The 72,089-nt window shown below is 32.6% G+C and overlaps 2 long non-coding RNA genes across 2 annotated transcripts; one reads left to right on the forward strand and one right to left on the reverse strand.

Moving 5' to 3' along the window:
• Positions 1–13,345: 13,345 nt before the first annotated feature.
• On the forward strand, positions 13,346–18,598 carry LOC126884680 (uncharacterized). Its single transcript, XR_007698125.1, has 2 exons — positions 13,346–13,668; positions 16,645–18,598. It is a non-coding gene; the product is annotated as an uncharacterized LOC126884680 (long non-coding RNA).
• A 488-nt stretch (positions 18,599–19,086) lies between these two features.
• On the reverse strand, positions 19,087–23,290 carry LOC126884679 (uncharacterized). Its single transcript, XR_007698124.1, has 4 exons — positions 23,049–23,290; positions 22,779–22,939; positions 22,424–22,657; positions 19,087–19,630 (listed from the first exon to the last, which is right to left on the reverse strand). It is a non-coding gene; the product is annotated as an uncharacterized LOC126884679 (long non-coding RNA).
• Positions 23,291–72,089: the final 48,799 nt, after the last annotated feature.

Consider the following 72,089-nt stretch of genomic DNA (forward strand, 5'->3'; position numbering starts at 1 on the left):
TATATATTCTCAATATATCTATAAGCCATTCATGCGGCACTGAATCAAAGGCCTTCTTGTAATCAATAAAAGCAGTAAATAGGTTCCTCTTTTTGGAATATGCTTGATTAGAAATGACTGAGTCGATGATAAGTTGTTCTTTGCAACCCATGGAACCCTTAGCGCATCCTTTCTGTTGAGGCTCTATGATATTGTTCAGAGCACAGTGTTGGTAGATACGCCGGGCTACACAGGATGTGACCAATTTATACAAAGTTGGAAGACAAGTAATTGGGCGATATTTTGCTGGATCTTGGGTGTTATTTTGATCCTTCGGTATTAAATAAGTGGTTCCCTGAGTTAGGAATGATGGTATATCCTGCGGATTAGAAATAACATGATTAATTAGTGTTGATAAGCATTCATGAGTACTCCAAAACTTCTTGAGCCAAAAGTTTTGAACTCCGTCTGGTCCAGGTGATTTCCAGTTATGAAGCTCTTTGATGATATTTGAGACTTCTTCAGTGGTGAAGGGTTCGTAGAGAGTAGTAGTGTAGTGTTGGCAGTTCTGTGCCGTATCTTCTATCCATCCAGCATTGTTGTTAAGAGAAGCTGGTGTGGAAAGTTGATTTCCCCAAAACTCATGAATTTCTTCTTGGCTTGGGTAAGACTTATCGAGATTGTCTACGGTGGAATTGAGTTTTCGATAGAACGCCTTCTCAGCAGTCTCAAAAAGGGCATTGTCGGATTTTCGGTTGTTACTCACTTTGTACCTTCTTAGTCGTCCTGAATAAACTGAGAGTCTTTGTTTTAATGTATCTAGGCACTGTTGGGCTGTGTTGTTTTCTGGATCGAATCTTGAGTGTCTGGGAGTATTCCGTATTATTTCTTCAGCTCTTCTGATGACTCTTGTACTTCTTACACCTCGTATATATTCTGTGACTTGACCAATATCCCTACGCAGTAATTCAATCTTTCCGAGCAGTCTTTTTTCCCAGGGTGCAATTCTGCTACCAGTCCTTCCGTTATTAGTACCCCGTCGTGTTCTGATCTTAATGCCCATTACATTAGCAATTGCTGTTGCTGCACAGTAGATTAGCATGTGCAGATACTCTAATGTGTGGGCTTCTACGACATAATTGGGTAGGACTTCAGTGTTCACAATTTGTAATAGCACACCTAGTCTCTTACAAGAGTTTATTCGTGGTAGCGGTGGTCTGCTAAGTGGGTTTGTTCCATTAAACTCTTGTACAGCACGTGCCATTTCGCTTACTAGGTTATCATGTAGCTCGTTGTTTTCCTGCTCTGTATTGTCAGGTTGAGTTTCTTGTATGGCAAGCTCAGGAATCTGCTCATGAACTTCATTGGGGACTTGATCTTCAATTACAATATTGTTATGAATCTCCCGTTCGACTTCGCTTCTGATGGTATTGCGTCTAGTCTCTGGGATAAGGTTGTTTCTTATAATTACCCGGTATTGGTCTGATACTCGTTGCTCCGATACTTGAATATCTGGGTACGTCCTGCAAAATTCGGCATACAGCTGTTGTCGGTAGCCGATTGTTTCTTGACCGAGGTTTGTCACCTTGTAGTAGAAGCGCAAAATATTTTCATTAATGGACACAGTCCATTTCATGCGCTGCCTCGGTCGTCCCGCTTGAGTGAGCGCCGGCTGATGATCCAGCGCAGCACCTTCGGCGGGTGGAGCTCTTGTTGTTGTTTGGCTCGCTTGTGGTTGTGGTTGTGGTTGGGCTGTAGCTGATTGTATGACAGGGGCCCGCCTCCTCAACACCCTGCCACCGACGTCCCGCATGCTGTCACGTCCAGCGCCGGCTCCAGACGTGCCCTGGCGATCCCCAGGCAGCGATCCTAAACATAAATTATTAATCTCCATTCTCATGGGTGTGCATTTTATACCTACTGCCAGGTGTCAGTTTTTGTTCCACGGCAAGTATCTCTGCTACTCTCTGGGTATTGGCGCTACGAATACCCAGAAAGCATCCCCCATTCGCAGGGGGCCGCGCCTGATAGAAGAACTGACAAAAAACTATTATTATTATTATTATTATTATTATTGTTGTCATAAAAGCAACTCAGATTTTTAATCTGATTATCCCATCATTATCACTATCAATTAGCTTATATTCGTGCAGTGCTAAACGTAGGCGTCCCTTAGAATTTTACACTTAATTCTATTTCACGAATTTTTTAATTGTTGAATTCCATTCGTTGTGATGCGCTTTATACTACCCATTTATTTAGTCGGTTGAAGTCCTCTACTTCGATATGCCTCGTATCTTGGTCACAATTTTAGAATCTTTCTAGTCCATGTATCATCCGTCAGTCTGGCAACACATTCGGCCCATTTGGGCGTGGCTATTCTTTAAGCTGCATCCATAAGTCCTGTTCTTCTTCTTTCTAGGTTTGCTTTCTTATCTCTGACGATAATGTTCAACATTGATTTTTACATCGCGTTGTGTAAATAGATATATTCTTCTTCATGTACCATGTCCTTTCAGAACTTTGGTTACCATCATAGCTATCTTAATTTTATACACTGCTACCCTAAATAGCATGCTTGTATCAACACCATACCAATCTCGAAAGTTCTTAAACCATGAGGTTCTTCTTCTTCCTGGACTGCGTTTGCCTGCTATTTTTCCTTGCATAATATTTTGTAGCAACCTATATTTGGGACCTCTCATTACATGTCCGAAGTACTCCAGCTTTCTCTGCTTGATGCTTTTTATGATCTCAGTAGTCTTGCTGAGACGTTCTAGTATTGTGGAGTTTCAAATCTTCTCCACGCAGGAAACTTTTTAAAATTCTTCTATAGCACCATATTTCGAAAGCCTCAAGGCGATTTAGATCGATTTTATTCACAGTCCAGGACTTGACACCATAAAGTAAGACCGAGAACACGTAGCAGCCAAGTAGGCGGATCCACAATGCCAATTTTAGGTCTCTGTTACATAACACCTTGGACATCCTTCTAAAAGCGGCTCTAGCCTGCTCTATCCTGGATCTAAATTCGCCGCGACTTTCTGCGTTACAATTTATTTGCTGTCCAAGGTACACGATTTTATCGACTTGCTCAAGTTTGGTAATATTTACATATATAGACGGTTTTATATGCTGCTGTTTACTTATTACGAGTATTTTGGTTTTACGTTTGTTCAGATCCAGACCTGCCTCCCTACAACTCTCAACGACACTATCAAGTAGTGTTTGCAGATCTTCTTGACTAGAAGCTAGGAGTACTGTATCGTCCGCATATCGCAAATTATTGATGACATCACCGTTCACAAGTATTCCTTCTTGTTTTCAGAAAGAGCTTTTCTGAAAATTCTTTCGGAGTAAACGTTGAAAAGCAGTAGTGACAAGAGGCATCCCTGCCGTACTCCTCTTTTAATATTAAGAGCCTGTGATTCCACACCATCTACTTAAACTTGATTCCAATATAAATTTGCAATTATTCGAACATCTCTGCCGTCCAAGCCATGTCTTTTAGAGCGTGATCAATATAGTGTGCTGAACACGATCAAATGTTCTCTCTCGTTCCAAACCCGTTACGGAAACCAAACTGTGTGTCATCCAGGTATTCCTCGCATTTATTGTAGATACGACCATGTATTACCTTCAGAAAAATTTTCAATAAATGGTTTAACAAACTGATGGTTCTATAATCAGCACAGGTTTTTGCTGTTGTCTTCTTAGAGGGTAGAGCTATAAACAGTGAATTAGACCAGCTATTAGGAAGTTGTCCGATGGTATAAATGGTATTGAAAAACGAAGTTATAGCCTCTAAAACATTGCTATCATTTTTGTAAATACGATATGAATATGAAAAATAGAAATTGAGAGCGATGGTCATTGCAAAATACAGAGAGCATATTCAGTTCAAGATTGAAGGAACACACATTAAACAGATGAAAACGTGTTTGAATACTTAGTAATTAGAGGCAATTAGAAGGAGAGATAAAATACATAAATTAAAACCAAGCCATAAAATGTAAATAATTCAGTAGTTGTTTCCACTATTTATTTTTAAATTTCCTTTTGATTTTGTGTTTGTGTGCTAATTTGAATTTTAAAAAACTATTGGGATATCTAGGCTTAAAATTGACTCGTTCTCTTTATAAGGTTGATCTTATAATTTCGTCTTTGAACTATATTTTTTTATAATTTTTTTCCCATAGATTTTAATTTATGGGACACTCCGTTCCTGTGTAAAACCTTTAAACGTAAGTGGCCATAGGCGGGTCATAAAATCAAATTTTACAAAACACCTTCTGACACTTCAAGATTAGTTCGGGTTTTATGCCGGTTATTTATCGTCTGGTGTTCTATTTTTGTTAGATATCCGAGTTAGCTTGGATGAATAAATCTACCATAAATTTTGGGATGGTCGACGTGAAGTATCTATTAACCAAATAAATGAGGCTAAAAATGGTTTTTCCAGAGTGTCTCTTACTATCGATGTATTTACATAAAAAATTGAATTAAATAAATGTCAGACCAGTAAGAAGGTGATAAATATTACTAGTTTGATTTAAATACTGAATCTTTAGCGATGAGTCATCGTTTGCTATGCAAAATTAAAGAAGATGGCACCAGATATTCTAGTTAGGATAATACAACCAGGAAATTATTTTTAACCCTTATCCGGGCAGCGCATTTTACTTACGTAAGCGGGCAACTCGGGTCCGTTGGGCCCACCACTGTTCTTGAATTCTTTTTTGATTTTTTATTTAAGTTAAATTTAAATTGTCTAGATTAAAAAAAAGGTGCAACTATAGTATGCGGTCTACCTCGAGGGTGCGATCTACCTGAAGGATCACAGGCCCACCATATTTTCATGCCATACTTATCTGGCTTTGAAGGCATATACTGCTTGAAAGGACACCTACTTCGATACGGAACAAGTTGCTCATCTACAGTTATGTTTATTTCTGGTAAATAGTATTAGCCCAATAAATGACCGTTTTGGAGTGTAATTTCCAGGGGTAACTCCGAATTGCATGAAAATTTGGATTTAGGTTCTACTTACCCTCCACTTCAAAGTTGAACTTGTGCTGTTGGTTGCTTTTACTTGTGGGGTGACATTTACCCCTTCTCGGGGGGTGTAAAACGCATGTTTAAAATAAGGCAGAAAATGGATAAATTGACTTATTTTAAGCACCTTTTGTTCTATAAAGTTTTTTACGTAAGTCAATACTTTTCGAGTTATTCGCGATTTAAAATGTTGATTTTTCGACAATAAAACTACGTTTTCATATCGTTTTTCCCAAATAACTCAAAAAGTAAATCTTTTATCGAAAAAAATATTTTTAGCAAAAGTGTAGCCTATAAAAAAAAAACGAAAAAAATGGTGAATTACGAAAGTCTACAAATTGAGTAGAAACAAAGTTGTAGCTCATGAAAAATACGTTCTTATTCGTCTAATTCCAAATCAAATAATTCAACGCGAAATCACCGAAGAAAGAAGCGTTTTTCGGGAAAACCTTATTAACATTTTTAAAGTATCGAAAAAAAGCTTATAATTTGTTTTTTACAAAAGTTTACAGAATCAAAAATAAACGAGTTACACTGAAAAAAAAGTTAGCCCCTTTTTTTGGGAAAAAAAAATCGTGAAATCCTCCTTCTATTTAGCACCCTAAATGAAATTAATCGTTTGGCTTTACCATCTATTTTAACTGTATGTTTATTGTTTATATGATCTGGAAGTTTGATTGGTTTGAAGTGCTTTTTTTTAAAAAAACGTTTGGTTTTATAGTAAAAAAATTTTCTAAAAATTTTTGAAAAATTTAATTTTTTCAAAATAACTTAAAAAGTATTAGTGATAAGAAAAATCTTAAAGAGTAAAAAAATGTAGGTTTTGCTATTATAAATATGCTAGTTTCGTTTTGTTTCTCCGTAAGACAAAAATTGGTTAACATATGGCTGTTCAAAATTTGCATACACTCGTGATTAGTGACCCATTCAAGCTTTCTCAATAATAACCCTTTCAAAAATAAACACTTTAAACCGGTGATACTGACAGATCATATAAAAAATAGATAGGTAAGTAAATTGTTTGTAAAGCGGTAGCGATTAATTTCATTTGGGGAGCTAAACACGGCGAGATTTTCATGATTTTTTACAAAAAAAAAAAGAGGGCCAACTTTATTTTGAGCGTAACTCGCTTATTTTTAATGTTAAAACTTGTGTTAACAATAAAAAAAAATGTTTTTATAAACACTTAAAAAAAAGTTTAAACGGGTTTTTCCCGAAAAGTGCTTAATTTTTCGGTGATTTCACCTTGAAATATTCGATTTGGAATTGGACGAAAAAGAACGTATTTTTCATGAGCTACAACTTTGTTTTTATTTGATTGATAGACTTTACTGATACACCATTTTTTTTGGGTTTTTATAGGCTACAGTTTTGTTAAGAATATTTTTTTCGATAAAATATTTACTTTTTGAGTTATTTGCGAAAAACCGTCCGAAAACGTAGTTTTTTTTGTCGAAAAATCAACATTTTCAATGGCAAATAACTCGAAAAGTATTGACTTGCGTAAAAAACTCTATAGAACAAAAGTTGCTTAAAATCAGTCAATTTATCCATTTCCGGTCTTATCTTGAACGTATGTGTTTTCACCCCCGAGAAGGGGTGACTGTCATCCCCCAAGTAAAAGCAACCAACGGCACAATTTCAACTTTGAATTGGAGGGTAAGTAGAACCTAAATCCAAATTTTTATGCAATTCGGAGTTGCCCCTGAAAATTACACGGTTGACTTGATTCCACACATCGCGTATTGCTGCTATTTTGTCGTTCCTTACTCGTTTAGACCTCGTGTCGTCATCGTCAAATCGAACAAATCTTAGCAAATTTTTGAATCGTTTTAACCCCAGAGCAGCCTTAAATATTATAGTAGGTCCATAAAACTTACTCCAAAGTATATTTACATTATGGATGTTGGCACTTAGGTGCCCTGCAGTTAGTAGTAGTCTAATAAAAGCATATAGCTCTGTAGAGTCGCAATATTTCCAGTTCTCTATCCCCAGGACTTTTTCGGCTCCTTTATTTGTACACTTCACTATTTCGTTCACAATTTTTTCGTCCACAAACAAAAGGAATCAACAGGATCATCTACACGTTGACGAGGGGCTAACATTATTTTGTGAACTTTGCTTTTTATTATGTCGCAGGATCGCATACAACCTATCGGTTGTAGTTGACTTCCAGTTAATTCCATCTTTAGTTTAAAAAATTACACACTCTGAAATCTGGGAACTTGTGCTACACATTCTTCTTCATTATCACTCAACACTACTTGCTGATCATCCTTTTCACTTGCTTCCGAAAAATGATCTTAAATTTCAGTCACTTTCAATGCCACCTACTTCAGGAGATTCTTCATCTTTGGAATCCCATAAAAAACAATATCTATACTGTTATATTTCTATTTGATCTGAAAATTAAATTTTGATAATTATAAGCAGAATTCAATTTGATATAAAATATTTTCAATTTTCTCAACCACGGGCATATAAATTTAGAACAACCTGTATACAACAAATTGTTATATTTAATTTTAAGAAGTGATTAAACGAAACTCGGGACAATGCGCTTAGAATAAACAAAGTGAATGGCGCGTACCATTATCGTTGTTCGCGGAAGGTTCGATCATTAGCCTATGCTAAATAAAACTCAAGTGACATCGATAATAGGTCATTATCGTTGTTCGTGGAAGGTTCGATCATTAGCCTATGCTAAATAAGACTCATTTGAAGTAGATAATAGGTCATTAAATTTTGTAAATAGTAGAAAGTAATTTTAGAATGGGAATTAACTATTTTTTTTTGGAAATCCATTAAGCATATTTAGAAAGTAGGGGAATGAATGGAAAAGATAGATCAGAATGTTTTGAGCTGTCGTGAAGTGAAGTCCAGTAGTAGACGGTAGTGTACGGAGAGTGAGAAAGCCGGTGTAGTTCTGTGAGTGTGGAGTATCTATCGTGGAACGAGAGGTAGGCCAGGTTGAGAGTAAAAGAACCTCCTTGAGCCAAGAGTGTCCCGGTAGCTGATTGCAGTTTCGAAAAAGGTAGAATACAGCATCACGACAGAAGCAGGAACGAGAGCTATACGAGCTAGTTTTCAAAGGAGAACATTACTGAAAGCCAGGACGAGGTGTTGATCGCAGCCAAGGATAGCAGGAAACGGGTCTTGTGTGAAGACATTCTCAGTTCACCAGAAAAAGGTCAGTCTCATTTGTTTGGACATGAATGTATGGGTTTTTCGTATTAAATACCACATTATAAATTGAAGAACATAATAAATAATATCAGAAAAGCTTCATCAAACTTAAATAGAATTGTTGCTAATAAATCCTAATAGTTAAATGTTAATAAAAACTTTCAATTGGAAACCAAAAGGAAATAAGATTCCCATTTGTAAATGTTATGTTTAAGAATAATAAGATCTAGCAAATATTAAGCAGTGATTGCCATTTAAATAAAATAAACAATATTTTGATTATAATTGTAACCCATATGTGTGTATTATTTTACTCTGTTCTTTCCTATCCCGATTAGGAACCATTGAGAAGTACTTAGAAGCCACGAGAGTAAGTAATTAATTTTATAATTCGCCCTGAGATTGAAAACATATTGATATGTGATCTGGTAAATTAATTAGATTATGATTAATGCATTGATTAAATTAAATGACATATAAGAATATTATCTCATATCAATAATAAAGATCACATCAATACCTACTGCAATAATGTATTAGCAATATCTTGCAGTTCTGCAGCTGATAATGGTTTTCGGGACATTTTATTCACACTATCTACTTTCACTTTTTTCCTATTTTATATTTTGACTTAAAATTTTCCAAAAAACTTTATCATGAATTATGTTTTATTGTTGTGTTAGTTAAAATTATAAACTAAAAAGTTTGTCACTCAACTTTTTTAAGTAAACATGAAACTAACGAAATATGATTACAAAATGTTTAAAAACTAACAACTCCTTTTTTAATGTGTCTAAATATTTAGGACAAATCCCATTGTTATCTACATACTTCAGAGATTAAACAGTAAAATTTTCAAAAGGAAATATTTACAGCGACCAAAGATACAGCGACGTAAATTTGAAAAATCATCAAAATTTATTTTCGGCATTTTTGTATAAAATTTGATTTTTGAACATGTTCCACCAAATCTAGATAAAAATAAACTTCATATTAGGATTCAGCGACCTCGAAAACATAAAAACAGATCAAAATTAGTCATTCATCTTAAATTTGATTTTCATGGGCGTCATAAAGATTGCTGCCTCTCGACTAATATATAGATAGAAAAGTATTTTTTTTATTGTATTCCTATGATAATTCGAGAAACTGGTCAAGATTGGAACGCTGTAAAACCTAGATAATAAATAAAATTAAACAACTTTATAGCGAAAATTGTTCATTGAAAAATCCTCTACAAAATCGCTATGATGTTATTTTATTCTGAAATGAACGGAAAAAAAGTTATAACCTCCATAAGGAAACTTCTTACAAAATTTTCTCATATTTTTATTTATAACTTTTTTGTTAGTCACTTGACGATAAAAAGTAATAGACATAAAATTGTGGAAAATTTAATTTTCTACATTTTATATGTAATTAAATTTTCTGTAGGAGTGCTAGTTTAGAAGATAGAGCGCGAAACCCTTTGCACCCTTTTTTCCAATATGGCGGCCGGGGGACAAGGGTGGCGACCCCAAAAACTTGAACTTAAGCTTCTACTGAACCCCCCTACACATTAAAAAAATAAAATTGACTCCTCTAAGAAATGAACCTAAATGTAACATTTTAATTGACTATTACTTATTCTTTTTATTGAAAAAATTTAATTCTTATAATTTTTCCATAATAATACAATTTCTTCTTGTTTATTATATGACTCGTCTTAAATTTTTATACAGAGAAAAAAATTTTACTATATTTTAATAATTAAGCATAACCAATTATATTATTCTCACTATTTTACTAATTATCGAGAAGGAATTTATATCTCCGTTAGATACGAAATTCCACGTTTCCGGTACGAGGAAAAGAAACGAAAAAGAGGCAGCGCCCACATAGGTACGTGAAGATCTGTCTGCGCGATCTTCCATTAGATTAACGTGATTTATTCGATAATATTTTCACATTACTACATTGTGAATATTTATATGAATCGGTATCCGAAGAATTTATGTATGAAATTTGTCAAAACGGTCAAAGTAAAACCTCATACCAAGAAATGGAGATGTAGATGCTCCGTCTTGTTTTTATAATAAATCAAAAGAATGTTTGTTTGCGTTGTCAACAAGTTTAGTCATTGCTGAGGCTGTAAATTATAGATATTTAAAGAAATTACGTTTCATTTTATAGGAAAGTGTAATAAAATATTTAATATAATAAATATTTTATACAGGGTGTTAGTAAATAAATATGACAAACTTTAAGGGGTAATTCTACATAAAAAAATAATGACAGTTTGCTCTATAAACGTATGTCTGCAAATGCTACATTTCCGAGATACGTTGACATTTTTATTTCAAACTGCCAATTTAGTGCAGTCACTGAAGGTTTTCACCTCCGATTTCGTTGAACCTTCATCGATTTTCATGAAAATTAGTGAGTAATTAGAGAATACTTCAAGGAACAAAGGTGACATGATGCCAACTTGCGCTTTTACCCTGGGGGTGGATGCCACCCCTTCTCGGGGGTGAAAATTATTTTATTAAAAATAATACCATAAGTGGATAGAGGGACAAATTATAAGCAAAATTTGTTATATAAAGTTATTACAATAAACCAACACTTTTTGAGTTATTAAAGACCAAAAATTTTATTTTTTCGTAAAAAATTGCATGTTTTAAATCGGTTTTTCAAGTATAAATCAAAAACTATAAGCTTTTACAAAAAAGTTATTATTACCGAAATTGAAGATAATAATTAATTGAACACATTTCTTACATAAATAACTAAACTTATGTTAGTTCAAAGTGAGTTATTGGCAATTGAATGTGTATTTTTTTCGACGAGTACTCAAATCAAAGTATTCAAGCTTAAATAGGGAAAACGGTGCAATGTATAAAATATTCCTGCCAAACATTTCCCAAAGAACATCGGAATACCTATCAAATGAGCTTCAGAACAAGGTAATAGCGTCAAAAATTAAGTAAGTTTTAATGAAAATAAAAGAACCGTCTAGAATTTTTTAGGAAAAAGTAAAAAATAAAACATACGCCATTTCCACAAAAATTAAAATTTATAATAATCCTTACAGCAACTTCTTTATATTAGCATAAGTAATGTTTTCGATAATTTTGACCGGCTTAGAATGCATATTTTTGAAAAAAGATGTAATTTAAAAAAATCGTAATTTTTAAAATTATTGTAATTCTCATATTCTTTTGATAATAACTCAAAAAATACTCAATATACGTAAAAAATTATATATAACCAAATTTTAGTTTTTCTATGCCAAATATTCTACCTGTTTTATTATTTCTATAGGGTAAAAAATAACCGAGGTAGAAACGTTTAAATCTTAAATTTTGCTGTGGGAACCATGCAATCGGGGTCATTTAACCTTTTATTATTAAAAAAGTAAGAGGTTGAAAAGATTAGGTTCAACGTGCTTAAATAGAACTTGGAATTATCTTTCAAACAGTTTTTAGATGAACCTAAGATCGTAAACACAAACGGAGTTAATAAAAAAAACAATAACATTTTTTGGAAAAATTTTTAAAAGATAAATTTTGAAAAAAATTTTGAGCATAAATTTTAACGCTATCAACATGTTCGGGGCCTCATTTAATAGATATTTTTAAGTACTGTGACAAATGTTTAATAAGTTTATGTTATAAAATGCATCAATTTCCCGTTACGTCAGCTTGAATACTTAGAGTTTTTTACTCGCCGAAAAAAATATACATTCAATTATCTATAACTCACTTTTAGTTAACATTAAAAGGTTTTTGTAGTAAGGGGTTTATTTCATTTTTTATTAGCTTCAATTTTGATAATTATAACTTTTTTGCAAAAACTTACACTTTTTGAGTTATTGATGAAAAATTGGTTAAAAACATGCATTTTTCTCAAAAATAATTAAAATTTTTGATCTTTAATAACTCAAAAAGTTTTGATTTATTTTAATAACTTTATATAACAAATTTTGCTTGAAATTTGTCCCTCTATCGAAATATGGGGTTATTTTTAATAAAATAATTTTCACCCCCGAGAAGGGGTGGCATCCACTCCCAGGGTAAAAGCGCAAGTTGGCACCATGTCACCTTTATTCCTTGAGATATCCTCTAACCACTCACAAATTTTCATGCAAATCGATGGAAGTTCAACGAAATCGGAGGTAATAGCTCATATCCACCTTCAGTGACTCCACTAATTTTGTTATCGCTCTAATGGCCGGTTTTTCGAACGCTAATAAAGAAGTTGATTATAATCAAGTCCCCGTAGCAACCATCAAATAACAAAATCGATGTTCGTACGCCAATCAGTTGATTGTAATCAATTATGTTAATTATTATTATGATCAATAATTAATTATTAATTATTAATTAACATAACAATTATTAACATATTAATTGATAAACTAAAAAATTACCCTCATAATTGTAATCAATTATGTTTTCAGCAACCCAATCAAAGTTGACATTGACAGTTGGTGACAGTAATTAGATATTTGATAATGATCAGTTGATGTCATTTTTGATTAGCTTTCGAACAACCGGCCCAAAGACCGGTTGAGCTATGAAAATTAATTTTGGTGTGTTTTAAGAGGTAGTTATTGCGCAGTTTTTGACATACAAATGACAATTTTGTATTCATCATTGGCGCGCTTACGTGTAATGGTCTGACTTTTTTTAAAGAAAAAAATAGTACGCCACTGAGATATTTTAAATTTAAAATTGTTTTTGTATTCCACATTTAATTTATAATAAAGAATCTTTCTTGGTTTTTTTCATACGGTGCAACTCTCCAATATAATAGTACCAAACTATAACAATAACAAAAGGTACAAAGCTACAACAAATGTTCCAAATTACCTCCTTTAAGCGCGCCACGCACGGCGAGCTAAGCTATAATATATATTACAGATTTATTCGCGCTGCATATCCCGAACGTATCCTGATTTTTCCCAGGATATAAGTTTTGTTGGTGGAGACATTGACCCAAATTTACTATGTATGTCTTTGTACTCACTAATAATGCTCAAAAAATTACGGGATCTGGATTGTAATGCATTTTTTTTATAATTCTCATATCATAGTTGCGCGTGAAGTTAGGCGTATTGATGACAGTTGATTTTCAGTTCACCAACGGCAGGCGAGTCTTCGCGAATATCCTATGTATATCTCGAATATGCCTACCCGAGCGATATGGGAGCGATATATTTTTGCAAATATTTTGACGCGATGGCAGCGCCATGTGGTAGAATGAAGAAATATTAATGAAAGCAGTCGTGTTGACGGATGTCATTGTCATTTCATCCAAGAATGCAAGGAAAAAAATTTTAATTTCAATTTCAATGTATAATTTTTATTTTCGCCTAATTTTTCAGGGATCAAAAGACGCAAACAAAACATCTTTATACGTATATTCAAAGAATAATTTGTATTAAGCAAACCTTAGTCAATACAGGTAATAGTGACAAATTAAAATGTGTTCCTCCTTATGATTTTTAAGATCATAAGATTAAACACCAAAAATTATGAATTTTCAGAAAAATGTAACATTTTGTTAATTATTTCTATATTACCTGATTATTTACTTTATTTATGGTACAAGAATTTTTAACCATTATTTTAATGAGTAAGATATTAAATAAAGCACATCATGTTTTCAAAAATGTTTATGCCTACAAAATTTTCAAATTTTTTCTAGCCTTCAAGTTTAATAATTTGTATCACAACTTACGCTGTAAATAAAGGGATGTAACAATTTATGATCTAATCCATTAATTAACTACATTTATTTAATTACTAAAAATATGTAGGTAAAAAAGTATCATCTTCCTCCATAATTACTGTTTTTAAATAACTTTCTATGTTGTTCTGGATATTATTAAAATGAATTATAATGATATCATCAGCAAATAATTTTATCTTACTTCTAAATGTAGTAGCGATAATGAATTTATGCAAATAAAAAATAGTACAATAAGAACTGATCCCTCAGGTATTTGCATTGGGGTTTATAAATTTTACTTGAATAATTTTCTCTGTCATATCATACAGGGTGTCCAGAAAAGATTGGTCGGTCATAAATTATACCACACATTCCGGGGTCAAAAATAGTTTGATTGCACCTAACTTACCTTAGTACCTAAAAATGCGCTCATAAAAAAAATTTACAGCCCTTTGAAGTTACAAAATGAAAATCGATTTTTTTCAATATATCGAAAATTATTAGAGATTTTTTATTGAAAATGGACATGGGGCATTCTTATGGCAGGAACATCTTAAAATAAAATTATATAGGTAGTGAAATTTGTCCACCCCATAAACATTTTATGGGGGTTTTGTTCCCTTAAGCCCCCCCCCCCCAAACTTTTGTGTATGTTCCATTTAATTCATTATTGTGGTACCATTAGTTAAACAATGTTTCTAAAACTTTTTTGCCTCTTAGTATTTTTTACATAAGCCAGTTTTTATCGGGATTCAGCTTCTTTTTTAAGATGTTTACATAAAAATTTTATGGGCGTTTTATTCCATTAATCCCCAAAATCTTTGTGTACATTCCAATTATACTATTATTTTGGTACCATTAAATAGACACAGTATTACAACTGTTTTGCCTCTTAGTCTTTTTTTGATAAGTCACCTTTTATCAAGATGTAACTTTTTTTTCAAAATATACCAAATGATCTAAATTATAAATAAATTTTCAGATTATTAACAGCTCTCTATAATCGTACTTAATCATATACAAATATGTGGCGGATTCAACAAATATTCAAAATATCTCGATAAACACTAGCTTATCAAAAAAAATACTAGGAAGCAAAAAAGTTTTAAAAATATTGTGTTTACCTAATAGTGCAACAATAATAATTTAATTGGAACGTACACAAAAGTTTGGGGGGTTTAAGGGAACAAAACCCCCATATTTTTATGGGGTGCACAAATTTCACTTTAATGTTTTTAAGATGTTGCCGCTATAAGAATGCCACATGTCCATTTTCAATAAAGAATCTCCTGAGCTTTCGATATATGAAAAAAAAATTGATTTTCAGTTTGTAACTTCAAAGGGCTGTAACTTTTTTTGTGTGCACTATTGTATATAGATAAGTGAGGTTTAATCAACCTATTTTTGACCCCAGAATCTGTGGTATAATTTATGACCAATCTTTTCGGGACACCCTGTATAATTTTGAAAAATGCCAGTAATTTCCTCTTATTTCAAAGCTACTTTGTTGACTTTTATTGATTAAGGTAATTCGATAAGTTGACTTTCCTTTTATTGTTTTTGTCAATCGATCAAACAGTTTATCCCTAGTAAATTTCATTAGATCATCTGTCGTTTTATCCAGTCTTTTTACCTTCTTTCCTTCCAAATAAAAAATATGCTTAGGACTTTATGGAATGCTTCTAAATACATATTTGTATTTATTCCCAATCCATACCTATAATAATATGCCCATGATTTCACTCAATTAGCATAGTTATGTTGAAAATAAATAGTAAATTCTTTTGTAGTGCCATTGTTGTGAAGTTCATTTAGGGTATTTTCTAGAAGATTGCTAAATTCATTTTCACTGGTACTGTTCATTAGAAGTCTTAAACATTTATATACTTCAGCTTTAACTTATTGAGAGCCATTATTTACTGTTTTTAATTGTTTTTGCCAGTTTTGATCAACATGCCAAGCACAAAATAAGCAAGGTAGCGGTAAACCCATTACACTTACCCAAGCATTATAGAAAACAGCATCATCATCACACATAAATACTTTAGCAGTTATAGATCCAGTTTCAGTTTTAATAATTTAAAAGAAATGGGCCATAAAAAATTTATCCGTTTTATTTGAAATTAAGTATGGCACAGGAATACCTTCTCCATACTCATCAACAAGAGTACTTAATAGAAAATCATAACTGTTTGTGCTATGTGTGGAATCTATACAAATGAGGTTTCTACCAAATTTCTTTAATAATTCAATCTGATACTGGGTCATTAAGATCAGAACAATATCGTCTTTCTTATACATATTATTTTCTGCTACTTTCGATTGTAATTTGTAATAAATTACAGGTGATTCATCACCTTATTTATTGCACATATTATTTATCCAAGGAATCACGCTAACAGCATCATTTTGATGTAAATACATAGATTTATGTGTACAAAACTCCTTTTCAATTCAAGTATGTAGTTTCATTTCATTTTGCAGATCTTTTTGATTCAACAAATTATGTAATTCGTTTAATTAGCAGTCATGATACTTAGTTATAAGTATTTTCAATGATAGTGTAGCCTACCAATTTATTAGAAACATTAATAACAACAGACACAGGTCTTTTTTTTTTAATGTGAGTTAACATAAACTATTTGCCATGGTCTTCAGGCCATAAATGTACATAATATTTTGTAGCAATGCAATTATTCTTATTTTAAGGTGATTCTGGATATGCTCTAAGTCAGTTGATGTTGACATCCATCCAAAATGCATTACCTGCTACTCTAGAAGAAATATTCATCACAGAAGAACTGAATCCCCTATAGAGAGATGCAATGGGATTTTAAAGTGGAGGCATAGAATTTTACACTCCAACCATGGCTGAATAAAATAAATAATAATGCATGCACTGTGCTGCACAATTTGTGCATTGGTATGCATAATGTACCCCCTATTGGTTTAGGTGATGAAGAAAACAATCATATAGATATTGATTATGGAAATGTCAATGGAATAAATATAGAAGGTAGAATTCGTGATAGAGATCTGCTCACAGGAAGAAGACTCCAACAAATGCTAATTCAAATTAATTTTAGAAATTAATTCAATAAGTTTGGAAAAATGTATGTTCTGTGTTATTTGTACTTTATGTAAATATTGTTCTGAAGCTATTTTCTTGTGGCATTTTTATGATTAACTATTTAGATGGGAAATAAGCCACAATTAAATTGAAAAAAATAATTTTATTAACGTTTCGACGTCCAAATCGGGTGTCGTTGTCAAAATACAAAAGACTACTAAATTAAACAAAAATGTTGCTAAGTAAAAAATTCTTCTAATAATTTATTTAATCTGACTCATTTATATTGGCAATTCAGACATATATTATACATTTTAAAGTAGAAGACTTTAAAATGATATTGCCAATATTTATGAGTTGCGTTCCTGGGACGACTTAACTGAAAGATAGTTCATTCGATTACATGAAATCAACCTCAACTCAAGAATATCCATCACAAAAAAAATCATAGCATGTGATCTGTCTTTAAAAAGACAACCAAATGCAAAAAAAGTGATTTACTATGGAATCTCTAACGCGAGAATTTTACTGTCATCGTTGCATTTGGTTGTCTTTTTAAAGACAGATCACATGCTATGATTTTTTTTGTGACGGATATTCTTGAGTTGAGGTTGATTTCATGTAATCGAATGAACTATCTTTCAGTAAATTCGTCCCAGGAACGCAACTCATAAATATTGGCAATATCATTTTAAAGTCTTCTACTTTAAAATGTATAATATATGTCTGAATTGCCAATATAAATGAGTCAAATTAAATAAATTATTAGAAGAATTTTTTACTTAGCAACAAAAAAATTTTGTTTAATTTAGTAGTATTTTGTATTTTGACAACGACATCCGAGTTGGGTGTCGAAACGTTAATAAAATTATTTATTTAATTGTGGCTTATTTCCTATCTAAATAGTTAATTATGTAAATATGTAGTGTGTTAGCTGTTGTTTTATGAACAACATAAAACATTATGTGAAATATTGACTGTATGTTATCCATGACACAGAACAAAAGTTAAAATGCATGTTTTTACATTTGTAGCCTTTTAATAACCTTATCATAATATAATAAAATAAATGCAAAGAAATTTATGTCTCAGTAAGTTGGAACCATGGACGTATAAATAAAGATATATCTTTATTTATACGTCCATGGTTGGAACCATATGAAAAACTTTTTTATTATCAATTTTAGGAACAAGTTATTCTTTATAAAAGCTTTGCATGATTTGAAACCTTTAAACAACCATCAAATATAAAAAATTTTCAGTTGTATACTAGGTTTGTCAAAAAATATGAATTTTATTAAAGAGTAAACTACCTTTCATTTTTCACAATATCCAAAATTATTATTAACCCTAGAACCACGAAGTGGGGTCACCTGTGACCCCACCGCTCAAATTTTTTTGACATGCGAGTTACTCCGATGATACGTATGTTTTTATGAAAGTTCACATTTAGTCGTAAATGCAGCACATTTCTGATTTTTGACCCCACCTGAGGATAGAAAAGGCTGCTATATTTGTGTTTACTGTGCAGAACATCAATTTAGTATTTGTAAAGATTGTAAATAATATAAAAATAAACTATTCAACTTCTAACTTTGTTTATATCAATGATATCTTATAAAGTATATCGACGGCGGAAAGGCAGGACCTCATAACTGAAAATGAGTTTCTTCGCTTTTCGCTTTAGAATAAGTGTATGTGTAATAGGTGCTGATACACTTATTCTAAAGTGAAAACCGAAGTAACTCATTTTATACAAATTTTTCAGTTATGAGGTCCTGCCTTTCTGCCATCGATATGTCAAATATAAGTGCTTTTATATTTTGACTTACTCTGTATATTAGTATTGCTTATTGTTATGTAACAATACAATTTCTGATTAGAAATCGAATCCTTTATGTTTGCTAAATAAGTTTAAAAAATATTGAAATGTCGTTTATTTTTAAAAATATTTTTGGGGTCGCTGGTGACCCTACCTTGTGAAATTCAGTTCATTCAAAATAAGATAGGAGGTTTTCATACTAAAGCCATCGATACATAGGTTATTATAAAATGATGGTTTGTTTTAATAAAGCAAATAATTTGAAAGTGTCTGAATATAGTTTATTAAACACAATTATTACAAAATCAAATTTAAACCTTGCATGAATTTCTTTTTGTAACACCACCTATATACAGCATCAATTTCATATTTGTTGGTAATGAGAAGATGAGGTGCATCAACATTCAATTGATGGGCAAATTATCATCAATTGCTAAGTTATGTAACACTGCACTAGCCCTTATAAATGGGACTATATCTCTAATATTTCTTAATGGATGGTGATACAGCTGCCTATAAATCTTTGTTTGAGAAATCCAAAACAATGCTCTATCCCATATGTATTTTTGAACAATAATTATAATTTCTTTACTGTCTTGTTAAATGACCCTTGTCTTTAACTGGAGTCAAAAAATGTTTAAACATGTGTATTCACTATCACCTAAAATATAGTATTCACCACATCTTTGTGGAAGAGCTGCAAACAAATTGGATCTCCTTAAAACTCTGCTATAGTGTACAGAACCTGGATATACAACAAATATATCCCTGATCATTTTCTCGTGATCATAAACCATTTGTGCCTGAAACAAAAATATGTGCCTATTGAGTGATATGAATATAAAAATTAACTGCATTCTCAAAATTGTGGGTCCAAGCACAGATCTTCTGTAAAGCTTATCAATATAGGTATATTAAATGCACTTTAAGCGCCAGACTCCACTTGTGATTTGTAGTTGTGCGATAGTTTTGTCCCAAAGATTGAACACATTGTTTCAAATACAAGTCAATCCATTTACGACTAAATAATCATGGATTGACTTGTATTTGAAACAATGTGTTCAATCTTCGCGACTGCAAATCGCAAGTGGAGTCCGGCGCTAACCCTTAACTACAGAGATCAGATATTTATTACCGGTGGGCATTCCTACAATGCAAATTTTGTGGTAACCTCACCACTTAAGTTCATGTGTCTCTGTACCTCTCGGGCAGTTTGTATATCAGTACTAGTCAAAGCGGGTAGTGTGTATTGTCAATATTTTTTTCTTTTGTAACCCACATAAAAATCTTAACCGGTAAAAATTACTAGAGGTCTGTTTTAAGTAAGTATTAATTAGTCTTACATGGGTGAAATGTGAAATGTTTATAATATTTTTTTGTGTTTTTATGGAAAAAGTGAAGAAATGGACTGTGAAAATCATCGGGGACCTTTAATGAAGATTAAATTTGGAGGAGGAAACTTTGCAAAAATGGAATTGCCATTTAATTTTGTCACAATTTAAACTCTTGCAGATTTTTTTTCATGGATGTATAAATTTTTGTAAATGCTATTTTCTGTTTCTTTGTAATTCTATGTTAGGTTTATTTGTTACAAAAATCAAAATTTTTGTTCATAGCATTTATGGCCGTTTGTTCCAATAGACCAAAAATGTTACCACAATTATCGTTTATTAGATTATTCTTTAAAAAACTTGTATTATATTATTAAAAATCACTCATTTCACCAGCTCTCCCATATCTAGAGACTCCAGAAAAATAATAATGCATAATTTTTATGTTTTCTTTTTATTAGCTTTACCTATATATCGACTCTATTTTATAATGACCGGTAAAAAATACTGGGGCTCTGTAACATTGTAATAATGGAATGTCTGTAATTAAGGGTTAAAATGTATTTGTTGGTGAGGAGGACAACTTATTGTATCTATCATTGTCTAATGAAAATTTCTGTTAAATTGTTTCATATTTATACACATTTAAAATAATATCCAATGTCTTTGGGTAATAGATAGTACAGATAGTTTAGAGAGGTTTGAAAACTATGAATGGATAACTGGCCCTATTTGTATACATAAACTAATTTTCAAATAAATTGCATGTCTAAGGCCCGGTTTTTCAGTGAGAGGTTAAAATGTTGGTTAGCTAACCTAGTTTAAATTTTAACCAATATTTTAACTGTCCTAGCATTTTTCAGTGCTTTAAACCAAGTTTAAAAAATTTCAGTTAGCTAACCACTTTTTTTCTTATGTTGGCTGCAGTAATTGTACTTGCGCATGTGCAATTCGAGAAATAATGAGCAATTTGACAGAAAAAAAGAATGTGTGTGTACTTTGTACGCACCTAAGAAGTTATACTTATATATGATTTCAACGAAATAAATATACTTTCAACAGGTTATTTGTATTTAAAGATTAAACTAATTTTTACTTACTACTTTCCAAAAATTTTTATTAAAACAATACTAAAATAAAAAAAAAGTTAGATAACACAAGGATTTGAACCAGGGACCTCTCGATCTCCGGTCGAACGTGCTACCACTGAGCTAAATCCCTTTGCTTTGACAGGTTACAAGATTTCTCATACATACTGACAAAATACTTTAAAATTTAAAGGAAATATACTTACTATTATTATAAAATATTTTATTACTGAGGAAGACAAATCCAAAGACACAAAAATTATAATAAATAATACATTTACTAAAAACACTAATATATTCTTTTAATGACTTATTTGCGCTGATACATACCTACATAATTTGAAAGATTAGCAACGAACTACATACTGTCTGTCCTGCGCATGCACCAGGCAAGTATAAAATTTCACCCTCGATCGCAAAGAAGTATAACTTCAAAAGAATATATAAAAACAATTTCATAACCAAATTAAAAAAAAATGTTTAATGGAATATCAAGTTCGGATTCTTTATTTAGTTCATAGCATCTACCTCGGTTTCATAACAGAAGAGACCATTTACAATTACTGGGACGATTTAGAATTTTTTTGCCGATTTCGTTTGTCAAAGACCAGGGTGATATCGCTATTGGAAATTAGTAGCCAGGAAATAAGAAGTCGAACTGTGTAGTAAATAATTATTTTGCTGTATAGACATAATTATCTTTTAAAAATATTACTAGGAATCATGCATTAAATCCTGTTAAAGTATGTGTAAACATAGATACCTGTTACAGTTATAAAAACATATTTCCTTACAATTCCTTCCTATTATAATAACCATAATAATATATAATTTTCTTATAATAATAACAAGGAAGAATACTTCCCACGATAAAAACAAAATACCTAACTATTCTCTTCAAAATAAACATTCCAAATTCGACTCTGATGCATTCACTGCACCCATGCACAAGCGTAACCACAAAATTCGGAGTTAAACCATCTAACGAGTATCGGTTAAAATCTTGGTTAATTTAAACGGGCTTAATCTCTAACCTAGTACTGAAAAACTGATTAACCATAAATATTTCGGTGACTGAAAAACAAATAGGTTAACCCATCACTGAAAAACCGGCCTTAACCCTGTTTAACTAGGTTAACTCTGTATATGTAATTACAAAAATATTACATATTTTTACCTGTATTGAATATTTTTGTTCCTATTTTAATATGAATCTGGATCTTCCTTTGGTTTATCGATTTTCACATAAGCCCCCTGGGAAATTGCAATAACGAAAATATCTTTAAATAGTCTGTTTTTCATTGTCATTTACTCATTTGGCCAACGAACGTATTCAGCAGATAAAAAAGTGATTCTCCTTACTATTTTGTGTAAACAACTTTTGGATGTGTTGAATGGACCTGTAACATCTCTAAAAGTAATTACCTCATTAGCATGAAAATGGTCAAACATTTTAACGGAGAAATCTTTTGCGAATCTCCTTTTTGATAATGAGAATATTTAGAGTGCCTAAATCTTTCTGATAAGCTTACCTACTACTTTTACTCTGATGATGCCAAAATGTTCCAGGACATACTTATCGCCATCGAACAAAGGCACAGTTTCCTCAAAATAATCTAAATTTTTTGGTACTCCCTAAGTGTCAATTCCTTCTAAATTCTCATCGCTGGATGGATGTAAAATGATCACTCATCTGTAAATAACAATAATTCATTAATAAATTAATACATACTGATAAAAATAATATGTGTACTGTTTTTAGTTCCATATTTATAATGCATTAAAATGTAATAAATACTTACTTTTTTATCTTATTTTTACCACTAAAAAAATGTAAGATTTAGTTATATTTATATAAAAATATGTATTATCACCTCTAAAAATAAATAAGTAAAAGTTAACCAAAAAGTTTTTGGCAAAAAAACAACAATCAAACCAAAAATCTGACAATTTACAGTCAGGAATTGTCAACTGTCTCTTGTCTCCACCAACAAAAGTCAAAGAGACATGCAGCGCGAATAAATCCGAAATCTGAAATATATATTATAGCTTAGCTCGCCGTGCGTGGCGCGCTTTAAAGGTGACAGAATAATTTTATATTCACCATTGGCGCGCGTACGGATCACTGTCTGAATTTTTTTAAAGAAAAAACTAGTACGACACTGAGATGTGTCAAATTAAAAATCATGGTTAAATTCCTCCTTCAATTTACGACAATAATTTTTTTGCCTTTTTTTCATATGAGGCGCCGTTTTTAGACAAAAAAATAAAACATCATAACGTTTACAAAGTATTTCAAATAAGTTTCTATGCATATAGAAACTACCTCGAATAATTTTTAATAATTGGTATAAGCGTTAAGATGTTTTATTATATTGTATAAAAACGGCGCCTCATAATATAAAAATAAGACAAGAAAAGTTTTCTGTCGTAAATAGGGAACTTGCACATTTTTTTATTGCATAATAATGTTCAGTTTTGTATAAATTGAGATTTCCAAAATTTCACGGTTCAAAAACTCATAATAACTTAGAAGTACAAATTTAAAGTCTTCTTTATTTTAAAATAGTTCAAACGACCCGTGACGTCACAGTGTTTAACTATGTAGTTCCGTTTATGGTTATATTTACGGGTATTCTTCTTCTTCTTCTTTAGCTTATTGGCCTCCACCTACTTGGGTATTTGCCCAGCTCGCCGTCGGGGAATAAAGGAAAAATATATATATTCTAATAACATTTACCGTATGTCGTTGTAATAATATATACGTTTGTTGAGATTGGAGTTTGATACAGTTTTTAAAGGAAAGGAAAGAAGGTTTACTATTGAAAATAAAACTATTTTGTAAAAGTACAAATTTTCTATGAGTATTTCAAACAATCCAAAACACTTTTAACGTCACCCAACTGTATTTTTTACTGACGTTTATAATGTCTAATTTAAAATTATATATACAATTGGTGTAGAATGTAAACGTACAACGCCGTGACGTCACGACGCATTTTGGGGTGGCTGATATAAGTTGAATTTTTAGTCGTCTTTAGGGGCCAAACGACAGACAAACAAAACTTTTTTATTTTTGATACAGGTTTTAAATTATGTTCTGTTGTGATTTATACAATTTTTTTGATTTTAAAAATTTTAGGCAAATTCCCTATTGAACGAGAAATTCAAAAATCATTTTTAATTTCACATATCTCAGTGGCGTACTATCTTTTATTTATAAAAATTTAGACCATTACCCGTACGCGCGCCAATGATTAATATAAAATTATGCTGTCACCTTAAAAGGGGGTAATTTTAAACATTTGTTGTAGCTTGGTACCTAGTTAAAATCTTTTGAGTAGTATTCACCCCCGGAAAATTTTTGAAAATTAGACCTTGAAATAGGCGTTTGGGACTCATTTAAGCATCAAAATCTTAGGTTACAAATAACTTTATTATAGTTTTCAATTCCTCTCGAAAAGTAAAAATCAACGACATTATATTTTGTTGATTAAAACTTTAGGAAAGATGTAAAGTTGTATGTTAATGATCCTTGAGTCATAATTTGATTGATGCTCTGTCATACTGTATACTCTACCACTTTCTTATTGAAAAATACTCATATTCTAACAGATCAAAACCCATAAATATTACAAGTAATGTTCATAGAAAGGTTTCAAAACTCAATACAATTTTTATCCGTTCATAACATTTATTATGTGCACCAAATTAGCAAGTTTACTTTCAGTACAATCCTGAAATGGTAATAGGGTAGCAGCACCATTTTTGGCCACTTCACCGTTAGTGGCCACCTAAACCAATAATCTAATATAATAAGGTCCGAGTTTACCGCCTTTACGGAAATCGGAAGAATTTCGACTATATTAGTTCTAACACGATGGCTCTACAATTTGCGACTTATTCTGATTTACAGGTTAGTTTCTACTTATTCTTGAAGTAGGTGACACTGTGTATTAGACCTTCTGTTAACGATATACGTAAGAAAACAGGTAAGTTTTTTTAAGCTGTATTTAAGCCAAATATTAAAATTTTGTGATCAACGTATGATTTTAAGTTTTGGGTATGATTTCTTTACGATTTCATCTGTTTTTAAACTCCTTATTTTATCTCGATACATTATTAAATTGGGTTGCCACAAATGGAACACTTATTTTTGTATTCACACCATTAATGGCCATTTGCTGGCTACTATTAGAACACTTCTGACCTATTTGTGGCCACAGCAACTGTTTAATAGTGGCTACTAATGGAACAGTTAAATCCAATTTTGGTCATATGACATAATTTACTGCCTACTTTAAAAACACGCGTGTTCCCATAGTAGCCAGTTATACTCTACAGGGTGCTTTACTCGCAACGGACCGTTCGTTAACGGTATCCCAAAATGGGGTTGTAAAACAAAAATATAATTTTTTTATGGAGAACCCTGGAGTATGCATTTACTATACATTGACATTTATTTAAAACAAATAAGAAACCATACCGTTACCGGTAAAACATCATGTACATAAAAATATAACTAATAATTTATTTATAAATGTTTGTTATTATTACAGATAATGGCACGGAGTAAAAAGAAAATTGAAATCAAGAAAAAAAATAATAATGTACGACAACGACCAAAACGAACATTTTTTCAATACGAACCTCAGCAAGTAAAGAATGCATTGGAAGCTATTCGAGGTGGAATGAAAGTAAGTACAGCATGTAATTTGTATGAAGTACCCCGTTCCACAATACGCAATAAGTTAAGTGGAAGAGCTCCAGAAACATCAGGCAAAGTCGGAAGAAGTCCAATTTTAGGGAAGATCATAGAAGATCAGCTGGTACACTGGATCAAAACTACAGCTAAAATGGGTTTTCCTATTTGTCGAGAAGGCCTTTATTTTTCAATAAAAAAATTGGTAGAAGACAGTCAACTAAAAACCCCTTTTAAAGCAAATACTCCTGGGAGGAAGTGGTTTCATCTATTTATGCGTAGATTTCCAGAACTCTCATTAAAGCAGTCTGAATACATAAATAGAGCCAGATCATTAATTACTGAAGAAAAAATCCGAAACTGGTTCAAAGAAACTTTGGATTTACTTGGAGATGATAAGCATGTTTTAGATGATCCGGCAAGAATCTGGAATATGGATGAGACGTCTTTCTATTTATGTCCAAAAGGCGGTTTAATTTTAGCGGAGAAAGGTCTTCCAGTTTACAATACTTCATCCTCCTCGGACAAAGAAAATATAACCACTTTAATATCAGCAAATGCTTTAGGGAAAATGGCACCACCCCTTACACTTTTTAAATATGATCGGCTTCCTGAGAAGATCTGCAAAAATATTCCAAGAGACTGGGGAGTTGGAAAATCACCCAAAGGATGGATGACATCAAAGTGTTTTTACGAATACTTTTCAAATGTGTTTATTCCTTTTATTCACGAAAGTAATATTGCGTTGCCAATTATAGTTTTTTTGGACGGACATTCCTCGCATTTAAGTTTGCCTTTAAGTCGATTGTGCATTGAGAATAAAATTATAGTTGTGTGTTTACATCCAAATACGACACACATCCTTCAGCCGTTGGATGTCAGTTTCTTTTTTCCGTTAAAAAGTAAGTGGAAAACTGAAGTAAAAATGTACAGATTTCACAACGGCAGAGATGTCAAAAAACATGACATTCCACAACTCCTTCAAAAAACTATGGATGAAACTGATTTTATTAAATCTCTACAAAATGGGTTTAAAACATGTGGACTTTTTCCGTTTTCTGCTAATAACGTAGATTATTCTAAAATCACATTAAAGAAAGAACCCATAGTAGTCTCTAGCAAAATGAAAACTTGTCTGACACATTCAAAATATTTGGAGTCTAAAATTCATCCCGACGTTTTTAAACAATTCAAACAGTCCAAATACGATGCTTTTGATGAATCATTGTACAATATATGGGTACAGTTTAAAAACGAAGAAGATTTATTACATGACCCTATTGAGAGTGTCAGCAAATTGTCGGCTGAGGAAATTCCTAACCATTATATGGTAGACAATTCCATTGTAATTGAAGTGGAAGATAATAATGTACTAACATCAACTCCAACAGTCTCTAATATTGTAGAATTTGACTTTCCAGAGTATAATAATCCTTCCTTTAAAGAAAGCAGTTTCATAGACAATGCTACAGAAATGTTAATAGATAAAGAGTTAGCAAAAAATTCTGATGTGGTTATGGACAATGAATCGATGGATCTATTGGAAAATAGCAGTGTTATTAATAAATTGACGGACTCGCCTATACCTTCAAATGTTGACTTAATGACTTCATCTGTTGGTACTACCATTGTCTATACTCCGAAAAGAAGGCCTGTAGACCTATTAAGTAACATTCTAATTTATCCCAGTGACGAAAACATTTCCAAGAAAACCAGAAAGCGTGAAATCTTACCTTCTGTGCTAACATGTAATACATGGTTGGAACTTGCGGTGGCTAAAGAAAAAGAAAAAGAACTTGAAATGAAAAAAAAAGAAAAAAAGAAGCAAGACAAAGAGGCGAAAAGAGCCTGTAAAGAAGAGAATCTAAAAAAAACTTCTAGGAAAAATGGAATTAAGATAAAATCTAAAGAGACTAAACAAAAAAAACCGAACTAATAATAAACAAAACAGTTTCCGTGAGTAATGTAAAGGCCCCTGAAGATGTAAAACAAGTAATTGGAAACGGGTTAGAAAAGACCAATCTCACACAAGAATCAGGGGAGGAACCTGTCTGTGAGGAGGCCAAAAATATACAGAATGTAGTTGAAGAGAACCCTCTTGACATATGTACTGCGGACAAAGTATCTACATACGTAATTGTACAGTACGAAAGTAAGTTTTTCCCAGGAATAATTACTGACGAAAAAAATGGCAAGGTTTTAATCAGCACAATGGAAAACTATGGGAATGATTGGAAGTGGCCACAAAAAAGGATGAAATTTGGTATGAAAAGGATGAGGTAATGGAAGAAATTCAACCACCTTTAAAAAAATTCAAGGGGTTACTTTTTTGTTGAAGAGATCAATAAATATTATAAATTTTAGTAATTCGTGTTGATTATAACTGTTGTAATAACAATTTTTTTTATTAAAACTACTATCCTTTTCATGTAATTTTATTAAGTAATTATAATTTTTTTACTTTAGTAATTAAATATAATTTTTCTACTTTTAGTAAAAAAATGTGTTAGGTAACTAAAAATACTAGAAACTATCATCCTTATCTATGTAGAATTAAACAAATGGCCACAAATGGTTTCTGAATAAACCACATTAGGAGCAAAGTGGTCACAAATGGTACAAAGTTAGTTTTTATATGCTTTCTGAATTAAAAATACCTAACAAAATGTCCTTATAATTTAACTTCAAACGTAAATGGCTATTAAATCAAACAAAGTTAACGTCATACGTTTGCTCAATTACAAGTCCACAGCTCTAATTTTTGATTTTTAATGATTTATTAAGGCCAAGAAATTCCTTAAGATGGCCAAAAATGGTGCTGCTACCCTACATATGAAGATGTGCCCTACTAATGGAACTGCAACCTTCTTGGAGTTCTTGTGTATTGACAGATGATTTCTGACGGTCAGTTAGTTTTCTCATTATCCAATCTATCATAATAAGGTATATGGTTTTTTTTAGAAGCCGTCTGTTACGGACTGGTCGTCCTGCAGTCACTGGGCTGCCATTCCAGCATTCTGGAACCCCGTACTAGCTTATACAGGTCTAGTGAGTGGGAGCCATTTATATTTTGATTGTCGATGTCTCCAAACAGTGTTTGCCACCTTCGATCCAATTCCTCGCAGTCATGCAAGATATGGTTGACCATTTCAAGTTGTCTGCTACAGAGTCTGCAGCTCAAATCTCCATGAAACAGCCCCATTGTATGCAGGTGATCCTTAACAGGTGTATGCCCAGTAAGGAAATCTGTTATGACTCTGAGCTGATTCCTGCTTGTTTCAGCAATAATTCAGCCCTACTAGCACATGTCCGTCCGATATACATATAATCTATTGAAATGTTACATTTAGTGTGCATTTCTTAGAGGAGTCAATTTAATTTTTTTAATGTGTAGGGGGGTTCACTAGAAGCTTAAGTTCATGTTTTTGGGGTAGCCACCCTTGTCCCCCGGCCGCCATATTGGAAAAAGGGCTGCAAAGGGCTTTCGCGATGTATCTCCTAAGCTAGCAACCCTACGGAAAATTTAGTTACACATAAAATGTAGCAAATTGAATTTTCTACAATTTTACATCTACTACTTTTATCGTCAAGTGACCAACAAAAAAGTTATAAACAAAAATAAGAAAAAATGTTGTAAGAAATTTCCTTTTGGAGGTTATAACTTTTTTTCCGTTAATTTCACAATAAAATAACATAATAGCTATTTTGTAGAGGATTTTTCAATTAACAGTTTTCATTATAAAGCTGTTTAATTTTATTTACTATCTAGGTTTTACAGCGCTCCAAACTTGACCAGATTCTCTAATTCTCATAGGAATACAATAAAAACAATACTTTAATTAAAATTACGTTATGCCGACCACGAAAATCAAATTTAAGGTGAATGACGAATTTTGATCATTTTTTATGTTTTCGAGGTCGCTGAATCCGAATATGAAGTTTATTTTTATCTAGAGTTGGTGGAACATGTTCAAAAGTCAAATTTTATACAAAAATGCCAAAAATTAATTTTTATGATTTTTCAAATTTACCTCGCTGCATCATTGGTCGCTGTAAATAATTCCTTTTGAAACTTTTACTATGTCATCTTTGAGGTATTAAAATAACAATGAAATTTGTCCAAGATGTTTAAACACATTATAAAAGAAGTTGTAAACATTTTGTCAACATATTTCGTTAGCTTCATGTTTAGTTAAAAAAGTTGAGTGACAAACTTTTTAGTTTATAATTTTAACCAACACAGCAATAAAATATGATTCATGAAGAAGTTTTTTGGAAAATTTTAAGTCAAAATATACAATAGGAAAAAAGTTATGTTACTTCATAGACAAGCGGCACACCCCAAAAAACGCTTATATCTCGAGATCCTGGTCACGGTGTGGTGGATGGCTAATTTTGATCATACTTTATGATTTTGATATCAAAAATTGTTTTTTTTTTGTTCTTCTTAAGAATTTTGGATTTTGCGGTTGCGTCATTCTTCTTCTGGACCGGCGAATTTGTCCTCAAACAATTTCTTGGGCATATTCTATATATGCTTACGGTTATGTTTTATAGTGGGGAGAAAGGTCAAAAATACATTAATAATAGCATAGAACTGTTAGAATCATAATAAATTGTATGAATAAGAAATATATAATAGATAGAAAAGTAAGCCTAACCTTCTTTTTATTGTATCCCTGTGAGCATTCGAGCATCTGGTCAAGTTTGGAGCCCTGTAAAGCCTATATAAATAAATAGAATTAAATAACCTCATAGGGGAAATTGCTCGCTGAAAAACCCTCTACAAAATTGATATACTGCTATTTTATTTTAAAATGAACTGAAAAAAAGTTATAACCTCCAAAAGGAAACTTGTTAAAAATTTTTTACTTATTTTTGTTTATATCTTTTTTGTTGGTCACTTGACGATAAAAAGTAATAGAAACAACATTGTGGAAAATTTAATTTTCTACATTTTATGTTTAATTAGATTTTCCGTAGGGTTGGTAATTTACGAGATATAGCGCGAAACCCCTTTGCACCCCATTTCCAAGATGGCGGCCGGGGGACAAGGGTGGCGACCCCAAAAACTTGAACTTAAGCTTCTACTGATACCACCTACATATTAAAGAAATAAAATTGACTCCTCTAACAAATGCAAGGTATGGCCTAAAAAATGTAACATTTTAATGGCCTAATATACATCTTTCCATGTATTTAACAGGGTACACCGTCCCAGTGTGACTTTTGTTGGCTTCATATCCAGGCTTTATTACGTTCGCGGAAGGTGCTTTTTGGCACTCTCACGACCGGCTCTGGACCTAGGTATTTTGCAGCTAATGCTCTCCTGCCAAGTGCCGTGAACAGCCGTAGTGCAGCGGCATGACAACTGGTCTCATAAGCCAGAGATCCCGGGTTCGAGCCCCGGCACAGACAATCCATTTTCATTTCTAAAAAATGATACAAGCTGTTCACCGTTCCTCGGAGAGTACGTTAAGCCGTCGGTTCCCCTGGACTAGTGTGTACATCGACACTACTTACTTGAAACAGGGTTAAAGACATAAATGGCGCCGAAACCTGTCCGAAAGGATCTACCAGGCAAAAATACCATACGATACTATTATTATTATTCCTACCAAGTAATAGTAATAGCAAGAAATAGGGTAGAGGATAGTACACAACCCTGTTTGCCTCCACTTTCTACTGCCATTTCTTCTATTACTTACACCAAGTGTTACAGTTTAGCTGTGTATCCTTTGTATAATAATTTACGATTTTTAGTGGCATCCCATATCTATAATCTTAGGATTTTCCACATCTGTCCCTATTTACACGGTTGGAGACCTTTTCAAAGTTAATAAGACTTACATATACATCATTACTCCATGGAAGATTTCTTCCAACATTTGTGTCACCTTTTGCAGTATCCCCAATAACTGTCTTAAAACAAACATCCACTCCTGGACGAAAATATTCCAAATTACAAATAATTACCTCATCTCCATATTTATAAAACTAACTACTTTTGATAAAACTCCAAGCAAAATCTTGATAGCGTAATAAAAAAATTAGCAAATGAAGGTTTAACATTGCGAAAAAATGAAAATCCAGAAGAAATCAAAATCATCTGAAACCAGCAGTAAAGGCAGTGCCGCGGCTTTTGAACAATTTTTTATATCTGACGATGATGGGCACGTGAACTATGTTTGAGAGCTGAGAAAGACAATTTTGTTTACTATTTTATGCAAATAGTTTCAATTCATTTCTGTTTTACTAATTTACTAAACCGCGTTTTCTTTTTGGTTAATTAAAAGATTTGTGTGTGATTTTTCTTAAGAACCAATATTTCCAACACAACAAGCAATTTTAAACTTTGCAAGAAGTTTGTACTAGATCTAATATTTGTTTTTCTCCAAGCTTTTTTTAAGTAAATAAGTAACTATTTAATATTGATAATATAGTCCAGGAACCGAAGCTTTTTATCTCGCAATTTTTATATAATGGATCGATTTGCTTGGAAATTTGAGAATAAGTAGTGGATAGTCCAACGATCAAAATCTATATAATGCCCAAAGGCGCTTTTACCATGGGGATGATTGCAACCCCATCTTGGGGGTGGAAATTTTTTATTATATTTTGACCGCAAAAGTTGATAAAAACGTTCATTTTAAGCTAAAAATGCTCCATACATTTTTTTGATAAAATTAACAGTTTTCGATTTATTCGCTATCGAAGGTGATAGTTTTATACCAAAAAAATCAATGTTTTCCGTTAATACTCATTTACGATTCACTCAATTTTTGCCGTAGGAAAAATTTTTTCAAACCAAGTTCTTGGGAATTACATAACCTACAATTTGATATGTAAATATTTTTTGGAATCTCTGATGTTAATCTAGCTATTCTGAAGAAAAAGCCATTTTTTTCCAAACTACAAAAATTCGCTATTCGCTTTTAACTCCATTTATTTAAAAACTAATTATTCTAAGCCGGTGAAACTTCTAGAACCTATTAATAATACATAAATAAAGAAGACCAAATAAGGTCAATGAATAATTTTAATTAGGGTGGTGATTAGGAGGTTGCTTCCGATCACTTTTTCGCTGAAAACAATAGGGACTGACATTCTTTTCATTATAAGTCCCTTAATTTTTGAGCTCGAGACTTTTTTTTCAGGAGATAGATATTTTTAAATACTTTAAATTAGTTTGAACAAGTTATCCTCGAAAAATGCATAGTTTTCCCGTCTTTTGACTTTGAAAATACAATATTTAGCAGTTGACGAAGAAAAGCATATATAATATGGTATAGCTCGATTACTATTGGTCTAAAAGAAAATAAAAAAAATGGTTGTATTTATTTTTTTTAAAGGTACATTTTTGTTAAATAAAGTTGAAAAGTTGTTTTGATAAAACGAAAACTTTTGGAGTTATTAGCAGAAAGCTTGTTAAAATCATTGATTTTTTTGATGTAAAAGTACCACTTTCGATAGCGAATAAATCGAAAACTATTATTTTTATCAAAAAAATGTATAGAATGTTTTTTGCTTAGAATGAATGTTTTTAGCAACTTTTTTAATCAAAATATAATAAAAAATTTCCACCCCCGCGAAGGGGTAGCAACCACCCCCATGATAAAAGCGCCTTTCGACATCATATAGATTTTGATCCTTGGACTATCCACTACTTATTTTCAAATTTTCAAGCAAATTGATCCATTCTGTAAAATTGCGAGGTTTTGTCCTATTTCGAGCTTCATTACTTGGACTAATATATTATTGATTCTAAGGGCACTTAGGAACTTTGACATAATTATAATGAATGGAAAACCATATTTGGAAAAAACAAACTAGGAACCCATATTAGGACCTTCTCATCTACCTACCTATATATTCCCCTAATATCCCTAGCAATTGATGCAACAATTCTGTAAGAAACTAATTCTGAATTTTATATTTAAATCAAAATCAAACAAGAAAGGTTAAAAACACAAAATCTGGTTTTACAAAAACAACAGCTATTAATAAAAGCGCGATACATGCCGAATAAACCTGTTACTGTTTAATCAAAAACGATTTTTTAATTCAAGGCTCTACGAGCAGTTTCATTCATATCTTTGTAAAGAAGACGTGCGTCACACCAACACCTACATAATTCATTAAACCAACGTTATCTTTGATAACGGAATTAATCATAGTTAGCCAAAGAGCATAAAGATCACACCTCTCACGCTTGTTAGACATTTTTCAATCGGCCGAAACATGTTAAAGTACTTTTAGCTATAGAAAAATATCGGGTTAGGCGATAACTAACACGGTAACGTCTTTGCTGTTCATATGAAGCAATTTATATCAATTTTTCTGGTGTGCGTTGGTACCACTGCGTGTCAGAGTTCATAGTGTCACGTTTACATTTCTGAATAATTGCGAAGATGGAATTCACACACTTTGGTCTTCATTGGGAATGAATGGGCTTTCATTTAAAACTATTGGGTTTCAACGTAATATACATATTTTACATTAGCATTTGCTATAGTGGAATCACTAGAATATTTATTTATAATCAAAAACCTCAATCTAAATTTTAGTCAGTAATCAAAATAACGGTAAGACGATATTTTAACAAGAAGGTAAATAAACTATAGAAGGGCATACAAAATTAAAATTTAGCAACTTTATTCGTTGAAGTAGCTTAGTTTCGACAAACATTTTCCCGGAACCAGAAAAAAGTAAAAATGTTCATCACCGAAAGTAAGCATGCTTAGTAAAACTCATTTTTTTATACTTGCTAAGGAAGTAAAACTTCACTTGTAGGTAGATGGTATATAAATTTATTAAAAATTTTTATCTGATTCTATTGTGATTTCCTTCAGACCATATACACTTACTCTTATTGTTATTTTTATTACCACTTCAATTTACATAAATTTAGTCAACCAGTTATACATCATTCCAATTATTTCTTTAATTTTTTAAACTAACCGAAATTCCATTTCATTTTATTCCATAGCATTATCTTTATATTTATCATTTGATAAATTTCCTTTTATTTTTGTTTAGTTTTTTTTCTTTATTCTTTTCTTCTTTTCGAATAAGTGACGTCATTACCTTGTTGGCAAAATTTTCGCTTTCAATCGTCATAGAATTATCATAAATAATTTTATGTTATTATTAATTTAAATTCTTTTATTCTCACTCATTTATTTAATAGCTAATTAAATTCATTTATTTAAGTAAAAAATATTTTTGGCATTTTTACAATATAAAATAACTGTATGCACATAAAATTTCCTACCTAGAAGGCCTTGTCAATACTCTTTCAATGTCATATTTCAGTCTGTCAGTTTGAAGCCAAGATGAAGACTCTATTATATTCTCATAACATTTTTATATGCTTTTAGCATCGACTTATTGTCGACACTGTTATAGCCGAAATGGCCTAATTCTTGTATTACTAAGGTATTTCGACCTAACTATGTAGCTAGTTCCAACTACTTTGGATCTGAAGTAAGTAACCACATGTTTTAATTTTTCCTAATTTTCTAACAGTCAAAATTTCAACTTGGACTTTTTATACAGTGGTTTACTTATTTTAGGTTTTCAACCTGATGATGGACTGATTGGTCCGAAAACGTTTGTGTTTTTTGTACTAGTGATGTACCCACTTCAATCCAATTTGGAACTTTTTAGATAAAATTTTTTAATAAATTTATATACCATCGACCTACACGTGAAGTTTTACTTCCTTAGCAAGTTTTTTATTATGGTATACAGTCAATGAGAGGAATCTTTTCCTTTTTATTTCATTTTTAATGATAAAAAGCAGTTATTTCGAATGTGTTTAATAAAAACTATCTCACTAGGCAAGGCGGAAACGGCGGGTTCGTTGGGAAAATATTCCCATGAGATATTTTTGCATAATCACATTCGTGAGACATCCCAGAATAAGGTTCAAGAAGTCGTCCACGTGAAAAATGGGCCAATTTTTTTTAACAATTTTTTTTTAATCAAATTGCAAACAATCGATATTTTTGGCGCGGACTATTTTTTTAGGATTTTGGACCATTCTGGACAAAAAAGCTCTCTTATAATTTTTCTCTAAAGTTGATCTTTTTCGAGTTATAAGCAATTTAAAATTTGAAAAACGCAAAAATGGCCATTTTTAAGACTTAATAACTCGGTTAAAAATTATTATTATGAAAGTCAGAAAGTGACTAAATCAAAGTTTAAAGTCGCCGCTACATGATCCTGGAGAAATCTGTGTCATTAATTTACTACTAAGTTGTTATTTTTAATTAATAACAATGAGCGGTTAGATCGTATTGATGCCGCTGTAAATGTGAGTGCGAGTAAGATGCACAATTGGACTGCTGGAATGGCTTCTCCCTCGCACTCAGAATTTACAGCGGCCGCACACGTGCAACGTGCTTATTTTTATTACTTAAAAATAACAGCTTAGTAATAAAATAATGACAAAAATTTCTTCAGGATCTTGTCAGGATCTTAAGCTTTGATTTAGTCATATATTGACTTTCATAATAATAACTTTTAACCGAGTTATTAAGCCTTGAAAATCGCCATTTTTCGTTTTTTTCAATTTTAAATTGCTTATAAGTCGAAAACGATCAACTTTAGAGAAAAATTATAAAAGACCTTTTTTGTCCAGAATGGTCCAAAAAATTAAAGAAAAAATTGTTCGGGCCAAAAATATTGATTCTTGCAATTTGATTAAAAAAAAATTGTTAAAAAAAATTGGCCCACTTTTCACGTGGGCGACTTCTTGAACCTTATTCTGGGATATCTCACGAATGTGATTATGCAAAAAAATCTCATGGGAATATTTTTCCCTTCGAACCCGCCGTTTTCGCCTTGTCTACACAGCTTTTATTAAAGTTTTTTCCATCGTAAAACTTTATTATTTAACCAACAGAAAATATGTAACAGATATATTGGAGAATTTAATGCGCAATTACAATACAAAGTCCATTTGTATGATTTAAAACTTATACATATACATACAACTTATACTGGAGAATTCAATGCTCAATTAGAACGGAAACCCGAATTTTCAGCCGCATAACTTTTAAGCACGTGTGCACACAGAACAGTTAGCGTTCGGGGTTCTTATGTGAAGTGGACGTCGCACCTCAGACGAGCGACTCTGGCCAGCCACAGTCGCCGAGCCTCACTCAAACGCCATTCAGACGGACCACTTTTGTAGCTGCCGCAGATGTTTACGAGAATTTATAGGGTGAGCACCTAAAATGAATTTCGATGCGGAACGGTTTTTAATTGAATTGCAAAACAGACCGGACATATGTGATACAAGAACCCGAGGGCATATTTATGCATTAAAACGAAAAGCGTGGGACGTCCTCTTTGAATTACTTGTTTCTGATTTTAAAGAAGGTAGCCCTATCGAAAATAATTAATCACGTTTGTTTATTTATGTTAAATAGTGGGGTCCCATCCTAGGTCAAAAAAGGTTTTATTGTTTGTTGTTGAAAACAAAACGATAAGATATCAGTTAAAAGGAGGTTGCAAGCTAACATGTTTTTCACTTTCACTCAGTTGTCAGGTTGTACCAAACTATTTTACGCCTGTAGGATACCAGATGTACTGGTTGATTTTTTATGTGCTTCTTTTTGTGATATAGCTGTTTTTGGCTGGCTCTTCTTAATTCCATTTAGGGAGTTTATTAGTGGTTTTTCAAAAGCTTTGAAATTTTATAAAATATTTAAAACTATGAACATTACAAACACTGCTTTTGACGAACACACTTTTTTAAAAAATTTTTAGCAGGCAAGTTTTTAATCATTTGATTAAACTTACTGTTTTTTCTCACCCATTACATTAAACGCCGCACCCTTCCAAACGATCCACTTTGCAGCGTAGTCACCGGCGCTAGAAAATTGCGTGTTTCAGCCACTCTGTGGATTCACAGAGTAGTGCTGCAGAGTGGCCCGTGTGGTTTGGGCCTTATCAGCGTTCCGATAGGAGACATCTTCTTCATCTTTCTTGGCTCTACAACTCTAAGTGCGCCTTAGTCGCGTTTACTATTTTCTCCACTCTTGCCGATCTTGTGCAATAATCACTCATGGCCGTATTTTCGAATTCATTTCAGCATATTTCGCATACGAAGTTAAAAGAAATTCGCACGAAATCCAGTTTTTTTGTATTTTCAATATTGTTCTGCAGCTGTTTCTTTGTAGCATCTTATGCAATTTACTATTTTATTGGAAAATAAATTTAAGTTAAAATTGACGTTTCGACTTCCACTTCGGAAGTCGTTATCGAAATACAAAGTATTACTAATTTAAACAAATTTTGTTTATGTTAATAATCGGATGTTCGAACAATATTATTGTGCATACATATGAATATATGAATATATAGTTTTCTAAAACATTAACTTCCTATGGTGAAGCCATTCGGAGCAATATAAGATGCTAAATATTATAATAAATGATGGTTTTGCTTGTTTTTGATTCAGAGGGTTGCACACCCGCTAGACAGGCTCTTTCCACTATTTCAGGCGTCATCAATAGCTTTTGTAAGCGTGCACACCTATAAGAGGTGCACGCTTACAAAAGCTACTGATGACGCCTGAAATGGTGGAAACAGCCTGTCTAGCGGGTGTGCAACCCTCTGAATCGAAAACAAGCAAACCATCATTTATTATGTTATTTCCTTTACTCGGTTTCAGTACTAAAAGTTCCTCTGCTGTCTTTTTCCTAGACGAATGAAGGCGGAATGTGATCGTTTCCCTTTCGTTTTCTATATTCGTCGTCTGCTGTCTTATTAATTGAAAAAGTCGCATAAAAAGGATGTACCAGTAAGAACTTTCAACGCGAAAAGTCTCAGGTTTAAATGATTATTTACCATTTTAATGTTATTAAATTGGTGGATTCTGCATCTGAGACTCTTCAATTTTTTATGCTAAATATTGTTTCCTCAACAATAAGGCTTCGCCATCATCAACTTTAAATTTTCTTACAATATTCAATATCGGTCAATAGATAAACAGAACAGGAAGAGGTTTATTAGGCGGTGGATTTTATTACAGCACTATCCTCGATAACGACACAGATGTGTCGACACAGTCAGTTGGGGTATTTATTTATAACCATTACTGCGCTAAAAACAGGTAAAGGTACATATTCTACGATTTTATTTTTCCTCGTTATAGCCAATATGCCTCATTATATAGGTGTTACAGTTCAATAGAAATTTCATGGGATATCTAGTGTACCTCGTTAGAAGCGAAATAACCGTGTTCGTTATAGAGAGAGTCTACTGTATAATAAAATATTTCGTTGTGTATAATAGAATTAAATAAAAGAGGAAATGGATAGAAAGTCATATTTTTTTATTTGAGTTTTGGTTGTTCGAATTCGCAGTGTTGCCGGTGTAATTTCTTCTCGTATATCTATAACATTTCGAGGAACATTCAAAAATACACATTTAGATTCGTATACGAAGTTTCTCATTCGAGTTAACTCGTATACGAAAAAATTCGATTGAATTCGAAAATACGACCCCAAGAAGAGTGCAACCAGCGAGCCTATGAGATCAGTCCCCAAAATTTCCTGTTTGCGACGCCAGAGTCAACTAAATACATAAACAATCGCGATGTCTGCCTATAAATTAGATATGGTTATATGATAATTAATTTAACTTATTAATAAATTGTTTGTTGTAATTTCATAAATGTGTAGAAATACCATAGGCTAAATAAATAGATACCCATTCCCATTTTATAAAGTATATTAACTTTTTCTTTTACCATTTACCTATTACCATTTACCTATTACCAATCACCTATTAGTAAATTCAGACTAACCAATTACTATGTAGTTACCATCTAAAAATTAGTAATCACCAATTATGAGTTTTCAAATACAGAATATTATAATTTATATAGGTGTGTATCTTATTTTAGATTCTTTAGTAAGTAGGTAAATTTTAAATTACAGCTATGACATTTTCTTTACACTGGGACTACTAACACATTGGTCAAAACAATGCATTTAGTCTGTAATATATTTTAATTTTACAGTCATTATGTGAAATTATTCGTATATATGGAAATTACTGTGCTTGTCTTAAAGTAATAACAGTAGTTGGTATATCTTGGTATCGTGGCAAATTGATTTTTCTACTCGAAATTATGAAACACTGGGCGCGCGCAAATTACTAAAAACTTAACGGCAAGTGTCCACTTTCTATTGTAAAAAAGCAATTTACAAATTTTATACACATTCTGGTGTGTCATAAAAATTCGTGTGTCTTGCAATTAATTCTGTTATGTCCCTTTGTGATTTTGTCTGCACATATTATGAATTTTAGATATTTTTATATACCAGGGCGAATGTCTTTAGAGGTTTATGTGACAGATGGCATTCTGATATTTGCAGAAAAACTTGAAATACCCTTCCACTCAAATAGTTCGGAAACATTACTAAAAAAAATAAGAATATTTAAAAAATATTAAAATCGTAATTTTTTTCTACTCTCCTTGCTTATAATTTTAAATCATTTTTATTTTTATTTGGAGCAAATTCGTAACGAAATAATATAGCGAGAATTATTACAGTATGGTGCAAATGAAAGGGATAAACTTGTTATTTCGTAAACCGGTGACTTTAAGAAAAAATCCCGAAACAGGTCGATTTTTATTTTTTAATTTCGATTTTTTGACATATATGTCATACTGGTAACGTCATCCATCTGGGCGTGATGACGTAATCGATGATTTTTTAAGTGAGAATAGGGATCGTGTGCTAGCTCATTTGAAAGGCTATTTAATTCTCCATTCAGTAATAGCAACGTTTATATAATTATTTATACAGGATGTCCAAAAAATATTATAAATCAAATTATTTGGCAAAAAAAGAAGAATATATGTAATTTATTTAATTCACAATAAATTATACTGCTGTCAGCAATTAGAAAAAAAAATATTTATATCAATGTTCAAACTTCCAAGAGGCAGTTGGATGGAGGAAGTTGGCTTGAACATTGAAGTTGGCTTGAGTTGAATCAATGTTTATTTGTGAAATAAACATTTTTTTCTGTTCTCTGGCAACAATAATATGCATTTTAAATTAAAAAAAATTACATACATTCTTCTTTTTTGTCAAATGATTTAATTAAAAAAGTTTTTTGGGCACGCTGTCTAAATAATTATATAAATGTTTATATTACTGAATAGAGAATTAAATGACTTTTCAAATGAGCTAGCACACGACCCCTATTCATATTTAAAAAAACCATCGATTATGTCATCACGTCCAGATGGATGACGTCACTAGGATCATATACATGCCAAAATATCGTAATTTAAAAATAAAATTCGACCTGTTTCGGGATTTTTCTTTAAAGTCGCTGGTTTACGAAATAACGAATTTATTCCTTTCATTTGCACCGTACTGTATTTTCCATAATATTCGACTAGCTAAAAATGATTAAATTTATTAGACTTGATGTAAAATAGCAATAAATACAAACAGAGGGAAGACAAACCTTTCCTTATTCAATGTGTTTAACTACTTTTATCGCAGTTAGGGCCTTCATAATTTGCCTAGAAAATTTTTGTACTAAACTTTTTTTATTTCTTCCAATTTATGTATATACGTCTTTTAAAACGTCTTGCGACGTTGTCCGATGCCTAATTTCCATGACACTCTATCATCCCATTGGCCCTCTCTAAGATCTCTTGCGCTCATTGCCTTCGTTACTCCCTCTCTCCAAGATTTCTTGGGTCTTCCTCTCTTTCTGCCGTTTGGTGGTACCCATTGCATAATTATTTTAGGGAGTCTTGAGTTATCCATCCTCTGGACGTGTCCGTACCATATCAGCTGTTTTCTTTCTATGTCTGTTGTTAGAGAGCCGTCCTTCCAATTTATACTGGATTTTAACACTTATTAGTTTATTAGTTATTATTTGATACGGATTTATATGGATATGGAATTTATATGGATTTACAAATTGTCTCCCGAAAATATAAGCGCAAACTTCACAGTTTTACCAATTGTAATTAGTTTTCTAGTTAAATACAGAAAGTTTCTGATTATATTACAGTCCATTATATCAAAGTTGCCCATAAAAATTTCTGAGTGTTTCAAATTTTTGTATTTATATATTATGTTTTTATGGTTCTGGATTTTTTGTCGAGGCCGGCCCAGGTCCTATCAGATCTCTCTCGACTTTTCTACCTCAGACTGAATTGTTGATCGCTTTCAGCTTCCCCTAAGGCTAGATTCTGATAAGCCAGACGGGAGCAGACGCGGTAATACATTGGCCCCTCCTTAGGAGATGATTCCTCCTGGAACTGAATGCTGATATCAGGAACTGGATCCTCTTACGATTTACAACTCGTACTTGTATAAAAGTGGCAAGTGGCTGTTTCCGCTTCTCAGCAGTAACCATGCGGATTGCAACAGACTAGTACCTGGGTAACATTACAACGAATTTTGGTTTCGTGTACTCACCATAGGAGTAAACTAAGGGAAAATGAAAAACAGTGAATATTTCATTCGGTTTCAGAAGCAACCACCATCTTCTTACGCACGTTTCACCCTATTCGGATCGTTAGATAGCTCTGAATCAAAACGAAAACGAACTGTTTTAGTAAGCAAAATTATAATATGTATCTATTTTTGGATCTAAAGCCGGCCTCTCACTATACTGCGGTTTCATTAGACAAAATCGTCGATGATAGCAATTCTGCAGTACTGCAGCATAGAAACCAGTTTCTTTGTGGTAAAATTGTACCTAATGATTTTGTTGGATGTACGGTAACACACGATCAAAATTTTTGTCAATTAGTCGAATGAGACTGCAGAATCGTGAGTGGCCGGTTGTGTTAAATGGATATCGCTACAGGGCCTGAAGGTGAAATATTTTTACCCATTGTTCCCATTGTTTTCAATCTGGTGGGATATAGAGTAATATTTTTAGTGTTGTTTTATGTGCTATTAGATTGAAAACTTAGTCTTTTGCTAGCAGTTGCCGCTAGGGCATCCCTGCCATTTCGTTCGTTGCAATCCCTGACTGCACGCTGGGGTTTGTCCTGGTTGGGTCAGAGGGAGCAGCATATGTGCCTCCTGATGAGAGACTAATAAGTTTCGAAGCCGGTAGGGGTACTTGCTGCACTCTCTGATTGAACTAGAATATGATGTGGCTGTAGTATCTTGTTGCAACGATATTGAAAATTGTTATTCATTTGTGAAATATTTTGTATAATTTTGCTTACTAAGACAGTTGGGTTTCGATTTGATTTAGAGCAGACCACAGGACTCTCTGAAGATTTCAATATAGTGAAACGTACGTAAGAGGATGTTAGTTGCCACTGAAACCGAATAAAATATTAACTGTTTTTCTTTTTCCTTAGTTTACTCCTATTTTGAGTACATGGAATCAAAATCAGATGGAATTTATCTCGATAAATTGACGAGAGGTGAATGCATATTGTAGATTCCCTCTTTCCTGCATCATTTTCTTCCGTTTTCTTTGCAAATTGTAGAAAGCACATATTTAATTTTGTCAATTTTGCTTCCTAATACAGTTGGTTTTCGTTTTCATTCAGGGCCATCACAATCGTCTCTGAAGATCCCAATATGGTTAGACGTACGTAAGAGGATGGGGATTCCCTCTGAAACTAGAGTTGCACAAGTTTGATTTGAATATTTGAAATTAACTTGAGTTTAACTTGATTTCAAGTCAAACTCAAATCAATCCTTATGACAAATAATTCAAGTCAAGTCAAACTGGTCAATGGTTACAGGTTTGAAAATTCAAACTGTTTGTCAAACTAGTTTGAAAGAGTTTGAAAAATAATTTATTTTGTAGATATACTTTTGTCGAGATAGGAATGTTAGTTGCCAATTAAGATAACAAAATTAAAAATACAATAAGTCCCATATCAAACATGCTTGCTGGCAAGTTTCGTTTTATCAGTAATTGGTGATAAAATTTTATGCATTCTATTCACTTTTTTATATTTTTATTTGAGTGTTACTATTTAGATTACCACCAAAAGTTCGTTGGGTGGTATTTTTTATAATAACAAGTGTATTTTAATCGACTTTAACAAAAATTTTTGAAGGAACAACAAAACAAAAATATATTTTGACAGAGTAGGTCCAATATATTTTTGGGGACTGAAGAACTAGATCCACTATTTGTCATTTTATAACGCTGTTCTTAATTTTTACATAATATGCATCTTTCATTTTTTATTGTTTGCAATCGTCTACCACAACATCAAATAAATTTCTTTTTCTTAATGAATTCTGTTTCATATATAGATTTTTTTCTCTTAATTTTTGCAGTGGTAATACAGGCAAACCCGCTTATTAGAATACCTCTTAAAGGAATATCCCGGTTTAAGGAATAGAAATTTGAGGTCCCGAAACATTTATAGTAGCAACCAATGATCGGTTATTAGAATATCCCGGTTATAGGAATACTTTTACTTGGAACAAAGGCTATTCCAATAAGCGGGTTTGACTGTACCTTCAAAATTAGACTCAATTTGTTCTGGTACGTATTCTGAGCCGAAAAAGTTTCAGATTCAGACATTATCGAACAGAGCACACACTTCAAAACGAATGTAACAAACAAGCCAAGCGTATGTATACTTCTAAATATGAACTATAACTAATTTGCGGAGTAGATGGGTACAGGCACAGACTTATCCAAATAAGTCAAAACAAAAAGCTCTCAATAGGTAGAATTGAAAATAAACACGTTACGCAATATGATTTCAAACTTCAAACTGTTTGAAGAAGTTTAATTTCAAGTCAAACCTAAATATATCGAAATCAAGTCAAGTTAAACGCTTTTCCAAAAAAACTTTGGTTTTCAAAAGTCAAGTTTGTTGAGTAAAATCAAACTAGTTTGACTTGATACATCTCTAAAACAGAAGTAAATATTAACTATCTTTCATTCTACCTTCATCATCAAGCCTCAAAAGTCCACTGCTGAACATAGGTCTCCTCCCCTCGATTCCAACCCCATCTATCCTACGCCGCTCTCATCCAATTTTTATTTATCTTTCTTAAGTCGTCATTCCATCTTGTAGGTGGTCGACCGACGCTTCTCTTGTCTTCTCTTGGCCTCCATTGCAACAATCTCTTCGTCCATCGCCCATCTGTCATTCTGGCTATGTGTCCTGCCCATCTCCACTTCAACCTGGCTATCCTCTCGATGACGTCAGTCACCTTTGTTCTTCTCCTGATTTCTTCGTTTCTGATTTTGTCTCGCAGAGGTATTCCCAACATTGACCGCTCCATTCTTCTCTGCGTGACTCTTAGTTTGGTAGCCGAAGCTTTAGTTAAGGTAAGTGTTTCTGATCCGTACGTCAAGACTGGGAGGACGCACTGATCAAATACCTTTCTCTTTAGTCATGTGGGCAACTCACTTCTAAAAGTTTCTCTCAGTTTTTCAAATGCTGCCCACCCAAGACCTATTCTTCTCTTCATTTTATGAGTCTGGTTATCCCTGCCAATCGTAATTTCATGTCCCAGGTATTTATATTTATCTACGAGTTCTATTTCCTTCCCAACAATACTAATGTTCTGGTTGGGTACCAAATTTGTCATTATTTTTGTTTTCGAGATGTTTATATTTAAACCTACATTTTCTGTAGCCACAACGAGTTCTTGTACCATCTCTCTTACCATACCTAGATTCCTCAGCTACTTTGACTATATCATCGGCGAAGCGTAAGTTGTTTAGGTACTCTCCATCTATTTTTATTCCCTTTGTCATCCAATCCAAACTCTTGAAAGCATGTTCTAGGACCGTATTAAAAAGTTTAGGTGACATTGGGTCTCCTTGTCTAACCTCCCGTTCTATTTTTATGCGATTACTGTTAGTATGTAATTCGACAGGTTGTTGCCTGTAAGTATATTTTGTGTAATAATTTTGTATACCTAAAATCTAGCCTGCATTCTTTAAGCGCCTGTAATATTTTGCTAAGCTCAACTGTGTCAAAGGCTTTATGAAAATCGATAAAAACTAGAACTAGAGGTTTATTGTATTCCACTATTTTCTCTATTAGGGTTTTTATACTATTAGGGTTTTTATACTTTTTAGATGCTCATTTGTTCCGTAACTTTCTCGCAATCCTGCCTGTTCTCTTGGTTGGTCATTCTATCTTATTATTTATTATTTTGAACTTATCACACATTTTCTGCAAAAATAAGAATGCCACCTATCACCTCCAGGTGTTTTTTTATACATCCGCTCTAGTCTATAACATTTTATTCACATTTAATCGAACTGTATAAGCAGACACTCATATTCACATGCTACGGTCTTAACAAACCCACTAATTTTTGCGTAAATACCCTCTATAAATAAAGTTCCATCGAGCAGATAATGATTTAGAATCGAAGTCGCTTTCAAAGACCCATTTTAAGTCCTGACAAACAAGCCACTCATCTGCATACAATCCCCCCATAAACCGTGGCACTTCTATGGCGCATCTCAGTGCTATCAACAACTGCTCAAGCAGGATGTTATAACTGTATTTGTCGACGAAGCTTGAATTCGAATGCGAAAAATTAGAAAATGGAGATTTGTGAATTATTTTATATGTTAATGTCGTTGGTTAACTGGGCAACAAGGTTTGAAACGTTTGATACCTTCTATGACCTTTTTATTGGTTAAGGTTAAAACCGTTACTCTTTATACATACAGGGTGTCCAGAAACTCTACCGACAAACGATGAAAGGAGATTCCTTAGATAATTTTAAGACAATTTAGCCCAATTCGTCTAGTCCGAAAATGCTACCTAAGGGAGCTAGAACTCTGAAAATGGCGTCATGTAATTAGTTTTTCTTAAATACCTCCAGAACGCTTCTAGTTAGAAAAACAAAAAATACCACTCTTAGGCTGTAAGCTTTCATTCTACCTCAATTGTCATTCTACCTGGTCTAACGACGAAGGAGTTATGTTTACAAAGGTCTCTGGGACAGACAGGCATGGATAATATCCAAGGTTTCATATTTTTTCAAAACGAGTGAAAACAATATTGACAAAGTACCTGTAACCATTTGGAATGACCATTTTTCTCATATGAGATAAACAAATAGAATTTCTGCAACTTTTGCAGGTATGCTAACTACATAAAAATAATTAAAAAATGCATACTATTGGGTTTAATTTGCAATAATTTTTGAAGTTATACTTCTTTACCGGCGATAGAGGGTGAATTTTTATAAGTTAAAACCTATCAGCCCGGCGCATGCGCATTATAACTTTGTTCTGATTGGATGTTCAAATGACATGTCAAAAATTAGTCAATATGGCGGCTGTGGCACAGCTGTACACTAGGTTCGCTTTCAAGATGCAGTAGAAATAGAAATAAACAAACCAAGACACGTTAAATGCCACTAGGAGCACAACCGGATCATAATTTACAATGTATATACATTGTACATTCCAAATCATGATTTCCAAAGTTTATACATTGTAAATTATGATTCGGAAGTGCTCCTAAATAGTAGCATTTAACGTGTCTTGGTTTGTTTATTTTCTACTGCATCTTGAAAGCGAACCTAGTGTAGTTTGATTATTTATGGTTGTTGCGTTTTGAAATTTGTGTGAAAAGAAACAAAGTTAGTTAATAGTTATACTGCCTTTTTAAATAGTTTTCATATACCTATATTTTTGGACTTTTGGACTATTTTGGACAAGGAAAACTCACTATAATTTGGTAAGTAGTTTTTATTATAACCATATTGTAATTATACATTTGGATTAGGTTGGAATACATACATTTATCTCCTCAAGAATGGGGATTTTAGAGAGAAATCCCAAATTAGGTCCGATTTTTATTTTTAAATTATGATTTTTTGGCGTAGATTTATTTATCTAGTAGGTATGTAATGCTTTGATTTACATACTTAATTTGATTACCAACAAAAGTTCTACCAATCTTCATTTAATATATTGTTTTCTTACTGTTTGGTTATTTAATATTTTCTTCCACAAAATTTAAACTACATAATTTAATTATACAAAACAACTGTCAGACAGTAAAACGTTCAGTTACCCTATTTTTCCACATGAAAAATAATGTGGGATTGGACGAGTGAGTCTAGGCTTCGATTACGAATCAAAGCGACCCGACATTCACGGGTTCGATTCCCGATGCAAGTTTTTATTTTTTTATTTTTTTATCCATTTTATGATTGTAAGTATATTTGTTATATAATTTTTTTTTCAAAAAATGCGTATTTAAAATTTTTGCCAACAATTATTATCGTTCAGAAATAATTTTTTCTTTGTGGCATTTTCAATGTGTTTGTGTGCGTTTTATTCTTTTATTTTTTTAAATTTTTGGTATTGTCTTAAAAATCATATAATATGTAGTAGAAGTATAACTTCTTACGTGCGTACAAAGTACACACACATTCTTTTTTATTTATAAACATTTTTTAATTTATAAAATCCATCAAAGAGTATTTTCAAGAAAGTCCTCTGCTGAACATTTTTATCTACAATCAGTAGTTTTTTCACAATCAACTATTTTAAATGGGAAATAAGCCAAAATTTTACTAAAAAAATGATTTTATTAACATTTCGACGTCCAATTCGGATGCCGTTGTCAAAATACACAATATTAATAAATCAAACAAAAATTTTGTTGCTTAGTAAAAAATTCTTCTAATAATTTATTTAATCTGACTCATTTATATCGGCAATTCAGACATATATTATATATTTTAAAGTAGAAGACTATAAAATGATATTGCCAATATTTATGAGTTGCGTTCCTGGGACGACTTTACTGAAAGATAGTTCATTCGACTACACGAAATCAACCCCAACCCAAGAATATCGGTCACACAAAAATCAAGACAACCACATGCAACGGTGACAGTAAAATTCTCGTGTTAGAGATTCCATAGTAAATCATGAGGAAAAAACCAAGAAAAACCTCGTGATACTATCCCGACATCATAAGTATTAGGTCTTACATTTAGTTTACTCTCAAAACTAATACCAAATTCTGACCTTAATATACATGTAATTTAAATTATAAATAATATCAATAATACATAGATATATAACTTTAACCTGAAAGAAAGAAAGTTAGAGACTTATCGACCAAGAGAACAGGCAGGATTCCGAATAAATTACGGAACAAATGACCATCTACAAAGTATAAAAACCCTGATAGAGAAAGTATTGGAATACAATAAACCTCTAGTTCTAGTTTTTATCGATTTTCATAAAGCCTTTGACACAGTTGAATTTAGCAAAATATTAAAGGCGCTTAAAGAATGCAGGCTAAATTATAGGTATACAAAATTATTACACAAAATATACTTACAGGCAACAACCACTGTCAAATTACATACTAACAGTAATCGCATAAAAATAGAACGGGGGGTTAGACAAGGAGACCCAATGTCACCTAAACTTTTTAATACGGTCTTAGAGTTTTCAAGAGTGCTTTCAAGAGTTTGGATTGGATGACAAAGAAAATAAAAATAGATGGAGAATACCTAAACAACTTACGTTTCGCCGATGATATAGTCATAGTAGCTGAGGATCTAGGTATGGCAAGAGAGATGGTACAAGAACTCGTTGTAGCTACAGAAAATGTAGGTTTAAATATAAACATCTCAAAAACAAAAATAATGACAAATTTGGTACCCAACCAGAACATCAGTATTGGTGGGAAGGAAATAGAACTCGTAGATAGATATAAATACCTGGGACATGAAATTACGATTGGCAGGGATAACCAGACTCATGAGCTGAAGAGAAGAATCGGTCTTGGGTGGGCAGCAATTGGAAAACTGAGAGAAACTTTTAAAAGTGAGTTACCCACATGTCTAAAGAGAAAGGTATTCGATCAGTGCGTCCTCCCAGTCTTGACGTACGGATCAGAAACACTTACCTTAACTAAAGCCTCGGCTACCAAACTAAGAGTCACCCAGAGAAGAATGGAGCGGTCAATGTTAGGAATAACTCTGCGAGACAAAATCAGAAACGAAGAAATCAGGAGAAGAACAAAGGTGACTGACGTCATCGAGAGGATAGCCAGGTTGAAGTGGAGATGGGCAGGACACGTAGCCAGAATGACAGATGGGCGATGGACGAAGAGGTTATTGGAATGGAGGCCAAGAGAAGACAAGAGAAGCGTCGGTCGACCGCCTACAAGATGGACTGACGACTTAAGAAAGGTAAATAAAAACTGGATGAGGGCGGCGCAGGATAGATGGGGTTGGAAACGAGGGGAGGAGGCCTATGTTCAGCAGTGGACTTTTGAGGCTGGATGATAGATATATAAATAATACTAGAATATAAAATATTAGGTACTAACTCGATATTTGTTTTTAATCACCTCAGTATAATGGTCGAGAAAATTATATTTGTGGCGGTAAGCAAAGTTTTTCCTCTCCAATTTTTTGAAAGTTTAATAATAATACCTTTTTTCCAGGGCAAATCGTAGAATGCTCACAATATCATGGATTCAACGTAGAGTGAGAGAAGTCAAACAGAGTAGGTCAAGGCGAAGGTGACTTGATAAAGACAATAAAAAAAACTTGAATATCTGTTGCATATAATGAAAGGTACTGTATACTGCAATTAATACTCAACGGAAAGATCGACGGAAAAAGAGGAATTGGTAGGAAGAAATATTAATGGCTCAAAAACCTTCGTCAATGGACTGGCCTGTTAGCAGATGAATTGTTATATGCCGCGCAAGATCAAGAATTATATCGGCCAATTGTCATGGGAACTACACACGAATAAAATTTGGACACAGTACTCAAAAAAGAAGAATACAATACTAATTTCGTGATTCTTAGTCAGACTGTTAATATAATCTCTCTAGTTCTTTTTCTAGAAAATTGATTATGAAAGTAAATCTGAACATTTTGTTCTGTTTGGCATCCTGAGAATTTTCGTAGACATATTATACATTTCGTAGACATATACAGGGTGTAACAAAAATAAAGGTCATAAATTAAACCACATATTCTGGGACCAACAATAGTTCGAATGAACCTAACTTACCTTAGTACAAATATGCACACAAAAGAAGTTACAGCCCTTTTTTTGAATTTGACGATTTTTTTGAATATATCGAAAACTATTAGAGGTTTTTTGTTGAAAATGGACATGTAGCATTCTTATGGAAAGAACATCTTAAAGAAAAATTATAGTGAAATTTGTGCACCCCATAAAAATTTTATGGGGGTTTTGTTCCCTTAAACCCCCCCAAACTTTTGTGTCCGTTCCAAATAAATTATTATTGTGGTGCCATTAGTTAAATTCAATATTTTTAAAACTTTTTTGCCTCTTAGTATTTTTTCGATAAGGCAGTTTTTATCGAGTTGCGGCTTCTTTTTTAATATCTTTAAATAAAAATTTTATGAGGGTTTTGTTCCTTTAAACCCCCCAAATGTTTGTGTACGTTCCAATTAAACTATTACTGTGGTACCATCAGTTAAACACAGTGTTTTTAAAACTTTTTTGCCTCTTTGTATTTTTTTGATAAAGCATCTTTTATCGAGATGTGGCTTCTTTTTTAATATGGTTCAAAATATACTTAAAAATGTAAATCAAAAATAAATTTTCATATTATTACCGAGTCTCCATAACCGTACTTTACCATATACAAATATGTGGTGGATTTGACAAACATTCAAATATCTCGATAAAAACTGACTTTTGAAAAAAGTACTAAGAGACAAAAAAGTTTTTAAAAACTTGTGTTTAAGTAATGGCTCTACAATAATAATTAAATTGGAACGTACACAAAAGTTTGGGGGGGTTTAAAGGAACCAAACCTCCATAAAATTTTTATGGGGTGTCCAAATTTCATTATAATTTTTTCTTAAAATACTACTGCCATAAGAATACCACATGCCCATTTTAAATAAAAAATATCTAATAGTTTTCGATATATTGGAAAAAATCGATTTTCATTTTGTAACTTCAAAGGGCTGTAACTTTTTTTCCGTGCATATCTGTACTAAGGTAAGTTAGGTTAAATCAAACTATTTTTGGTCCCAGCATATGCGATTAAATTTATGACCTGTATTTTTGTTACACCCTGTATAACAAAAATCTCTTTATATTAAAGTACGAAATAATTAATCTAATTTAAATAATCAAAATAACAGTAAACATCTTTAATATTTAACTTCGACATAAAAGTTTCTTGTTATTACTTACTTATAAATTAGATACAGCTTTGTGGGAGAATAATGTTGGTGGTACATCTCATAAAAATCGGTACCGCGCCGGCACAGCACCGGTTTGTTTAGTGCTTAATATATGTCCGTAGCGAAGATTGTATGGTAGCGGGACAATTGAATTCAACATTATGTTATGGTCTACTATTTAGTTTCCAGCCTTGTCTATACAGATAAATCATTGCTGCAGCTTTGTGTGTACCAATATGGCAAGTTGAAAAATAGATTTTGCGCCGCCAGAGTAATTGTTATTGATATTGAATATATTTCATGGAAGTGTACGATAGATTCGATACACCTAACGGTTTAATAAACACAGTAAAATTGCGTGATATACATTCATATAAAAAATTAAAAACTACTAATAAATAAATTGTTTGCACATTTCTATAAAAATTCGAACATATATTTCTGTGCTTCCGAATCAAATAATGCTTTTTCATATTTACCTATATTTTGAGTACTCGGTACTGTCTATTTGTCATTTACATTTGTCATTTGTATTTGACGTGACGTCATATGGTTATATGTTTACATTCTGCACCAACAAAGTAAACAAAATTGTGTATAATATTAAATTAGACATTACAAACGTCAGTAGAAAAAACTGTTATATGACGTCACAAGTGTTTTTGATCCTTTGAACTATTTTAAATACTAGAAGATTTTAAATTTGTAATTCTAAGTTATCTTTTAATTTCTATGGTAAACCTTCTTTCCTTTCCTTCAAAAACTGTCTCAAACTCCAATCTCAACAAACTTGTATAGTCTGACAATTTGGTAGAATTGGCAAAAAGATAATTACTAAATAGTTAATAATTACTAAATAGTTAGTAAAAAACAAAAAAATTACAGACTAAAATCACTAACCAGTTGTGTCTGAGTTTAGCGAACGGACTATATATATTATTACAATGAAATACGATAAATGTCATTAAAATATAAATATATTTCCCTTATTTCGCGACGATGATCTGGCCAAATACCCAAGTAGGTGGAGGCCAATAAACTAAAGAAGAAGATGAAGAATATAGATATAACCATAAACATAAATAAAGTATAACTATGTGACGTCACGGGTCGAACACAGAAGGCTTTAAATTTGTACTTCTAGTTATTATGAGTGTTTTAACCGTGAAATTTTGGAAATCTCATTTTTAAACAAAACTGAACATTATTATGTACCTAATAAAAAAATGTGCAAGTTCCCTATTGTTTCAACATTTCGTTGTGTAAATTTTTTATAACTAATTTATCCACTAATTTTAATTTTATTTTACTTACTTTTTTTCTAATAAGTATAATACTAGTATGTCTGTTAGTATTTCGGGCTAAATTTGTAATACCCATCATAAAGATTTTCCCGATCGGTATATATTTTTCAAATGAGTTATTAAATACCATAAATAATTTTTTTTTGCCCTCGTAGATTTTCGTTGTTTATCTTTAACTTCTTATTTATTACCTATTACTTTGTGTTGCTTTATTGATTTCTAATTACCACAAACACAATAATTCATAGAGAGAAAAAAAGGAAAGTGGCTACTAAGCCCGAACAATTTTTTCCAATTTAGTTTCCATCGGTGCTCAATACGAGTGGATTTAATACTATCGTAAACTTTTAATTCCTTCATAAATCACATAAAACGAGCCATAACTTACGAGATCCCTTTATAATAACATAAACGAAAACGCGCACTAAATGACGCCAAACTACCAGAAGATGTTTTACGATCTAGACTTATGGAGCATTGAAGCATTGTGTCTTTTGGCGAAGGCGACCTCCCGCCGGGGTGTAAAACACCGGGAGTTTTCTAGCAACAGTACAACTACTATATGTAACAATGACCAAATAGAAACAGACTACTTATTGGTTCAATAAAAGAAGGTTGAGCAGCAAGGAATAAATATGATTTATTGTGTGGTTTTATTGGCGAAACATGCTGGTTTATTGTAGTAAGATGCAGGAGCAAAGCGCATCACATAAAAGTCTAAGGGTACTCGTATTATACCTTTAGATTTTTAGAGACAATGCACTACATGTTTATATAGATTAGAGCAAAAAATTCATTTGCATAGTTGTTTATTTTAAGATATATCTTGGAATATCTTTCTTTCTCCCCTTCCTTATACTTTTTCTGTATAGGAATTGGGTTTATTTCTTTTATTTTCTGTCTTGTGCTATTATTTTCATTTCATTTCTGAATAGTAGTAGGTTAAGATTGGCTTCTTGTTTGGTACCTATTTCCCAATTGTATTCTTCAGATATTTCAGTCAATACTTCTTTCTATTATATTTCTCTCAAATATTATCTTTGTCTGTGTTTCTGGTCTAAACGCTGCTTATTCTTCTTCCAGTTTTTTTTTCTACCTCTTTTCTTAGCCCCTTTTCTACTATTTTCGTTAGTTACTTACTTACTTAAGCCGTCCTCTTGTACCCTACGGTGTCGAGGACTATTTTCGTATATGTTTTAAAACATACCCATGACAAACATTGCTCTATAATTTTGGCATTTGCCTTGTTCTCACTTTTTGTATATTGGCACTATAAGGTTACTTTTCCAGACTTTTATGATTTGTTGCTTTTTCTGTGCCTCTCTATATTTTTAATAGCCAGTTTATCCCTTCTTTTCCAATATGTTTTGATACTTGCGGGTCTATGTCATTATCCCCTCCAGCTTTGCCTTTTTTATGTTTGATACTTCCTGTATTAATTTTTCTCTTCTTATTTACTATATCCCTTTGTCCTCTTTATATTGATATGTTTCATTTCTAACGTCTATTGTTAAATTGCTAAATTTATTTTCGAAATGTATTCTTTTTATACTTTAGTTATCTGTTCTGAATTTGCCTAGATTTGGTTTGCTGTACTTATCCCTGCTGTTATCTCTTTATGTTTTCCTTTCTCCATATATCTCATTGTTGTCCAGAAGCTTCTGTTATTTGTTACATTGTTTTCCTGTAATTCTTCGTAATGATTTTGTATGTCGATCTAGGCGACCTCCTGAGCTCGTTCGTGTATTCTTATTTCCTTTCGTGAGATCGGCTTATGTAATTGTTTTGCAAATGTCCTATTCTTTCGTCATTTAAACGTCTTCTGTTTTATTTCGAGTTTACCTATTGTTTAAGATTTTGCAGTACGCTTAAAATTTGTGAAAAAATAGTATGGCAACGAACGAAATGGAATAGATGCCCTAGCGGCAACTGCTAGCAAAAGACTAAGTTTTCACTCTAATGGCATATAAAACAACGCAATATTACTCTATATCCCACCAGACTGGAAACAATGGAAACCTTCTCTGGTTACACCTCCGGGGCTTCTACAATTTGCAAGCCATATGGATGCTGAGACTAAGGAAGATAAGGGAATTTTACAATTTATAATTCACGTCCCATTTGCTCAGCGCGGTAAAGTTCCAACGAGAATGGTTCCCTTCGTACTCCAATCAGAGTAAACATGTAAATCAAAAATAAATAACCATTTTCAATTTCGTTGCAAAACGAAAATACAGCTGCATCATATCCTAGTCCAATCAGAGAGTGCAGCAAGCACCTCTACCGGTTTCGAAACTTATTAGTTTCTCATCAGGGGGCACATATGCTGCTCTCTCCGATCCAATCAAAACAAACCCCGACGTGCAGTCACGGATTGCCACGAACGAAATGGCATAGATGCCCTAGCGGCAACTGCTAGCAAAAGACTAAGTTTTCACTCTAATGGCATATAAGACAACGTAATGTTTTATATGCCATAAGAGTGAAAACTTAGTCTGTTGCTAGCAGTTGCCGCTAGGGCATCTATGCCATTTCCTTCGTTGCAATCCGTGACTGCACGCCGGGGTTTGTTTTGGTTGGATCGGAGAGAGCAGCATATGTGCCTCCTGATGAGAGACTAATAAGTTTCTGAACTGGTAGAGGTGCTTGCTGCACTCTCTGATTGGACTAGAATACGATGCAGCTGTATTTTCGTTTTGCAACGAAATTGAAAATGGTTATTTATTTTTGATTTACATGTTTACTCTGATTGGAGTACGAAGGGAACCATTCTCGTTGGAACTTTACCGCGCTGAGCAGATGGGACGTGAATTATAAATTGTAAAATTCCCTTATCTCCCTTAGTCTCAGCATTCGTATGGCTTGCAAAATTGGTTACACCTCCGAGAAGCCTCGGAGGTGTAACCAGAGAAGGTTCCCATTGTTTTCAGTCTGGTGGGATATAGAGTAACATTGCGTTGTTTTATATGCCATTAGAGTGAAAACTTAGTCTTTTAGTTATACCTATAATAGTAAAATTTAGAGGGACGAAATAAACGGACGTAAGCTTCTTAACTAGTCATGACAGGTGACGTAATAGTGACAGATGACGTTACAGGGCCACTGTGACCGATAATTTTAAATGGAACCTTATGGCAAGTGACACCTCGTTTGAAAGGTATTCATAATACCTATTCATTCATACTATTCTTTTAGGTTTAAGTTGATTTTGATTTTGGTAAATATATTAAATAAATATAATATTGTAGTTTCGCATTTAATTAATAAAAATTCAAATGTCCCCCTCTAGTTTTTTTGTCAAAAAAGTTGACGTTTTTTAATTCTCTAGTAGTTTTTACGTCAACGTTAACCTTTTCAACAAAAGTAATCATAGGCGAAATTTTGAATTTTTATTAGTTAAATTCGAAATTACAATTTTATATTTATTTCATTTGTTCATCAAAATTAGCTTAAACTCAAACATTGCCATAAGGTCCCATTTAAAATTATCTGTCACAATGGCGCTGTAAAATCATTTGTCACTATTACGTCACCTGTCACGACTAGTTAAGAAGCTTACGTCCGTTTATTTCCTCCCTCCAAATTTCACTACATATTATTAGCTTTGATCGCGCAGTACGTCCTGGGTATACCCAGAGGGAGAACGCCTGCGCATTACAAAATTGGGCGTTCGCGGAGTCCAAATCTTTCCCTCTGAACACCCTCCGGATTTTTAATTCGGTGTTCGCGCAGTACAGAAAAAAGATCCTGAACATGTCCGGGATACGCTCTCGACGTTCGAGGATTTTGTTTCGGATTTTAAGTTCGCACAGGCGCACAAAATATTTGGGAAGAATTTCTTGACATTCTGTTCTTACTCCTTCCAATTCTTAACCTAAAATATTGTTTTGTTAAACAACTTGTAGATGTAGATTCTGGTTTTTAAAGTTTTTAAATTATGTAAAGTGTTGTGTCATTTAAATATTCTTCAAACAAATTTTAATATTTTTTATATTAAAGCTTTTTTAGTTGTTTTTGTCAATGTTTTCCATTTCGTATGTTTATAAATAAGTAGGTACCTTTTCAAGTATTATTTTCATTCGATATTCGATAATTATCTATTACGGTAGTATGTATTACAATAAATTGTACTCTGTTTTTACTTAATTTCTTCTATCTAAATGAGCTTATAAGTACCTACATATTCTTGTGGTTTATTTTTCAGTTTAATTTATGAGTTAAATTAGTCTCTTATTGAATATAATGAAACATAAACAATACATCAAACTTATTCTGAAACTATTTCTTGTGTCTTGTTATATTTCATTATTTTTGTGGTGTAATAAACCACAACACAATGCCACAACCCATTAAATTCAATACATATATATCAAAATTGGAAATGACTGTTTTACTAAATTATTCCTTCCTTCAGATAATGTTCAACCCTCATGAAGTTAAAGGTAATTTTTATATCTACATACCAACAATCTTTTACTCTCTACAAAAATGTAAGCTGGATTTCAGAGTGGAAATAACCACATTATATTGTGGAAATAATAAAGAAAGACTCTAATCAAATTTCTACCTTCTAAGAAAGGCATTGAATTATTGAATAGAAAGTTAATCCTTTGCCTGTTGCCTTTATTCTCTTTTCTTTTTCTCTTTGTTGACATACAAATTTGTTGCATTTGCATTTTTTTTGACATTTATTTCGAAATAAGAAAGAGACAACAAAAAGCTTCCTTCTCTAACCTTAATGTATGCAACCCGTCATTACATTGCGAATCCGAAAATTGTTCGCGGAGCGAAAAATCCTGAGCATGTCCAGGATAAGTTTACGTTGACGCCTGCGCATTGGAAACTAATCCCGAACTTACTCTGGGTATGCTCGATTTGTACTGCGCGAACACTACTATAGGTATACCCGTTCAAAAGATTTACAGGGGGGGGGGGTACGGACTGTTGACTAGCACTGTATATTTAGATTGTGCACTAAACCAACAATTTGGGTGCAGCACGTACCTCAAAAATATAATTCAGAAATTATAGCGATTTCACGTCAATCGCTACGAGTTATGTATGCTACCGAAAGAAGCCTAAAAACCATATTTTATTTTATGTCTTTTCCGTTTTTTCCCATCTATCGAGTGGAGCAACCAAACTTGAGCGAGAATTACTATCATCGGAAGACCATACCTGCGGCATCCTCGGTAAATTTATTTCTTAATTGGGGTAACACCAGTTCTTCGAGTTTGACTTATTATCCGATAATAATACACCTGCAACTGGTTTTTGACCTGCATTTTGCATTCACGTAACGACTACGACATGGTCAAAGGATTTAATCGGATCTTTTCATAACTATTACAATTAGGCGAAAGTTAATGAGGCGGGTAATTTGACGAAAGTAGATTGGTTAAGTGAATTGCTTTTTAACTATCTATATCGAGCTATCCCATACTTAAATTTGGTAAATTTGATGAAACTCTTAAGTTAAAGGTTATGTTCAATTTTAGTGAAAATAATATACAGTGCGTTCATAAAGTAACGCATAAATTCATTATTTCGTAAACCGGAGACTAGGAGGAAAAATCCCGAAGCAGGTCGATTTTTATTTTTAAATTACGATTTTTTGGCATACATATCATACTAGTGACGTCATCCATCTGGGCGTGATGACGTAATCGATGATTTGTTTAAATGAGAATAGGGGTCATGTAATAGCTTCTTTGAAAGGGTATGTAATTCTCTATTCAATAATATAAATACTAATATAATTATTTATACAGGGTGTTCAAAAAATGTTTTTTTAATTAGGTTAATTGGTTCAAAAAGATGAATGTATGTAACTTGTTTAATTCTAAACATATTTTGTTGGTGCCAGAAAACATAAAAATGTTTTATTTAAAAAATAAACATTGATTTTCGCTTAAGCGTAATGTTAAACTTCCAAGATGCAGGTAAGTGGCAGCTCTAACATTGAATTTAAGCGAAAAGCAATATTTTTTATTTGTCACATAAACATGTATTCCTGTTTTCTGACAAAAGTAAAACGAATTTTGAATTAAGGCATTAGTACACTTTAGAAGACCAAAAATAATTATTTTTTTCAAGATTTTTTTTTCTCAGAACGCTTATTAAAAATGAACATAAAACTTTTTACATATTGTCAAGTCCTTTGTACTTAAAGGACGTAAGTATTTGTAATGAAATAATACTCGATGTAAAATACTTTATTTTAAAGAATTATGCACATAGTTTCCATTTTCTATCGCAGTATTAAGTATCTGACAGCTGTCGTTCAGATGACAGTAGTACCAACCTACATTCATGGTTAAGGGAGTTTTACACGAACATAACACCTCCTCCCTTGACCATGAATTACAAAAGTTAACTAGAAGTAAAAGTACTTACAAATTCAGTCTGGTAACAGGTTTCCTTACTCTAGTGGAACGCCTTAAAATGGGTTCCTCAGTTTCAGTTTGAGCCCCAGGTACACTATTCGAACTTTCCATATTGTTTGAAATTTCGGATTCATCAGTAATCACTTCGGTAGGTGGTGGTGAGACATTGTGCTCTGGAATTGATGCCTCCCTCGGAATCAAATTGTGAGTAATGGTATCCGGAATGTAACATGTTGGATTATTTTGAGATGGAGTATATTCCCCAATTTGCCGTATTTGGTCTACATGACGTTTCCATGTTCTACCATCATCTAACTGAATTAAATAATGCAATAACCCTAATCTGAGTACAATAATGCCAAATTGCCATTTAGAATGAAAATAATCCCTCACGGAAACCCTAGTTCCTATATCAAAGTTTCTTAGACTCATATCACTACATGAAGGTTTAAGTAAATCTAATCTATTCCTTATTTGTCTTCCTAACATAAGTTCTGAGGGACTTTTACCTGTAACTGTATGTGGGCTTCTGCGGTATTGCATAAGTAGCTTACATAATTCAAACTCCCTGTCATTTCCCTCACTTCGCATAGCCCTTAAACATTTTTTCAGTATTTGGACATATCTCTCTCCCTGTCCATTAGTTGCAGGATGGTAGGGTGCAGTAAATTTTTGTGTAATTCCATTATCTTTCATAAAAGTTCTAAACTCATGAGAGTCAAATTGTCTACCATTGTCTGTAACAAAAACTTTAGGAATACCAAAAGTTGTAAAAATTTTTCGGCAAATTTCAATAGTAGTTTTTGTAGTAGTATTTTTTGTAAAATGAATTTCAGGCCATTTACTGAAGGAATCTACCAATATAAAATAATAACCTCCATTGAAAGGTCCAGCGTAATCAGCATGCACTCGTTCAAAACAAAATTTTGGTGGCTCCCATATATGAGAATTATCTTTAATTGGGTTGTTCTTGTGCTTATTGCACTCTAAACAATTTTTACAAAGTGACTCAATATCCTGGTCTATGTGAGGCCACCAGCAATAACTACGAGCTAAAGATTTCATTCTAACTATTCCAAAATGTGCAGTATGTAATTCTGTCAAAATTTTATTTCTCAATTTAGTAGGTATAACTACTCTTTGTCCTCTCATAATAACATCAGATTGTAATGAAAATTCAGCTTGATTTATATTGAAGCTACATCGTTTATCAACAGGTTTTCCTGTTTTTAACCCAACAAGTAATTTTTTTAAGGTATGATCATTTTTTGTATGAAAAGCTAGATCTCTAATATTTGTAGGCAAAGTTTCAATTTGATTTATTTCAAAAATATCTGGCTCATCATGTGTGAAATTTTGTTCTGATTTTATAGGTAGACGTGAAAGTGCGTCAGCATTGAGATGAGAATCTGTATTTTTGTAACGAATGTCATAATTCAAACCTTGTAAGAAAATTGCATAATGTTGCATTCTTGTTGCACTTAAAACTGGTAGGCTTTTATCAGGTGCAAAAATTTGAACTAACGGTTTATGATCAGTGAGCAAAGTAAATTTCCTAGCACATAGATAATTGTAAAATTTTTTTACTCCAAAAATTATGCTGTAAGCTTCTTTGTCTATTTGTGAGTACCTTTGCTGTGTAGTAGTAAGAGTTTGAGAAGCAAACTGTAAGGGTCTCTCTGTACCATCTGGAAAGATATGTGAAAGTACTGCACCTACCCCATAGGGTGATGCATCAGTTGCTAGGACTAATGGTAAATTTGGGTCATAGTGACATAAAACATTTCTAGAACAAATGAGTTTTTTTGCTTTGTCAAACGCAGTTTGACAAGTATTCGACCATTTAAAATTGACATTCTTTTTAAGTAAATTATTTAATGGTTGTAAAATTGTAGAAGTATCTTTTAAAAAACGTCTGTAATAATTAATTAGGCCACAGAAACTCCGAACTTGAGTTCTGTTTGTAGGTATTGGAGCATTTGCAATTGCAGTTACCTTATCTGCACTAGTAGACACACCCGTTTTACTCATCTTATATCCACAGTAGTCAATCTCGTCTTTGAAAAATTCGCTTTTATCCAAATTTATATGTAAATTATGTTCAGATAATTTCTTTAAAACTTGTTCAAGTCTTTGTAAATGTAAGGTATTATTTGGAGCTGTAATTCTTATATCATCCTGAAATATTGAAATACCATCTATTCCTTGTAGCATTTGCTCCATTAAACGTTGCCATTTGGCAGGAGCACTAGCAATTCCAAACATTAATCGATTTGGTTGAAATAAACCTTTATGGGTGTTTAATGTAAGTAAATGTTTCATTTCATCTTTTATTGGCAAGTGTAAGTAAGCTTTCGTAATATCTATTTTTGTATATTTGTCCCCACCTGCTAATTGGGAAAGTAGGTCATCTGGTGTAGGTAAAGGGTATTCATCCACTTCAATGCAAGGGTTTAATGTGATTTTAAAATCACCACAAATGCGTATGTCCCCATTTTGTTTAACTACAGGAACAATAGGAGTTGCCCAGTCCGAAAATGCTACTTTCTTTAAGACTCCCTGATTTACTAAGGACTCTAATTCTGCCTCAACTTTAGGGCGTAATGCAAAAGCTACAGGACGGGCCTTACAAAATTTTGCTTTAGTACCAGGTTTTAGATAAATTTCAGCCTCTAACCCTTTTATTTCACCAACTGACTTTTCAAATAAATGTTTATATTTATCTAACAAAGTTGCAATTTCAAAATTTTCATGTAGAATTGTATTTACCTGATGTAAATTGATTTCCAGAGCATGTATCCACTCTCGACCAACCAGTGAGTAGCCATCACCATCCACCACATACAACTTTAGAGTGTGCTTTAATTCCTGGTGCTCAACCTCCACTGAAACTAAACCTAAAACATTCAAATTATTTTTGCAGTATGTAGTTAATTTAACATCCGATTTTTGTAATTGTAATGCAGGAAAATATTTTTCAAATATATTTTTATTAATGATTGTAACAGCAGCGCCAGAATCAATTTCAAAATTTAAAATATTACCATTCACTTTTAAATTTATAAAAAATTTATCTTTGCAATTTCCAGCATTTACTTCTAAGACCTCTTGAGCAGAGTTTACTGAATTTACTTGCCTGTGTGAATTTTGTTGTGCCTTTAAACAAACTTTTTGAATGTGTCCGACGTTTTTACAAAAGTTACAGATTAAATGCTTTTTATTACATTTATCGGCTAAATGCGAGGTGTCTCCGCATCTATAACAAGCCCTATTAGGGTTATTTGACATTGTAGAAGTATTATTAGGAGAGCTACTATGATTATTTACTGTATTATTATCATTAAATTTACTAGTGTTTGTATTTTTATGAAAACTTTTTGCTTTCGCATTTAAAACATTTATACTAGCCTGATTGTAATTATTGTTGTGAGAAAATTGATTACTATCCTTTTCTGAAGTTTCCATGCTTGCTGCAATTTCTACGGCTCGGTCCAAGTCCAATCCCTTTGTTTCTAATAGTCTGGCTTGAATCCTCTTTGACTGTAAACCAAAAACAAACTGATTTCGTATAGCACTTTTTAAATATGTGGAAAAGTTGCAGTTTATGGCAAGTTTCTGTAGAGAATGTAGGTATTCTTGTATACTTTCGCCTTCTGCTTGTCTTTTTGATTGAAACCTAAATATTTCAGCAATTTCAAGTGGTGCAGGGTTGTAAAAATTATCCATTAACTTAACTGTATCCTCATATGACTTGTCTTCAGGGACCTCTGGAGCTAGTTTATCACACAGTGTATCGTATGCTTCCGACCCCATGTAATGTAGTAAATAGGGCAATTTCATTTCCTCTGGAATTTTAAAAACTTTGTATGCTCCTTCCAGCCGTTTTACCCACCTGGACCATTTTGTAGCTGTCTGGTTAAAAGGTTCAACGGAAAACTGGAATGTAGAAACTTGTGTAGACATTACTGGAGCTGTAGCAGGTGCAACTATCGCAGTTGTAGTCGAGGAACTCGTGTTTGTACCGGCTGTAGTTGATGTAGTGTCTGTAATATTTGTATCCATTATCCTCGTCGCCAAATGTCAAGTCCTTTGTACTTAAAGGACGTAAGTATTTGTAATGAAATAATACTCGATGTAAAATACTTTATTTTAAAGAATTATGCACATGGTTTCCATTTTCTATCGCAGTATTAAGTATCTGACAGCTGTCGTTCAGATGACAGTAGTACCAACCTACATTCATGGTTAAGGGAGTTTTACACGAACATAACACATATTAATATCTAACTCATAGAGAGTACAAAAAATATATCTTTTTTGACTTATGCACGTACACTAATATTGTAGAGAGGCCAAAAATCGAGGCCTCGAAAAATGATGGCGGACAGTTAACCTCAGGATTGGGATATCTGACACAAAAAATCGTACTGCATTTGAAAAAGGGAAGTTTGTTACGTGACAATTTACCACAATTTGACCAAGAAATAAAAACTAAATATTTTTTAACCATGAAAGACTGAAGAAAAACGGGCGATTTTTTAACAATTTTTTTTCAAATTTCCGTAAAATCTTTTTTTCGCGGAATTTTTCACTAACGGTGGTAAATTGTCTCATAAGAAACCTTCCTTTTTCACATGCCGTACGATTTTTTTTTGTTTGAGAGAACGCAATCCTGAGATTAACTGTCCGCCATCGGAACTCCTTTTTTTTCGATGCCTCGACTTTGGCATCCTCTACAATATTAGTGTACTTGCACAAATGAAAAAAGATATGTTTTTTGGATTCTCTAAGAGTTAGATGTTAATATGTAAAAAGTTTTATGATCATTTTAAAGTTTCTGAGAAAACAAATCTTGAAAAAATACTTATTTTTGGTCTTCTAAAGTGAACTAGTACCTTAAATAAGTTACATTGTTCTTTTTGTCTCAATAAATTTAATTAAAAAATTCTTTTGGACACCCTGTATAAATAATTATGTTATTGTTTGTATTAGTAAATAGAGAATTAAATACCCTCTCAAATGAGATATCACATAACCCCTATTCTCATTTAAAAAATCATCGATTACGTTATCAAGCGCAGATGGATGAAGTCACTAGTATAATATATATGCCAAAAAATTGTAAATTGAAAATAAAAATCGACCTGTTTCGGAATTTTTCCTTAAATTCGCCGGTTTACGAAATAATGAATTTATGCGTTACTTTATAAACGCACTGTATGTACAAACAAAAATATATAGCATAAACAAAAGATAGCATGAGAGTAGTGTTGCCCAAAATCAGTCTTGGTCTTGCAGTCTTGGTCTTGTTCTTGCGTTTTCGCAAGACCAAGACCAAGACCAAGACCAAAACCGCCTAATTTGAGCAAGACCAAGACCAAGACTTACCGTGCAAGATTTGATAATTGTCCAGGTTTTGAGAATAGCCGCCCTCCATTCATAAATTAATAGGTCTGGATCCCGCGTATGAAAAAAAGTTGATTAATAGCAAGCTAAAAATTTGTTAATAGCTTAAGGGTGTCTAGTCGGAAAATTTTTGATATATGGGAACACTGGAACAGGGAAATTTTTAATTGTGGAACAGGTTAAAAATTTTTAACGGTCAGAACACGAAAACGGCACATGTATTTTGTCCGACAGAACAAACTTAAACTCTCCGAGCAGAGATTAAACTCTCATGCAAAAATCAGACTGCTATTTATCACCAAATGGGCGTTTTAATGAGTGGAACATGTAGAATATGTCAAGTGACAGGAATTATGACAGGTGATAAATAGCAGTCTGATTTTTGCATGAGAGTTTAATCTCTGTTCGGAGAGTTTAAGTCTATTCTGTCGGACAAAATAAATGTGCCGTTTTCGTGGTCTGACCGTTCCAAATTTTTAACCTGTTCCAGTGTTCCCATATATCAAAGTTTATCCGACTAGACACCGTTAAGCTATTAACAAATTTTCAGCTTGCTATTAATCAATTTTTTTCCATACGCGTGATCCAGACCTATAATGTATCGAAACTTTTTAAAAATATGTCATATGTTGATAAAAAATATACCTACAATAAGTAGTTAATTTTTTTCCTTAATTAGTTTTCTACGAATTTAAACACACAAAAACCATATCGATATATATAGAATAATAAGATTATTATGTATATTTTTTCTGCTGAGTGTGATTACGATAAGGAGACAGACTATAACAAATAATGCCGTGCCGGCTATATAATACCGTGTAACGACGAGGTATTCAACAAAGAAATATTTACAGTGAAATACATGGAAAACAAAAGGACACTTATAGCACTTTTCTGTACGTAGTTAAATTAAATTGGTCATTTGTTTTATCAATCGACTGTTCTTTTATTATACTCTTTGGTTATTATACACAATTCCAAGAAACGGGTCATTTTTGGTCTCTCAAATTTCCTAAACTTGTTCGATCTAAGTGGTTGATAATTTGATTTTTTATATATTTGCTTTCAATGTTTGATAATAATATAGCCTTATTCTGTAGAAATATCGCCTGTAATAATATTGTTTCTAGACAGGTAAACTTGTCATTGTACACCGGGTGTACCAATCAAACTCTATTTTTTTTTAAGTTCGCATCACCCTGTGGAATATTCTAGCATTTATAAAATATTGAAATTAAAACCCAACTATAGCCTCATATTTTCTTAACATTTTGTTTTTTTGATTCATTCACTTATGTTGGATAATAGAAAGTTAGGTACTTTTTTAACTAGCCATGTTTTTCATCAATACAGGGTGTTTTTAAATAAGTATGGCAAACTTTAAGGGGCAATTCTGCACGAAAAATAATTTGACAGTTTGCTTTATAAGTGTATGTTCGCAAATGCTTCGTTTCCGAAATAGGGGGTGTTAAAATTTTTCTTACAAACTGACGATTTATTGCTCTAAAACCGGTTGAGATATGCAAATGAAATTTGGTGGGTTTTAAGAGGTAGTTATTACATATTTTTGACATACAATTAAGAATTTAATATTCACCATTGGTGCGCATACGGGTAAAACGACTCGTTTGTTTAGAATTACCCCTTAAAATTTGCCATACTTATTTAAAAACTCTCTGTATTGATGAAAAACTTGGCTAGTTGTTAAAATACCCAACTTTACTGTTATCCAACATTAGCGAATGAAAAAACAAAATGTTAAAAAAATATCAGTCTGTAGTTGGGTTTTAATTTCAGTATTTTATAAATGCTAGAATATTCCACAGGATGATTCTAAATTTGAGAAAAAAACACAGTTTGATTGGTACACTCATTATTACCGATAAGTTATCGGGTACCTATACAACGACAATTTAACTTCTAGCAACAATATTATTACAGCGATATTGTTAACGAATAAGGCTATATAATATTAAAAAATCACTTAAATCAGACAACAGGTTTAGGAAATTCGAGACATCAAAATTGACCCATTTTTAAGGAGGTGACTTAATTTCTTGGAGAAGTGTATTATTCTTAGTTTGGTATTCGGTACCAAAATGAGAACTGGTGTTAACATATGAAGGGCCAGGGGAAAGAACGATGAATGTCTATCTGCAAGCATTTTCGGTAAAATGAGAAATAAAGTTACATTTCATTATTTTTACCCCTTGCGTCGAATCTTGTGACATGATTTTAAGACAATTATCATATTTATTTCCCCTTGTCTATTCACACGTTGATAGTACCCTTTCTAAGCTAACAGATTGCACAACAATCTCAAAATGACCAAAAATGGACATTCATCCTTTTTCCCTCTGACCATTAATATTGTGCACATCTGTCACTGAATTGAATTCTTTTTAAATCACACATTGTCAATGGCAAATACTCGAAAAAATACGTAAGTTCCTAATAAACTTTGGTTAGTTGGAACATAGACACGGATCGCTTAGATCGTAGGTTCAAACCCCACCCGGTGTTAGTTGTTTAGATATTTATTAATTTGGTTGGTCTTTACTATGGCTGTGATATTAAAGCTTAAAATTGACCTACTCTGTTACGTTGTTCTAGTTCTAAGATATGTAATAGGCTAATGGGCAACTGCGAGACTTGCAAGACTCTTGCTGCAAGACCAAGACCAAGACCAAGACCTGGAGCGCAATACCAAGACCAAGACCAAGACCAGGGGTACTGTCGCAAGACCAAGACCAAGACTCTCTAAGTCTCGTCTTGGTCTTGCACTTGGGCTGTTAGACGTTTTGAGCTGTACATGAGAGCTGTTAGACGTTTTTGAGTAGGATTTTAGGCAATCTAAAAATTTTTCAGGTAACTCTCCTATGATAGCCTAATACACAAACGCCGATCTGGCTGGAGGGTAGCGGTTACTTTCCCCAAATATCCCCCAAAGTTAAAAAAGGGTAAAAATTGTTATTACAAAAATATCAATGACGACTTTAAAGTAAATTTAAATATTCAAATATAAAGAAATAAACAGGCCAGGCGATTTAAGAGAGATTTTAACTCTGCAATATGCTTGCATGGGCTCCCCAGGAATATTTTCAGGGGGTGCATTTGAACTTAGCATCTGAATCTATAGTTACATACTATTAACTAGTATACAATATACAAATATACAAATTTCTTTGTATATGTGGGTGCAATTGTTAATTTGACAGGGTATTTTTTTAATATTAAAAAGAAACATTTTAAAAAAGACATGTTTATTTTTTGGTAAAATTTTATAACTGTCAGGTGATCAAACAAATTAAGTGTGCATGTGAATGAAAAGCTCTATAGGTAAGTTGTTCCTGGCTTCATTTTTAGTTGCTTTAAAATGTTTACTTGCATTTTTAGGAAAAATAACGCAAATAATATTAAAAAAAAACACTAAAACGGTTGAAATAACATCGTAAACTGTTGCAAACTTAAAACGCAATGGCTACTCTCAGTAGGGTTGTTCTAGTGCGCATGGTAACTTAACGGAGATACTACCTTTCGATTGGCTATAGTAGAGTAGTCCGATTCTACTACAAAATCCAGTTGGGGCTGTCCGTTTTATAAAACTGATGCTCGTTTTAAAATGCAATTTCTTACATGTTCTAGCCGCTTTTGAAACTAGAGCAATTCAGGTTTGAATTCACTGTGAAAAATCCTATAAGACTGTACCATTAACTCAATTTAAAAAAAAAATGTAGTTGTCCGTCTTTGATACCAAGCTCCTCAGATACATATTTTATACTGGCTAGTAGTATGTATAGATTCAGATGCAATCTTCTGAAGTTCAGATCCACCCCCTGAAACTATTCCTGGGGCGCCCATGCAGGCATCAAGCAGAGTTAAAATCTGTGGCAAATCGCCTGGCCTGTTCATTTTCTTTATATTTAAATATTTAAATTGACTTCAATTATATTTTTTGTAGTCACGTCAATTATATTTTTTGTAATATAAATTTTTAGCCTTTTTTTAAATTTGGGGGTGATTTTTGGGGAAAATAACCGCTACCCTCCAGCCAGGCCGGCATTTTTGTATTAAGCTATCATGGAAGAGTCACCTGAAAATTTTTCAGAGTGCCTAAAATACCTACTCAAAAATGTCTAACAGCCCTCTGACCATAGATCCGACCCTCGGATCCTCGGACCCTCGGACCCTCGGATCATCCTAGTTTTAGTACCATTTCGTCATAAAATTACATAAAATTTAATAACATTACATGAAATTAGATAAATTTAATTGAAATTCAATAAAATAGAATAAATAATAAAATTCAATAAAATTAGATAAAATTAAATCAGATTAAATAAAATTAAATAAAATAAAAAATTAAATAAAATTTAATAAAATAAATAAAATAAGTCGAATCGGATCGAATAGAATCGAATCGAATTGAATTGAACATAATCGAATCTATAAAAAGCATTCACTTCTGTCGGCACTCCGCAAGCTCTCTTTTTTTAATCCTTCATAAAATTGCTTTGTATAAAATACAGTATGGTGCAAATGTATGGAATAAATTCGTTATTTCGTAAGCTAGAGACTTTAAGGAAAAATCCTGAAACAGGTCGATTTTCAACTTTGAATTATGATTTTTTGACATATACATGATTCAGTGACGTCATCCATTTAAGCGTGATGACGTAATCGATGATTTTTAAATTAAATTAAAGTTAATCGAGAATTAATTAAATTAAATAAAAAAATTAAAATTAAATAAAATAAATCGAATCGGATCGAACAGAACCGAATCGAAACGAATTGAATCGAATCGAATATAATCGAATTTATAGAAAGTATTCGCCTCTGTCGGCACTCCGAAAATTCCACTCTCTTTTTTTATTTATATTTTTATATTTATCTTTCATAAAAACTGCTTTGAATATATTTTTATGGATATAATGATATGTACTAACAAATCTAAAACAATATACTACTTGAAAAACGAACATTTTCCCACCATTTTACTAGATTTCAATGCTCAAATTAAAATAGACTACTTAAGATTCTTGCAATTTCAGATCGCCACTCTCAGAACCTATTCAGGCACCATTACAGCCGCAACACTTTTTTATTGCTGGCCATATTTATTGTTTGATTGTTACAATTAAAGTGCTTTCATTCTATGGAAATTCTACGAATCTCGTACGAAGAAATCTCGAAATTACATTAGGTGTTCGAGTTTTTGCCTCAAGTGCGACAAACAGGACCACACACACTTTCTTGGCAATAATTACTCGAGAAAAAATGCGATTCGTCGGTAGCGATTTGTCACTTTATAGTACCGCAATTGGTATGATCTCGTTTCGTCATTTTTTCAATGGAAATAAAATAGTTCATATATGGAGAAGAGATTTATTTGATTTAGCAATATTCCTAATGGTTCATATTATCTTTAATATGTGTCATAAAACAACCAGTTATCCGATTTAAGTAAATATTACGATTTGTTAACTTTTATTATATTATACCGGGTGTCCACTTATATTTTCCCCCATTTTAACTGCCTATAACTTCTAAACGGCTCAAGATAGAAATATGCGGTTTTCGTTGAAATGTTTTATTTTAGTAAAAGTTTTGTCTGAATGAATTGAGTTTTTTTTATATCGCTTTCAATTACGGAAGAAAATGGCGGATTTTTGAAAAAAACTTTGTTGACTTTTTTTTAATGGAACACCCAGTATATGTTTTTGTAAATTGAAAGGACGGTCATTCACCTATCCATCGATATAATTTTTTTAAAATCGGTTGTTAAATGACATTAATTAATTTTTAAAATGAGAGGTGCAAAGTGGATATTACATAACTAAATAACATATCTAAGAAAATTGATATTATGTTATGTGATCTCCACATTGCATCTCTAATTTTAAAAATTAATTGCTCAATCATTTGACAACCTATTTTAAAAAACTTTATATCGCTGGATAGGTAAATGACCGTTCTTTCAATTTTCAAAAAAATATACTGGGTGATTCAATAAAAAAAGTCAACAACGTTTTTTTTTTTTTAAAATCCGCCATTTTTTATTTAACAACGATATAAAAAATTCAATCCATTCAAACAAAACTTTTACTAAAATAAAACATTTCAGCGAAAACCGCATATTTCTATCTTAAGTCATTTAGAGTTCATCATTTAATCCGGATCTATCCACTGCTGGATATAGGTCTTCTTCAGTCTTTTCCATGCATTTTTGTTTTGTGCTGTTTGCATCCAGTTTTTGTCGATCAGTTTTATGTCATCAGACCATCTGGTTGGCAGACGACCTCTACTTTGATATGCTTCTTTTCTTGGTCTCCAGTGTATTATTCGCTCTGTCCATCTGTTGTCCGACATTCTAGCTATGTGTCCAGCCCAGTTCCACTTTAGGGTCATAATTCTTTCTATGGCATCCGTCACTCCTGTTCTCCGTCTTATCGCCCTGTTCGTAATTCCATCGCGACAAGAAATGCCTAACATTGAATGTTCCATGGCTCTTTGGGTAACACAAATTTTATTTCTTACTTTCTTGGCTATTGTTACCATTATCTTGGTTATTGTGAAGTTTCTGCACCATAGGTAAGTACTGGCAACACACACTGATCAAAAACTTTTCCTTTGAGACACATAGGTAGTTCTGACTTATGGACATAGCTCAGCTTGCCGAATGCCACCCAAGTGAGTCCTTTGTGGCGGCTTAGTTCGCACGTTTGATTATCTCTTCCTATGCGTATCTCATGTCCTAAGTTTTTATCAGAGGTGGTTTCTTCAATAGCCATTAGCTGAAATCTTTTCGCTTAACACAAGATTTGTGTTTTTGTATGGATTCTTTCTGCAAAATCTTACG

The sequence above is a fragment of the Diabrotica virgifera genome, chromosome 5 (assembly GCF_917563875.1).
Source record: "Diabrotica virgifera virgifera chromosome 5, PGI_DIABVI_V3a".
NCBI classification, from domain to species: domain Eukaryota; kingdom Metazoa; phylum Arthropoda; class Insecta; order Coleoptera; family Chrysomelidae; genus Diabrotica; species Diabrotica virgifera.